We start from the raw sequence: 72,089 nt of genomic DNA, 5'->3' as shown, positions 1-72,089 counted from the left end.
CACATGGCAGACACACACTTTCTGATTGGAGAGGTTTTTCATGCAGAATATGTTGGTTGTCCTGCGACCAATATCTACAATTCTGGGAGTTTACATAAACTGACAAATGAAACCAGGCCTCACCTGACATGACGTAAAGCAAGGGAACCAAATAGTCATTAGCAACTGAAATTAACAGGCAGTTACACTAATGATTAGTTTTTTCGAGAGCCTTAAATTTCAACTATCGCACCACACCCAGAAGATGGGATTTTAAGTTCATATCTTTTAGTGCACAATGACACGATGTACGAGACACACCAGCCTGCTGCGGTTAACCTCAATACCGATTTGCGGGGACTTCTCATAGTGTTCATGCGAATTCTGTCTATAGTTTCACGGATCCCCAGTGTTGGTCGCATATTCATTTGCACATTCTGAACCGATCCTACAATCACCCATTTCTTGTGCAAATCTCGAATACTGATGGTCGTGGGGAGTTTCCTATCAGGTTACGTCTTTCGAAACATTTCTTTACATTCTTTGATGGAGCCTGTCCTTACGTAAGAATCCACAATATCAATTCGTTGTTCTAATGCAAACTGCCCCGTTTCTGTAACAACTCAACAACACGAGCTGACGCTCGAACACACAGCTGTACTCAACTTTCCGATAAAGTGCAGTGTAGCCACCTTTCACAACAGTGTTCGCTTCACAAGCAAATCGACTTGAGATGATTACAAACAATACTGTTGGGGGAACATCCGCAACTGAGCATTATACCAGAGGTTGAAAATACCACTTCAGTTGTAAAGTTCTTTTATTATCATACAACGCGTTTCGGGCTCTTATAAGACCATCTTCAGGTGTCGTAACTTGGTGCTGTGACCACCTAGCGCCACAGTGGACGTGTTCTAGGCGCAGAACAGGGAGAAGGTGGCACACCGCGCCTAGGACAGGGCCACAGCAGCACAAAGTCATGGCACCTGAAGATGGGCTTATAACAGCCCGAAACCGGTCGTGTGATAATAAAAGAACGTTACAACTGAAGTGGTATTTTCAACCTCTTGAGATGAATGACTGATACGTGACGCTAGCGGTTTTATATAGGACTCACTGCATTATACAGACAATAAACTTTGTAATTGCCTTGGCTGTTTAGGGTCTAACAATACTAAAGAAAGGCGAGAGAAAGATGTGGACAAAGAAATGGCTAACGCAAAGGAAAACATTCACCCACGCACTGTTACTTAACGGAGCTGATGATTTTTGTAATTATGTACAAATGGCCGAAACATGCTTTAAGGGTCTGCTGAACTTCATCAAACCATATTTAACGATTAAGAATGAGAGAAGCTGTAAGCTGCGTGGAGAGCTGTTAGCTAAATTATGGTCTCTAGCCACTGACGGACGTTACCAGGACATGTAATTCAAGGCAGTTGTACCCACGCAGTTATTCTCTGAAATGATTCCAGAAACGTGCAGCGTGGTTTATAGTTGCACGAGGAGACGGAACGGTAAAGCAAACCAAATAAAACAAATTATTCATCTGAAGAAAGACTACATCATGTATTGCGATACATACAGAAAACATACGTAAGAGGTGAAGCGTTTAGCAACTGTTAGAGATGTAAAAATGTTCTATACTTTGCTCTTCATAGCAGAAGGCGAACGACCTACTAGATTTTTCAAACGTTTCTAAGTTACGACATTGAAGTAAGTGTAGTGGTTAATTAAAAAAAATTAAATGGGAGAGGCCGTGAAAAAGGGAAAGAATGAAAGAAATGCAAATCGGACTTTGTATTACAGAAAAGGTATCGGACTTCGTTATTCGGAAAAGCTATTGTTGGGGTGGTCCTTGTGGCGTTTTTGAGCAAAAGTTAAACCAATTTCCACTAGAAAGATTTTTGAAAAGAAACAGAGAATAACAGAATGTAACTGACAGGGGGAAGTGGCGTAGACGAGAGATCATCCTTTACCAGATTAACTTATCTTCTTTCGGGCGGCGTCCACGTCTTCAAAAATCTCCTTCATTTCAGCGTGAAAAAATCTGCTCCGACATCTTGCAATAGTCCAGGGATCACTAATTTATACCAATTAAAATCATCTTGATACTGTATGCAATTTAATTCACTTTGCTACTTCCATCCACCGAATTTCTTAATAACTTCCACAATGTCTACACATTACAATCAGATCAAGATTAGCCATTAAGTTTTTACATCAGCATCCGATCACGTCTGCCTTAAGCTACCGCTAACAAGAGACAATTGAAAACGGATAGAAAACAAAAAAGGTTACAATTTTGGTATTTTCTCTGCCGTCGAGCGCTCATACCGCTGCGACGGGATATTTTTATCTGAGGGAACGAGTGTAGCGCGGCGAAATTTAAAGCCCCGCTACATCGCCCCCTCGACTGTCACGCTAAAACATTTAGCGTGGCAGGCTAGCAAACAATAGAATAGATATACCTAAATGTCTATTATACATATTTTCCCAGGAAAACGCCACGTGCATTATTAGAGGATTATCTTTGCCAATACTTGGTTTCTAAATCTATATACTACATACACTTGTTACAGTTTTGAACCTTTTTAGACAATTAATATATATATATGTTTACATAGTGTGTGTTTGAGCAAGCTGCTCACCAGCGCAGCTAATGTTGTGTACTCCCAGCGTTGGTTTCCCAATGCATCTCTGGCAGTACGTAGTCTTTGCGCACGCGCAGTAGCATCACTGCATTTCGCGTGCGGCAGTTTCAAAATCGCTGTGTTATGACAGTCTTCAACAGTATTCGCTCTCACATAGTGTTCATTACAAGTTGTTATTCCAGCATAAATGGCGTGTTAAGTCCGGTGACACCATAAGATTGAGCGTGTGCGTGATCTGAAGCAACGTCCATGTCTTCTGTTACGACACAACACTCCAGGTCCTTGTGCGTTTTCATGGCTATTGTTCCCGGGGCATATATGGTCGATGTAGTTTTTAGCCTCCACATCGCCTACGACAGGTGCTGAGTTTATTGTCTCCAAGCATCTGAAGGCCGGCCAGGAACAACGGCGTCGATGTTCGCAAAGGTAGGTGTTTCACCACATTGTTTACACTTGCCAACAAACGTTCATTTGCAGTGTGAAAATCCTCATTATCGTCGAAGTAAATTGCAGTTTATATCGATTTACAAACAGTTATTTGGTTTATGCGCCATAAGTTTCACAAACAACACAAAATTAGTCGTTTATAACGTTCACAGTTTAACCCAGTTTGCAACACTTTTTGCCACATTTACATTTTAACAAAGTTCACTTTGTCCAAGCATGTTTACATCGTTAGTTCTGAAAGGTTACATTTCATGGTCACATTTCAAAATATATTGACAATATGCAAAGTTTTTATACATATACAAATACATATAAATTTACAAGAATATGCATGTGAAATATTTACAAAAAAAAAAATTATACTAAGTCCCATTGGCTTTCTTTTATTGGGGTCATTTTGATTTTCTTTATTAAGGTTTTGACGTGCCAATGGATATAAGACTTAATGTTTAAAGCACGGGCTTTCCTTCATTTATTATTTCTTTCTTTCTTTTGATTCTATATCTTGGCTAGTGGTTAACCAGGCTTGTAATGCCATTAATATTCATGTCTTTTTATTCATACCTGAAAGTTTACTGTCACACATTATATTCTTACGTTCCATAAACAAACAATACCCAGCTGCAGTATGTGGTAGGATAATGGAGAAAGAAAGATAGACTGGAAGAAACTATTCACTACCTAAAAACTGCCAAATCCTACTGCTAATACAAAAAAAGAGAGAACATAATACATTATAACGTTTGCATCACCTTCAAGGGGTGTGTGAAAGGAGGTGCTTACAATTTACCAAATCATGGGTAAATGTAAGTGTCCTTACGTCAGTCAAGTCTGTGTAGTGTAACATCATGACAGATTCTCTGTTTGTGTTCTGACTGTTCATATGACTTAGTGTATTATACCTTAACAAATCCTTGCATGAGTAAATCACATATCTGCTCAGTACATCCTCAATATCTCCACTTCTTATGGATACCGTCTATACAAATGGAAAATGTATCTCAGAGATTCTCTCTCTCATAACGTGTATTATATGATAACATATCAAATTTCCTCTCAAGAGTTCAACCATGAACTTTCTTCTACTTTAGTGAAGGTTAAACATCATGTATGTAGTATATATATATATATATATATATATATATATATATATATATATATATATATATATATATATATATATATATCATTTCTATCTATAAATTATAAATAAAGAACATATTATTATAATTGACAGTAAAATGTCTCTTTCTCAGTGTCCGTTGCTCGACGTCGGCTGCACGGATGGTCACTGCTCCTTTGCACGTACCTTGCATAGCCTAAAAAGTCAAATGTATTCAACGTAGATGTAATTTTGTCATCTGTTCGCTTAAGTGGAGGTGTTGTACGAGTCGCAAAACGGCCTTAATAACTCTCCTGTCTTTTGTCTCCTCATGGTTTTCCGTGATGTGCAAGTATAATAAAGGCTAACATGGCACTAATTTCACTTTCGTAAAAAAAAATTTTATACAAATGTATTCACATGAGGTCTGTGTAAAAAAAAAAAAACTATATTTCTTCCAACTTAAGTTCCTTAAAATATCATTCTCCTGTCTGAACACGAACTACAAATGCTCTCTTCCACACAGTGGCTTAACAAAACTTAACGAAGGGTTACTATGTTACACTTCTGAAATAAATTAAAGCTTATGTGTTTCCAAGTTACATTCTTATTACACTTTTCTTGCATTCATTCATTTTCAAGGGCACCGTAAACAGATTCACTTTTAACGTCTTGTACTCACGTGTTCTAACTCATCACAAATGTTTTCTCTCAAACTGAAATTCTTATGTAATGTTAAAGATGTAGACTGTTTACTCACTTCTGTATGTAGCACAATATTACCAAACATTCTCACTCATTCCTTACTCACATATTCATCATAATATATATATATCCTTATACATTAAACAGATTCCTCATCAAACATTAATATATCACATACGTGGGGCACTTCCATTCTCATAAACTTCCAATAATATTTTCCTCAAATCATCTCTCTCCATCAACTACTTCACAGTAACTTATCTTCTTATATTAACTTAAATATTAACTCATTCATACTGATCATTCATTCTTACATCCTCATTCATTCTGCTACATACCTATGTCATTACTGATTTCAACAGCTATTATCTCCTGTCATTAGAGTGCCATGAAATAACTAATTAATGATTCACCTTCTAATTTACAATTAACAACAAATGTAACCTGGGTAGATCTCATTCCTATATGAATATCTTTTCTCATTTAGTAAGTGTACTCGCCTGGGTTTACCTTCTCTTCATAATTATGTGTACAAGTGTAACTGCAGTATATAATTTCCATAAATGAATGTTTGTGTTCTTAGGCTGTATAACTTAATATTCGTGTATTTAATACAAATATTTATGATCTCGTTTTCACAGCGACTTGCTCATGTTCAAATTAGTTGTCATTATATTATGTTGTTTTAGTACACAAAGGGTTTCAAATGTCTGTGGGGATGCAGCCCCCTCGGCTTGTGAGATAACGGGTATTCTAGGGAGTAACAACCTGGGTGAGGTATGCTTGCTATTCTGAAAGGACCTGAATATAATAGCTGCCATTTTCTGTTCAGTTGTTTTAACTTTGTAGACTTGGGATGTGAACGCAAAAGAACAAGGTCATCAACCTGATAGGTTTGTGTACTTGTAACATGTTTGTCATACTTCTCTTTCCTGATCTTGGCTTTATTGCACAACGTAGTGTATGCCTGTCTTACTTTCTCTTCCAAAGGTATATGTGTTGTGGATGGGGTTAGCTTTGGAATGAGCATAGCCCACTTGTTCTGCTCAGGTTTGTTTAATAATAATTCCTGTGGTGGGTATCCTGTTGAGGCATGAGGCAAGTTGTTTACTATCTGCTCAAAGGGTGCTAAAAATTCGATCCACTTGGTGTGTTTGCGAGGTGCATGTATTCTCATGAATTGACCAAATTCTCTAAAAATCCTTTCTACTGGGTTCCCTTCTGGGTGAAATGCTGATGTAAGAATATGTTTGATGTTATGTGTGGCAACAAAAGATTTCCATTTTCTTCCCGTAAAATAGGGTGCGTTATCCGTGATAATGCTGTGGGGCTTGCCACACCTTGTAAAGTAACTGTTAGTCAAACGTCTAGCAATAGCAGATGCGTTGACAGTGCGGATAGCATACAATTTTAAGTATTTTGAGAAGACATCAAGTACAGCAACGATGTATTTCACACCTCCACGAGCTCTGGGATAAGGTCCTGCGATATCCAACGATACTAACTCCAAAGGTCGGGTTGGTATAATAGGATGTAATTCATTCAAAGATGATCGGTTGGAAAATTTTGCTTTTTGGCAGATGATACATTTACGAACAATTTGCAACACTCTCCGACGCAGATTGGGAAAATAACAGTACTGTACTATTTTATCAGTGCATTTGGTGACTCCGTAGTGTCCCCAAGTTTTGTGTGTGAACAGAATAAAATCATCAACATGCGCGTCGGGTAGACAGACACACCAATGGTGCGAGTCTGCGGTACGCCTATGATAAAGTACATTTTTGTGTATTGTGTAATATTTTTGTAAATGTGAAGAAGGATCTGTACGTAATTTCTTTTTGATATTTGACCACCTGGGGTCGCTGTCCTGAAGTGAAGCAAAGTTCTTGCACATATTGCGGTAGTATGGAGCGTATGTACCATCATACATAAGTAAGATGTTAAAGTCTGATGTTTGCTCGGAAAGTTCCGAAAAATCCTGTATGCCTTGGGGCAAACGGGACAGGGCATCGGCTACTACGTTTGATTCACCTTTAATGTAAATAATTTCGAAGCTGTATTCTTGCAGTGAAAGGCACCACCGGGTGAGCCGTGAATGAAGCAATTTGCATGATAGCAAGAAAGAAAGGGCTTGGTGGTCTGTGTATATGCGAGTATGTTTACCCCAAAGAAAGTAGCGAAACTTACGGAATGCCCAAATAATGGCAAGAGCCTCCCGTTCCGTCACCGAGTACGACCTCTCGCACTCAGTGAGCGTGCGGCTCGCAAAACTTATCGGTTTGATGACAGATTGTCTTGATTCGGATTGAATTTGAAATAGAAAAGCTCCAAGTCCGTATGATGACGAATCCGTGGCTAGGCAAAAATCTGACGTCATGTCAGGGTGGCAGAGGAGGGGTGCGTTCACCAATGCATCTTTAATAGCCTGAAAATCAGCTTGGCAAAACTCTGTCCATCTCCAAATTGCGTTCTTTTTCAGTAAAGTTAGCAGGTGAGAGCTGTTCAGAAGCTGTTTTGAAACAAACTTCCGAAAGAAAGAAGATAAACCTAAGAATGCTTTCAACTGTTTGCGGTTTTGTGGAGGAGGGAAATTACGAATAGCATCAATCTTCTTAGAATCGGGACGAATACCTTCCGACGAGACAATATGGCCCAAAAACTTGATTTCACGCCTTCCTACTTTGGACTTCGAAAGATTTACTGTGACTCCAGCTTGTGAAAATTTAAATAAAATTTGCTGTAACAGATCAATATGTTCCTCCCACGTATTTGTTGCCACGACGATGTCATCGACGTACGCCGTGACGCGTGACAACAAACACGGGCCGAGAACGGCGTCAAGCGCCTCGATGAACACGCCCGCGCTTACGCGCAAACCAAAAGGCAACACACAAAACTGATAACTGCGTCCTTCACAAAGGAAAGCAGTGTATTTACGACTGTCATTGTGGAGGGACACCTGCCAGTACAATAAGCGGAGGTCAATATTAGTTAGGTATTGTACATTATAAAATTTTAGCAACTGTTCATCCAAGTTGACGGGTCTTGTGTTAACGGGTATAACAATTTTGTTGATTTCACGTGCGTCTAGCACCAATCTGACATTTCCATCTTGCTTGCCTACCGCCAGGATAGGACTGCAATAAGGGGAATGTGATTTTTCTATAACACCCCAGATCAACATACGCTCGATTTCACGTAAAACTGCAGGTTTCTTCGCCCATGGAATATTATAATGTGTCCTACAATAAGTCTTATGTGGCTTAACATCCATTTTGTAGCTATAACCTCTGATTACACCAGGCCCCTCACTGAAAACTTGTGCATAATCACACAATAATTTGTACAATTTTTCTTGCTGTGGTTTCGTTAAGTAGTCAGGTTCGACACATTTCTGATACAATAAATCCTGCTCAATCTCCTGATAGTCGGAATCTTCAGGTGTTAAATTACATACACTAACTATGGTAGGATATACCAATTGAAATTGACTTACTTCGTAATGTTTTTGTCGTGGTTCAATCGTCTTGTTAAGTTCAACATTAATTAGTTGTTCTCCTACGGATAATTGACATATGCCATTACTTAAATCTATGATTGCTTTGTGTTCATTCAAAAAAATCCATCCCTAGGATGCAGTGTACGATAAGCTTGTCTACAATCAGAAAATTACACTTGAACTGTGTATTGGAAAATGTGAAGTTAACAAGGGCTTGCATGCGTATGTTCTTAGATTTAGTAGCTGTGGCACTAATCACGTGGAAATTCTGTACAGGTAATGTGGGTATGTTTATAATTTGTTTCAATTCCTTATAGAATGCGGTTGACATCACACTTGCAGCAGCACCAGTATCGAATAAAATTTGTACGTCATAATCGTTAAACTTAACCCATGCCGTAGCTTGTATGAATTCTTTTACACAACTGCCTGATTTAATGTTTTATCTCGTTGGTTAATTCCTGTTCTGCTGTCATTTTGCCATCGTACCTGAGGAAACAAACCGTCTCAGCCGTTGCGCTCTTACAACACCTCACGACCGTAGCACGAGCGCTTAGCTCGGTCGTCGACTGTTTTCCGTCGTCTGCTGTGTTTGGCCGGGTTCATTGACCAGCTCCACTGTGTTTACATTCCGGCCGGTTGGCGCCCACGCGTCAGCTGATGGCGCGCCGCAATTGTTATTGCTACTTCGTGGCGGGGAGTGCAAAACTGTACTGGGGAACGGGGGCGGATTCCGTGGAGGGTTATGATTTGTCATGCGTGAATTTTGTGTGTTCCACATATTCTGTCGGTGATTGTTGGGATTGGTATTGTTTTGGTGGTAATTATGTCTGTTAAATGTCATGTTCCTGTCAAAGTAACCCGGGTTGTACCGGTTATTCTCACGTCTCCTATTGTTGTTGTTGTTGTTGTACTGCCTGTAATTTTCATTTTGCTTGTAGTTACCATTTTGATATGGGTGATAATTATTGTTATTATTATTATTATTCCACGAATTTCTGCGGTTGTTCCTACTGTCATACACGTTTCCATTTGAATATGTTTCGCGCACAGGCGCCGTATTGTGTCGCGGCGCGGACGGATGGTTCCACCAACCACCGTCACTACGGTTCCTTTGGGGTGGGTGTTGGTTTTGGTTACTAATATGAATAAAATTTGAATGGCGTGAATCGCCTCTGTAAACTACGTCCATTTGATCTAAGAAATTTAAGAAAGTCTTAACGTCATTCTCCGGTACTCCTATTAATCTGTCTCGGTATGGAAAGGGTAAGTGGCTCTTTAAAGTGTCAATTATTGCTGGCAAGTCGGCTGGTTTGGACCAGTACAGTGTCTTGTCTAGGTACCTCTCAAAGTATTGTCTTAATGTCTCTTTTTTAGGGTCATAGGTCTCGGGGTTGCACACTTCTCTCCTTAGACTCTGTTGCTCATTCTCGGACCAGAATTCGTCCAAGAAGGCTTGTTCGAACTGTTCAAACGTAAGGCACCGCCGCTTCATAGCGGCACCCCACTTAGCTGCTCGTCCTCTCGTGAGATTGGTGACGTATCTGATTTTATCGACTTGTGACCAACTACGTGGAAAAACACCGTCAAATGATCTAATAAACACAATAGGGTGGACTTTGTGCTTGTCCTCACTGGAAAATGTCTGGAAATGCCCATGTCTTACAAACGTGTCATCGGCCATGCCGGTTGGCATAACTGTATTGACGTAGTTTCTGTCACTTGCTACTCTAGGTGTCGTATCGTAATATTGCTCGTTTGGTGGAAAAGAAGGCGGCACATTGTAATTTTGATTGGAAATAGGTGATTCCACAATAGGTGTTCTGTCTGTGTCGTTAGCCATGGTTTTAGCTGTTTTGTCGTTTCCTAGCGATGCGTTTGCACCAATCGCCAAACACGGCACAACATTGTCTCGTAATTTTGTCACTTCGTCTTCTGTGTGTTTTGTCTCGTCTTTAACATGTGTCTTTGCTTTTGAAAGTATGTCCTGTGTAATTGTTTCAAGTTTTTTGTCCAGATAGTCGTCACACAATTTACATTCATGTACAATTCTTTCGGCCATGTTGGTGTCGTTGTTTAGTGACGCTCGGTCCGCTCGGTCTTCTAATTTTCCTATCTTTTCTTTGAGGTGGGTCTGTTCAAGAACTACTATTGTGAGTTGTTGGGTAATATTTCCCACTTCTTCAGTTAGCTTTTCTTGAGTGGAGCTAGCTGAAATGTGGGCCTGAGCTAACTCTTCCACACGAGTGTTCACTTCCTGCTGCACATTAACTATTTGAGTTAACTGACTCTCACATCGGTTGATATTGTTTTTTGTTTCGTGTGTGAATGTAACTAAAGTTTCTTCCTGTTTAGTGACTCGATTGGACAATGTCTCAAATCGCTGGCTGAGCTGTTGAGTGGTGTTATTTAATTCTGTCATCTGTTTTGTCGTCCGTTCAAAATTTTCGGTCATAGTATGGTTTAATATGTCAATTTTCTGACTAACGTCTCGTTTCATGTCTGCAAATAACTGTAATAGTCGGTCCAGTTTGTCAGTTTCCTGTGTCCGATTTGTGTTACATTGCTGAATTTGTCTCATATTCGGTTCTGACATTGATGTTAGCAATGGCGCTGACGGCCTAGTCTCGCGTCCATTCCACATTTCGTCATTTAAAGTCGCCATCTGTGTATTATCACAAATGTTGCGAGTTTGAGGCAAAATCATTGCATTGATCTGTGAACTCGTCCATGGAGGGAAACGCGGGCTTTCTTGTTGGTTGAAAGATGAATCTACTTCACTTAACTCATCTGCCGAAACTATCTCTACCTTACCACGTTCCATTGTAATAGGATGTATAATAGTAAGTCAAAAAGGGAATAATATAAGTCTGATTAATAAAGATTTGACTCAAATTTAGGTTGAAATATTTTCTCGTCAATGTAAATGATTGCTCTATTGCAAACAATGGTTGAGAAAGATGCAGCAGGGCGGACAAAATTTTTCGTAACAAATGACTGTTGGCGGTCAAATTCACGATCTTCATATGCAGCTACAACAATACTATAATTACCACAAACTACAATAGAAATAGATAATTTTGGAAAAATCTAGAAGAGAACTACAGGATGTGTGGAAAGGGAAAAATGGATTCTGCAGTTGGCTACTGAATGTTTGAATGAAACATAATTGTGTGACTCACCATTAAATTTTCTGTCCTGCAGCGGCTGGTCAATCACTTCTGCATAAATCGTTTTCGTTAAAATATGGATTTTCTTAATACATCTCCGTCGGATAATCACCAAAAGGTCTCAAAATAACAGTTTTGCATCAATGTATGCCATGAAAAGAAAAACAGATTGAATTAGTTACAAAAATTCTTTACAATATTGTGGTATCATTTGCTTAGGTACAATAAAGTTGGTGTTTTCGTTACCCTTTAAACTTCAGGATTTTATTCTCTGTTGGGAAAAATACAAATTAAAGTTTCAAATTTGCTCAAAAACGACACATCCGAAAATTGCGTCCTGTCGCGGGAGCCAGTTGTAGTGGTTAATTAAAAAAAAAAATGGGAGAAGAGAGACCGTGAAAGAGGGAAAGAATGAAAGAAATGCAAATCGGACTTTGTATTACAGAAAAGGTATCGGACTTCGTTATTCGGAAAAGCTATTGTTGGGGTGGTCCTTGTGGCGTTTTTGAGCAAAAGTTAAACCAATTTCCACTAGAAAGATATTTGAAAAGAAACAGAGAATAACAGAATGTAACTGACAGGGGGAAGTGGCGTAGACGAGAGATCATCCTTTACCAGATTAACTTATCTTCTTTCGGGCGGCGTCCACGTCTTCAAAAATCTCCTTCATTTCAGCGTGAAAAAATCTGCTCCGACATCTTGCAATAGTCCAGGGATCACTAATTTATACCAATTAAAATCATCTTGATACTGTATGCAATTTAATTCACTTTGCTACTTCCATCCACCGAATTTCTTAATAACTTCCACAATGTCTACACATTACAATCAGATCAAGATTAGCCATTAAGTTTTTACATCAGCATCCGATCACGTCTGCCTTAAGCTACCGCTAACAAGAGACAATTGAAAACGGATAGAAAACAAAAAAGGTTACAATTTTGGTATTTTCTCTGCCGTCGAGCGCTCATACCGCTGCGACGGGATATTTTTATCTGAGGGAACGAGTGTAGCGCGGCGAAATTTAAAGCCCCGCTACATAAGTTTACCTTAAGAATAAGTCAGTCGACTGCCTGTATTTCGGTTTTTATTTTTTAATGAAATCTAAAATCTGATCTGTCTGTACTTCGGCTTTTAGATTTCATTTCAATTAAACCTAAAAACAGAAATACAGGTAGACGATGGATTTTTATTCGCCTTCCACTGTCTATGTGTGCCACATGAAACAGTTATGGATTGGTTAAAAACTGAAACAAATGCTTTATTTCTTACATCTCTATTCCTGCACTCCTCGCACGACATGTCTCACAAACATCTGCTCTCTCTAAACTTCTCCAGAAACTCAGTCATCAAAGATTAGGCCGCCTCGCACTCTGTCATGTTTGCCACATTCGAACAACGTTTACTGCTGTGCGCAGTGACAGAACATGAACTTTCGTCGGAGAGCACTACACACGGCACAGTTTATCGAGTGTAGTGGAGGGGTGCACGAGGGCACGCAGAGTGCCGAGGTGTAACGTCATCTAGTAATCCAATCAGGCTGGCCTTAATCTTGTTCTGTGGGCTGCGCTTTATGCTGTCGTAACAGGATGCGAGACACCTACACGTCGGCAGCCATTCTGCCAAACTTAAGTAAAGCAACAACTCGTAGCAACAACTCGTTATGCTTTCAAGTGGCACTTTCATTGCAATTTTGGAACCTATTCCTGCACTTGCTTCGTTTGTGAGAACCTACAATTTCATTCTCGCAACTTAAAGGAGTTTTAAAAAAGTAATAAGTTTTTTGTGGCGGCGTTCGTAGCGACAAACACTTCGCTGTAGAAACGGTTTACGAAGTCACCGCCACACTTTTAATAGCGGGCCGACCGGTCCGCTGGAACAGTGAACAGAAAGATGAAAACCCAAACACTCTGGTTAAATAAAAGTCGGTACTTATCTTTATTAACGAAGATACAGAAACACAGTAATGAACTCCGTGTCTACAGAAATCTGTCTAGTTCGAGTCGGAGCGGCTAGGTCAGCGTCGGCTGACGACAAACAACAACTCTGCTGCGATGAACACACAACTGACTAGCAAGTACACAAATCGGTGGCGAGTATACAACTGAGCGGCGAATACAGAACTGTCCTAGCGCTCGCGACTCCAGCGCTTAAGAAGCCAGAAGCCAGCGGTGGCGTGCGCAGACTTGCGGCGATTTCCTGTATCGCTGGCGCTGCTTATGCGGACGGCGTCCGGACTTTGATGCTGCCAACCTTTTGGCAGCGGGCTCGGTTGGCATTACTGGCTAGGATATAACAAAGTTCCCCAACAATTTTACGATCGATTACTAGGATACAATTAACAGATTCATTTCAACAACCGAAAAGCCCAATTCATCGACTGTTACTGTTAATCGTCCGTCCCCAATGTCAATATTCGTTAATAATGACGCTCAGTGATGGATAGCAGCCATAAAATCAATAACACGGCAGACATCTACATCGTTAACTGGTTATCACTAACCGCTACAGGCTGTGGTATGTACCCTGCAAAAATTATCAAAATTCAGAAGTTAATGACTACCAACTCACCGTAAGGATCCAAATCTACAACAATCGTAGTGTAGTACGGAATGAGCATGAAACATTCATATATTCATGTTCGCTTATAGCAATTTCATTAACGAATTAGAGATATGTAGCTGTGGAGCTGCGTGATAACTACACAACTACTGCTCAAAATGCAAAATTAAACCGACTGACTCACGCTGTTCTCTGAACGTCGTGCCACGCAGCTGTTGCTTCGTGTCGCCAACAGATGGCAGCACAAACGTCAGCGTTCAACTCCCCGTAGTGTCTATATTTATTTATTTATTTATTTATTTATTTCTTACACCATGGATCCAACTGTGACAATTTCACATGGATGTAGTGTGTGTCAATTTTTACATTGTCAATGACAAGTACTTGTACACTATGTTTACAGGTAAAGAATATAAAGTTACTTAACCACTACAATGATCCATAACACAATATAATGGAATGAGAATCCTTAGACCTACAGATTACAGGTATAAAACAAAGTAAATTAAACCTGAAAAGGTCATACAACCCAGACTGTTAAATATAAGCAGTTAACACTAAAAGAGTTACATATGTGACAAGAATGTTCAGCTTAATGTTCAATTTATATGATAATACATCTTATTTTAAGGCCGTTTCTCACTGTGTTTCATAAACTCTTCCAAACTGTAAAATGACATGGCTAAAAGAAATTGCCTCAGAAGCTCTTTAAATGTAGATTTGTTGGCAATTTCACATTTGATTTCTGGAGGAAGAGCATTAAATATCTTTATACCAGAGGACTGTACACCCTTCTGCACAATCTTCAAATTTTTACCTTCAGTGTGGAAATCATGTTTCCTCCTTGTGTTATACTGATGGTATTCACTGTTACATTTGTATAAATCAGTGTTTTTACTTATGAAACACGTAAGTGAGTATATATATTGAGAAGTAGTTGTAAGAATTCCCAGATTCCGGAATAGGCTTCTGCAGCTGCATCTAGGATCTACACCAGACATCACTCTTACAACACGCTTCTGAGCAATGAATATTTTCTTTGCAAGAGGTTGATTTCCCCAGAAAATAATTCCATATGCCATCAAAGAATGGAAGTAACCATAGTATGCAGCTTTTTTAATGCTTAAGTTTGCACTGACAGAGATGATTCGCATTGCAAAAACTGAAGAGCTGAGTCTCTTGTAAAGATCTAAAATGTGATGGGACCAGTTTACTCTACAGTCAATCTTCACGCCTAGAAACTTTGTTACTTCCACTCTTTCTATGACCTGTGTGGCATATTTAACAGTCATTTCTTCCTCAGTTTTGGCAGTTGGGGTGAACTGAATATAATTAGTCTTACTCAGGTTAAGTGAAAGACCATTTGCAGTAAACCACTTCATTAAATCTATAAGAATAGTATTAACAGACTCTTGAACATTTTCACATTTAAGACCATTAACCATTATGTTAGTATCATCTGCAAAGATGGTAAAATTGCACTGAATCATTGAAGAATAAGGTAAATCATTTATAAATAACAGGAACAGTAAAGGACCAAGAATAGCGCCCTGTGGAACTCCACAATTTATGTCTCTCCATTCCGATGAAATCATTCCACCACACAAATTGTCTGACTTATCTAAGACTACTTTCTGTTTCCTCTCAGTCAGGTATGACTGAAGCCAGTTATTTGCTACACCACTTATTCCTAGAAGGTCTGCCTTCAGTAACAGTATTTGGTGGTTCACAGTGTCAAAGGCTTTACATAAATCACAAAATAACCCTGTTGTCACCATTTTCTCATTTAGAGATTCCAAAACCTTATCTATAAAAGCATATATTGCTTGTTCAGTTGACAGACCTTTCCGGAAACCAAACTGATGTTTGCTGAGAATATTGAATTTATGTAGGTGTTCTAAAATTCTAGAATACATGAGCTTTTCTAGTACCTTTGAAAACACAGTCAGGAGAGATATTGGTCTGAAATTTTTAACATCAGTTTTCTCCCCTTTCTTAAAGAGAGGCTTCACGATAGCATACTTTAGTCTATCAGGAACAATTCCTTGCTGCAAAGAGGCATTGAAAATATGACACAGTATATTGCTTACAGAAGTACAACACTGCTTTAACAATTTGCTAGAAATATTGTCTACTCCACAGGAGTTCTTGGTTTTCATGGAGGCAGTTGTTCTTTCAATTTCTGATACTGTAACGGGTCTAATATGCATTTGGATGATTTTGTTAGGGAAAGCATTTCGCAAAAAGGTCAGGGCATCATTCACAGAACCCTTGCAGCCTATTTGCTCAGACACTGACAGGAAGTGTTTATTAAAGATTTCAGCTATGATCTCAGGATTTTGCACAAGATTCCCTTCATGTTTGATTATGAAGTTTTCTACAGCTCTTTTTTATTGTTCCCTGTCTCCTTGTTAACTACTTGCCAGACAGTCTTCATTTTATTATTGGAGTTATCAATTTCTTTTACATAATACAGTGCTTTTGATGTCTGAATAACTTTCTTTAGGATTTTACAATACATGTTATAATGGCTGATTAATTCTCTGTCCCTTGACCCTCTGGTTGCAACATAAAGTTCTCTCTTATATTTACATGACACTCGAATACCCTTTGTGATCCATGGCTTCTTTAAGGACGAGGAAATATTGTTCCTAACAAACTTTTTAGGAAAAGCTTCTTCAAAGTGGGATAGGAATTCATTTATGAATATGTTGAACTTTGTATCAACATCATCTACTCTGCGAACTGAATTCCAATCTTCATGCTGCAGCCTATGGTTAAAAAATTCCAGGGTCTCTTTGTTCATAAGTCTGATTGCCTTCCAGGATGGGACTGCTTTCTTGACAGGTCTGTAGTCATGTAGAGTGAGGAGCTGTCCATCATGGTCTGATATGCCATTTACTATTGCAGTGACAGTGAAGTTCTGGTATAAATTTACATCTAAAAATATATTGTCTATCAGAGATTGACAGTCAGGTGTGATCCTAGTAGGAAAGTCAACCACTGATGTAAGATTGTAGGAACTCAGCAAATTCTGGAGCTCTACTTTGTTGTTGCATTCCATTGCGAAGTTGACATTAAAGTCCCCAAGTAAGATAATGTCATTATTTTTAGAAAATAAGGTTGATAGTAACAATTCTAACTGAACCATAAAGACTGTGAAATTGGTTCCTGGTGCCCTGTACACTGTAACTACTATTAATTTGGAACTGTTTAATGACACTTCTATTGCACACACTTCAAACTGTTGGTCACTGCAATATTTCCTTACATCTACAGATCTAAAAGTTAAATTATTCTTAATGAAAATTACTACTCCACCTTTTCTCATGCTATCTCTACAGTAGTAGGTGGCAAGGCTATAACTGTCTATATGTAACATTTCAATTCCTTCTGTAATATGGTGTTCTGAGAAACATAAGATCTGAGCATTGTTCATAAAGTTTTTGTTATTTATGTTAACTTCTAATTGATCTAGTTTGCTTCTTATTCCCCTTATGTTTTGGTGAAAAATGGAGAAGTTGTTTGGATTATTACCTATTTTGGTGGTTTCTTCTTTCTCGTGCCTGTGGTTAAAAAATCCTTCAGATGAGGAGGACACACAACTTTACGTTTACCTCCTGTTCTCTGTGATGATGTCGATTTTTCTTCAGTAGATGCTTCCTTCTTTACTGAAGATGATGAAACTGATGACTTGCTTGTTGATTTACCTTGAGCTGATGCTGTCAATTCCCTTGGAGATGATGAAGCTATTGACTTGCTTGCAGGTGGGGATAAGATTGCTGTTGCTGTAGGCTCCAGGGGTTGTACTGCTGTTGCAGCTGGTGTTTCTGCTGGCAGCGATATTTTTGACGAACTGCATGTAGGCAGGTGCACAAGTGGTGTTGCTGTAGGTTCACAGAGTGGAAATGCTGCCTTTTCTTCTTCTGCAGTACATGTACCCATTGAGTTATCTCTGTTTGTTGAAGAAACAGAATCATCTGAGCATCTAGGTACTGAAACTTCTGATCCATTCATTTTCTTCGTTTTTGTTATTAAGCATACTGGCAGAGGGATTACAGCACGACCTTGCACTGTGTTGCAGTTAATAGAATTTAACAATTGTTTGCACATAGCTTCCTTTCCCTGTGTGTTCCTGTGCATACCATGCTTTGTAAAGTGAGCTCTCTCCATGCTGTTTGCGTCAATAAAGGTAGCCTGTGGGAAACTGCAGCAGAGTTTTCTTATTTTCCTGTTGACTTTGTTGATTTCTAGGTTAACACACGAGCTACTTATTAAGTCATGCCTATGTGGAACACTAAGCACGAAAACTTTTATATGTGAGAGTTTTTCCAAAGTTTCTTTGAGTGCTCTTGTTGCATGATGGCTTTCATTACGATAAACATCGTTTGCACCACCTATTATGACACAGACAGAGGAATTTTTTGTTAGCTTTTCACAGTTTTTCACAATCTCGCCAAGAGGTGCACCTGATTTCACAACACTAGTAATTTTGTAGCGAGATTGCATAGCTATCATTATACTGGCTACTCCTTTGGCATGGCTATCTCCTAATATACATATTTCACTTTTATTTGGCACTGGATTGACATTAAGTTTCTTCCCTGTAGATTTACAAGTTAAACTCACTTTTTTGAGGTTGCTGTTTTCATCATTGGCAGACTTAAACATCACACTCGCAGCATTTAATTGTTCAGTAGGCCTGTATAATAACAGCTTGCTGCACTTGTTAGTATTTGCCGAGAATAATGTTAACATAGGTTCATGATGTTTTGAATGGATCGTTTCTATAGGATTAGGGAAACGATTACAAATAACACTTTCTTCCGAGTTTCTTCTTTTTTCAAAAGAACTTACCACTTTTTCAATGTCGAGGACGTATTTTCTTGCATTCTGTAAATCCTGTTTCAAACAATCTTCAACGGATTCATTGTGACCATTTAAAAATTTCGTGAGAGCAGTTACTTGTGGATCACACTGCGCCTGGCCACAACAACATGAGTGATCTGTCGTATTTATTTTACACAAACACGATGAGTGAATCCACTTATTAATCACTGGACACAATCTGATACCTTCTATAACCTCTTCATTGCACAATACGCAATTTATATCAATAATACTACCTAATTTCGCGGAGCAGTTTACTATAACGTCTATACTCGCCGCCATCTTACTTTCGTTCCAATGTAGTTTTGTATTAAAGACGACTTTTATGTCTGAATTAGATCCTACAAGGTTTTCACTGAGTGTCGAAGGCAGACAGAAATTACTAGCGTTGCCACCCGTCCAGTTTCCGGCGGGATTGTCCCGGAATTTTGAGTACTGTACAGGATTCTGCATAAAGGGGCTCGGGACAAATTTTTATCCCGCCTTGTGCCGAATCTGTCGTCCATATGAATGAAGAGAAAAAATGATGATTAAATTTCCTTGCCCTATTACTATATGTGATGATACACATTTATCTGTTAAATTAGGGATTAATGGGTAGTTAAGTTACTACCGTGTTTCACGTCCGCTTTGAGCATTTCAGAATTAAAAAGGATTGACATTCGGAAAAAGATGTATCGTCCATCCTCTAATGATGAAACCAGTGGAATACGTAAGTTCGTCTATTCCAAAGCAGAAAGTTAAAAAATATACGACTTTCAAAAACAAAAAAAAAAAAAAATTGTTAGCAAACAAAGATTTTTCAACATAACCGGTGAAAGAAGATTACTTCACAGCAACGTTTGTGGTTTGGCCCGCCACGTTTTCGATAAGGAAGAAAACCTGCTAAGGATCAGCAGAAGACACAAAAACACATTCTGGCACAACGCCAGTGCCATAAAAATAAAGCAAGTACAACTTTCTTTGTGAAGAAACGTGTATCTGAAGAAGATGCAATGATACGCGCTGAAGTTGCATCTGTTTATCATTGTGCAGCACGGGAGTGGTTACAAGCCATTAGATTGCCAAACGACACTGCGTCATCCCTTCTTCCCAGACGGTAATGTTGCATCTAAAATGTCGTGTGGAGGAACTAAGACAACAGCTATCCTGGAAAATGTTCTTGGTCTATGCAGTTATGATGCGGTCATAGTCGAGCTTCATAAAGCCTTTCGTTTTTCTGTATCCTCAGATGCTTCGAAAACAAGAAATACCAAAACTTTTCGTTATGAACCTCAGTATTTTGATGTTAACTAAGGGAAACGTTGACGTGGCATTGCAACTGGCATGTCATAAATAATATCGTACATTATGGTCTTCAAACAATCCGTTATGATGCAGATTCATTAGTTCTCAAAATCCACGCGAATTTGGTTGCTCTATATCAAATGTTGAATTACTGAGAGAATTATCAGCGTTTGTGGAGATAAAGTTTAGGAAAATATTACGACAATGGCTACAAGATGGCTCTCGTTACTTCTTGTAACTGACTAAATTGTATACTACTGGCCTGGCGTTAGTCATATTTTATTTCGAAGGGCGAAGAAGGTTGTTCAAGATTGATTTCCGACTGCAGTGACATCAAATGGGGAGCTTGATGCTGCAGGAACTGAACATCCTCTTCCTGAATGCTATCTACGTTTTCTGTAGCATATCCATATTTAGCTCCTGTTCGAAATTGCTGTTAGAAAAGTGGAAAACAACTCAGTTACTTTTGCTGAGTTAGATAGAATAATAAGGGACTTTAGACCAAGCTAGACATCAGGATACAAGATAAATTCTTGGGAAAGATAGTTCAGGAAATCCTAAAAAAAATACCAAAATCACTGTCATTGAGTTCTGAAAATGATGCACAACCTTTCTGGTGACGTTGCATTCATTATTTACCACAAAACAACGACTTTCCTGAGAACAGTGTGTTCAGTCTACTTGGAAGTTTTTCGCTCAAAGAGCAATAAGATTTTCGTATGCCATGGCAATATGTTTTAAAGGCTAGTTTGGGCAGGAAGTGGCGATTGACCCTCAGCATAAAGAAATGTAGACGTATACGTAGAGAGGAAGAGGAGATTAGTGTTTAACGTCCCGTCCACAACGAGGCCATTAGAGACAGAGCACAAGCTCGGATTAGGGAAGGATTGGGAAGGAAATCGGCCGTGGTCTTTCAAAGGAACCGCCCGGCCGGGGTGGCCGAGCGGTTCTAGGCGCTACAGTCTGTAACCGCGCGTCCGCTACGGTCGCAGCTTCGAATCCTGCCTCGGGCATGGATGTGTGTGATGTCCTTAGGTTAGTTAGGTTTAAGTAGTTCTAAGTTATAGGGGACTGATTGCCTCAGAAGTTAAGTCCCATAGTACTCAGAGCCATTTGAACCATTTTCTTTCAAAGGATCCATCCCGGCATTTGCCTGAAACGATTTAGGGAAATCACGGAAAACCTAAATCAGAATGGCCGGAGACGGGTTTGAACCGTCGCTCTCCCGAATGCGAGTCTAGTGTGCGAACCACAGCACCACCCCCACCCAGCTCGGTATAGACAAAAAGGCCCGTTGTCGTAGGATTAAGTGATTGCAGAACAATTTCAGGAAGCAGCTGCTTGATAAAATATCTATAAGTATGCGAACGAAGCGATTTAAAGTGGAACAACCACATAAAATTAATCGCAGGACAGGCAGATGCCAGACTGAATTTCATTGGTAGAATCCGTAGGAAACAGAACTAACTCTCGTTCGACAAATACAGGGTGTTTCAAGAAGAATATACGTATTACAAAGTGTTATTTTGGCCAGACTGTTTGCTGCGCCTCGGCTCAGCTATTGGAGAAGCGAATACATCATATTAATAGCCGCTAGATGTTAGTTGTCTTCTGTTTTGCTTGGTAACCGTCATATGTTTAAAATGGCTACTCCGCAGCAGAAATCAGTTTGTGTTCTCCAGTTTGCGAAGAGCAATTCCATCATTACAGTGCAAAGACGTTTCAGATTGAGGTACCAAATTGATCCTCTGAATGGGTGGATCAGTCACAGATGGTATCGACAGAAACAGGATGTATAAAAAATGGTTCAAATGGCTCTGAGCACTATGGGACTTAACTACATAAACCTAACTAACCTAAGGACATCACACACATCCATGCCCGAGGCAGGATTCGAACCTGCGACCGTAGCGGTCATGCGGTTCCAAACTGAAGCGCTTAGAACCGCACGGCCAAACCGGCCGGCCAGGATGTATAGTATAGGAAAGAGTCCTGGCCACCCTCGTGTTGCTGAAGAAAATGTTGCACGAATTCTAACTGCTTTCCAACGTAGTCCTTCAAAATCAACTCGTCGTGCCAGCCGGGAGTTTACAACTGCCTACAACAACAATTTGGCATGTTTTGAGACGTCGGTTGGTTATGAAGCCGTACAAGTTACAGCTGTTACAAGCTCTGCGTCCTGATGAAAAACGCAAAGCGGTGGTATTTGTAGCGAGATTCTTGATGCTGCTGACAATGATAACACTTTAGCACAACGCATCGTGTTCAGTGATGAAGCGACTTTCCATGTTATTGACCAGGTAAGCAAGCACAATGTTCGAATTTGAAACCTGGAGAACCCACATGCAGCCATTGAACATTTACGGGATCCGCCCAAAGCCAATGTGTTTTGTGCGATATCCCGATCATCTGTTTATGGCCCTTGTCTCCGAGGCTGCACGAAGACAAATTCATTTTTCAACAAGACGGAGCACCCCCCCACTGGAGTCGCAAAGTGCGTGAATATCTGAATGAAACTCTACCGAACCGTTGGATTGGTCGTCAAGGGGCTGGCTCCACGTCACCGGATTTGACATCCTCTGACTTCTTCCTGTGGGGTTGCGTTAAAGACAACGTCTATTTACCACCACTCCCAAAGAACGTGGAAGAGTTGAAGAACCGGATCCGCACTGCCACAACATCAGTGACGAAGGACGTGCTTGCCCGAGTATGGGAGCAATTTGAGTATAGATGTGATGTTGTACGTGTCGCTGATGGAGGATATATTGAACATCTGTAATTTGAACTTGAGAGGTTCGTAAATATGTTTCATATGCGTATGTCTTAAAGTTTAATATATGTATGCATTCGAAATACGTATATTCTTTTTGAAACACTCTGTACTTGAATAATGCGCTACAGTCCGGGATCCGTACCACTTAGGTTTGATAGAGGTAGGGATGATCCAAAGAAGTGCAGAGCATTTCGTTACAGGTTCATTCAGTAAACACGAAAACGTCATGGAGATGCTCAAATGGTTCAAATGGCTCTGAGCACTATGGGACTTAACTTGTGAGGTCATCTGTCCCCTAGAACTCAGAACTACTTAAACCTAATTAACCTAAGGACATCGCACACATCCATGCCCGAGGCAGGATTCGAACCTGCGACCGTATTGGAGAGATGCTCAGCCAACTCCAGTGGCAGACGTTGCAAGAGAGGCGTCCTGCATCACCCTGTGGTTTACAGTTAAAGCTCTAAGAGCGGACGTTCTTAGAAGAGTCGCCAATATATTGCTCTTTCCCACATTATGTCGCGAAAAGGCTATGAAGATAAAATCAGAGAGGTTCGAGCCCTCACAGAGGCATAGAAGCAATCCTTCTTCCCATGAACCATTCGTGGCTTGCACAGAACTTCCCCGAGTGACAATGGTACACAAAGTACCCTCCGCTACACACCTCAAGGTGGGTTGCGGAGAGGAGACGTAGGTGTAGAAAGTTCCTAATATCTCGGAAGATTACATGCTGCTTCTCTCATTGCTTAGTATAGGCCTACTGCCCACTGAATTACTTATTCTTCACCGAATGACGTATGGAACAATGGGCAATTCAGTTTCATTTTACGTACCTGTCGACGATGATTTTCTCTGGAACTACAGCGTTGCCCTGTGTCTTGTCGCCTACCGTCTGGCGTCGTGGTTCCTTGACCTGTTGCAACTTTCAAACTACACTCCTGGAAATGGAAAAAAGAACACATTGACACCGGTGTGTCAGACCCACCATACTTGCTCCGGACACTGCGAGAGGGCTGTACAAGCAATGATCACACGCACGGCACAGCGGACACACCAGGAACCGCGGTGTTGGCCGTCGAATGGCGCTAGCTGCGCAGCATTTGTGCACCGCCGCCGTCAGTGTCAGCCAGTTTGCCGTGGCATACGGAGCTCCATCGCAGTCTTTAACACTGGTAGCATGCCGCGACAGCGTGGACGTGAACCGTATGTGCAGTTGACGGACTTTGAGCGAGGGCGTATAGTGGGCATGCGGGAGGCCGGGTGGACGTACCGCCGAATTGCTCAACACGTGGGGCGTGGGATCTCCACAGTACATCGATGTTGTCGCCAGTGGTCGGCGGAAGGTGCACGTGCCCGTCGACCTGGGACCGGACCGCAGCGACGCACGCATGCACGCCAAGACCGTAGGGTCCTACGCAGTGCCGTAGGGGACCGCACCGCCACTTCCCAGCAAATTAGGGACACTGTTGCTCCTGGGGTATCGGCGAGGACCATTCGCAACCGTCTCCATGAAGCTGGGCTACGGTCCCGCACACCGTTAGGCCGTCTTCCGCTCACGCCCCAACATCGTGCAGCCCGCCTCCAGTGGTGTCGCGACAGGCGTGAATGGAGGGACGAATGGAGACGTGTCGTCTTCAGCGATGAGACTCGCTTCTGCCTTGGTGCCAATGATGGTCGTATGCGTGTTTGGCGCCGTGCAGGTGAGCGCCACAATCAGGACTGCATACGACCGAGGCACACAGGGCCAACACCCGGCATCATGGTGTGGGGAGCGATCTCCTACACTGGCCGTACACCACTGGTGATCGTCGAGGGGACACTGAATAGTGCACGGTACATCCAAACCGTCATCGAACCCATCGTTCTACCATTCCTAGACCGGCAAGGGAACTTGCTGTTCCAACAGGACAATGCACGTCCGCATGTATCCCGTGCCACCCAACGGGCTCTAGAAGGTGTAAGTCAACTACCCTGGCCAGCAAGATCTCCGGATCTGTCCCCCATTGAGCATGTTTGGGACTGGATGAAGCGTCGTCTCACGCGGTCTGCACGTCCAGCACGAACGCTGGTCCAACTGAGGCGCCAGGTGGAAATGGCATGGCAAGCCGTTCCACAGGACTACATCCAGCATCTCTACGATCGTCTCCATGGGAGAATAGCAGCCTGCATTGCTGCGAAATACTGTACTAGTGCCGACATTGTGCATGCTCTGTTGCCTGTGTCTATGTGCCTGTGGTTCTGTCAGTGTGATCATGTGATGTATCTGACCCCAGGGATGTGTCAATAAAGTTTCCCCTTTCTGGGACAATGAATTCACGGTGTTCTTATTTCAGTTTCCAGGAGTGTATATACGAGAGTGGGTATTTTATCGTACTTTGTACAGATCAAGTTTTAAAAATCACACTTTTATTCAGCGTTACGTGTAATACTTTAGGCAAACAGAAAATCCACGATGTTGGTGTCACTATGTCACTCAAAGAACATACAGTACTCTTGGCCTGACATTACTGCACATATGATAGAGACCTAGCTATCTAAAGGTGAACCATTCAATAAACATTTTCGATACTTGTGGAGGCTCCAACTCGACTACGTTCCGTCCTGCGTCCGATGCCTCTGGAGGCCACCACTAAGATGATAGCACTACAGGTCTGAATCGAACTTCGTGCATCATTGTAAACTCTCGTGGATAATCGTTTGCATTGTATATCCTCACTTATTATTACTAAATCGTATTTATAACGATAAAAGTCATGGGATAGAGTTATGTACATATTTATGGCGGTAGTATCACATACAAAAGGGATAAAAGTGCAGTTTCTTGCCAGCTGTCATTTTTACTCACGTGATTCATGTGAAAAGGAGTCCGAAGTGATTATGGTCGCACTAAGGGCGTTAACAGACATAGAACGCGGTATTGTAGCTGGAGCTAGACGGGTGCGACATTACATTTCGGAAATCGTTAGGAAATTCAATATTCCGAATTCCACAGTGTAAGAGTGTGCCGAAAATACCAAATTTCGGACATTACCTCTCACCATGGCTGACAACATTCATTTAACGACCGAGAGCAGCGGCGTTTACGTAGTGTTGTCAGTGCTGACAGACAGGCAACACTGCCTGAAATAGCCTCAGGAATTAGTATAGGACGTATGGCGTACATATCCGTTAGAACAGTGCTGCGAAATTTGGCATTAATGACTGTGGAAGCAGACGACAGACACTGAGTGCCTGTGCTAACAGCACGATATCGCCTACAGCGCCTTCCCAGGACTCGTGACCATGTCGGCTAAACCCTAGACGACCGCAAAACCGTGGCCTGGTCAGATGTCCCGATCTCAGTTGGTAATAGCTGATGGTAGGTTTCGAGCGTGGCGCAGACCCCACGAAGCCATGGACCCAAGTTGTCAACACAGCACTGTTCAAGCTGGTGGTGGCTTTATAGTGGTAAAAATGGAAATGTCGTGTGGCTAGGGCCTCCCGTCGGGTAGACCGTTCGCCTCGTGCAGGTCTTTCGATTTGACGTCACTTCGGCGACCTGCGCGTCAATGGGGATGAAATGATGATGATTAGGACAGCACAACACCCAGTCCCTGAGCGGAGAAAATCTCCGACCCAGCCGGGAATCGAACCTGGGCCCTTAGGATTGACAGTCTGTCACGCTGACCACTCAGCTACCGGGGCGGACTCTATAGTGGTGTGGGCTGTGCTTACATGGAATGGACTGGGTTCTCTGGTCCAAGTGAATCGATCATGGCCTGAAAATTGTTAGAAACCACTTACAGCCATCATGGACTTCTTGCTTCCAAACAATGATGTCATGCCACTGCGCCACTACTGTTCACTCATGGTTTGAGGAACACTCTGGCAGTTCGAGCCGATGATTTGGCCGCCCGTAGCACCTGACATGAATCCCATCGAACATTTATGGGACATAATCGAGGGGTCAGTTCGTGCAGAACATCCTGCACCGGCTATTAAGGCAACATGGCTCAATATTTCTGCAGGGTACTTCCAAATACCTGTTGAGTCCATGGCACATCGAGTTGCCTCACCACGTCGAACAAAAGGAGGCTCGACACGACATTATGAGGTATACCACTGCTTTTGTCACCTCAGTGTATTTTGAATTTCGGTACCTCTTTGGCATCTTCTTATGACTGCTAATAACTTCCCTGAGTTTTGCGTTTCTAAATTGTGTTTTAAGAATCTTTCTTTAATCGAATTGTGTCAGAGCTACACTAAAATGAGCACATATACAGTACATACAAAGAAAACTATACAGTATTCACCCAGAATTTGGAATATCTGATAATACTGGGTGCTGCAGACGTTAAGTCCTTCATGCTACAGCTGGTTGGGCATTAGTTACATTTGAATAGATGCCGGGTTGTCTGCAATTCACCGCATTCGCACAGTGTCGTGTTGGAATTTGGCAGTTGGAACATCCACTTAAGGAGGTTGTCCCTCGATCTTGCGACTTCAGTCTGCAGTCTGTTCAAGGACTTCCAGATGACCCACTTCTCCATGTGTCCAGGCGGCAGGGATTCTTGTGGTGTCATCCAGTTTGACAAGTGTTGGCATCTTTCTTTCCACTTGGTGAGTCGGGTAGCTGTAGCTGATCCTTCTAAGGGTTCTGAAGTTGTTAGGAAACTCTTCCTGGACTTCAGCCTTGGCTTGGCAGGTTGATGTCCAATGAGTGGGTGTGAGGTCACTGTATTTGATTTATGCCTCTCGATGTCAAGGCGACTTCTCTTCTGATGTCACATGGAGCAATCCCAGCGAGACATTGAACTTTGTCCATGGGGATTGGCCTTAGGCAGCCTGTAACCATCCTACCGCTGTCATTTAAGGCTACATCAACCTTCTTTGCACGTACTTCTTTGTACCACACTGGGCTAGCATACTCTCCTGCAGAATAGCATAAGGCAAGAGCTGTTGTTCTTAATGATTGTGGGTGTGTACCCCAGTTCGATCCCGCCAGTTTCAGGAGAAGGCAGTTTCTGGAGGATACTTTCTGCTTCAGCTTCAGACAATGTTCCTTGTAGGTCAGTGTACGGATGAGAGTGACTCCAAAAACCTGGGGTGGGAACAAAATTCTAGTGCACCTCCATTCCAGAATATTTCAAGTTTCCTGTCAGCCTGTTTATGTTTCAGATGGAATGAACACACTTGCGTTTTCTTAGGATTGGGTGCGAGTTGATTCTTTTCATAGTAAGTACCAAGCTGTTATAGAACGTGTGTAATTATTATCTCTGTATCTTCAAACCGATTGCTCTGGTCAGCAGGAGCAAGGTCATCAGCATATATGAAACTTTTGCATCCTTGAGGCTGTGGCAGATCGCTGATGTACACATCAAATAAAATAGGTGACAGTACACTTCCTTGAGGGAGACCGTTCATTTCAGTTCTCCATCGGCTGTGTTTTTCTTGGAAGTCAACGAAAAAACGTCGATTCTGTGGGAGTGTTGCAATTATCCCCGTTAGCGCATAGTCGATAGTCAGGTCGTAGATTTTGTGCAGCAACACTCTGCGGTTTATGGTGTCAGAGGCCGCCGAAAGCTCAACAGAAGCTACACCTATTACCTTTCTCTGCTCAAAGCCATCTTCTATGAACTGAGAAAGATAAAGGATTTATGAGGTGCAGTTCTGGCGTGGTCTAAAGCCAGCTTGTTGCGAGATAAGAAGTGGATCAACAACCGCAGTTAGGCGGTGAAGAATCATTCTCTCTAGGATCTTGTAGAGACGGCAAAGGAGACATATTGGCCTGTAGTTCTTCGGATCCGTTGGAGACTTTCCAGGTTTTAGTATCGCAATCACGTTTTCAGAGGTAAAATAGTCCCCCAATCGGACCTCCGGGCGAGGACTACTCAGGAGGACGTCGTTATCAGGAGAAAGAAAACTGGCGTTCTACGGATCGGAGCGTGGAATGTCAGATCCCTTAATCGGGCAGGTAGGTTAGAAAATTTAAAAAGGGAAATGGATGGGTTAAAGTTAGATATAGTGGGAATTAGTGAAGTTCGGTGGCAGGAGGAATAAGATTTTTGGTCAGGCGAGTAGAGGGTTACAAATACAAAGTCAAATAGGGGTAATGCAGGAGTAGGTTTAACAATAAATAAAAAAATAGGAATGCAGGTAAGCTACTACAAACAGCATAGTGAACCCATTATTGTGGCCAAGATAGACACGAAGCCCACGCCTACTACAGTAGTACAAGTTTATATGCCAACTAGCTCTGCAGATGACGAAGAAATTGAACAAATGTATGACGAAATAAAAGAAATTATTCAGATAGTGAAGGGAGACGAAAATTTAATAGTCATGGGTGACTGGAATTCGGTAGTAGGAAAAGGGAGAGAAGGAAACGTAGTAGGTGAATATGGATTGGGGCTAAGAAATGAAAGAGGAATCCGCCTGGTAGAATTTTGCACAGAGCACAACTTAATCATAGCTAACACTTGGTTCAAGAATCATGAAAGAAGTTTATATACATGGAAGAAGCCTGAAGATACTAAAAGGTTTCAGATAGATTACATAATGGTAAGACAGAGATTTAGGAATCAGGTTTTAAATTGCAAGACATTTCCAGGGGCAGATGTGGGCTCTGACCACAATCTATTGGTTATGAACTGTAGATTAAAACTGAAGAAACTGCAAAAAGGTGGGAATTTAAGGAGATGGGACCTGGATAAACTGACTAAACCAGAGGTTGTACAGAGTTTAAGGGAGAGCGTAAGGGAACAAATGCCAGCAATGGGGGAAAGAAATACAGTAGAAGAAGAATGGATAACTTTGAGGAATGAATTAGTGAAGGCAGCAGAGGATCAATTAGGTAAAAAGACGAGGGCTAGTAGAAATCCTTGGCTAACAGAAGAAATATTGAGTTTAACTGATGAAAGGAGAAAATATAAAAATGCAGTAAATGAAGCAGGCAAAAAGGAATACAAACGTCTCAAAAATGAGATCGACAGGAAGTGCAAAATTGCTAAGTAGGGATGGCTAGAGGATAAATGTAAGGATATAGAGGTTTATCTCACGAGGGGTAAGATAGATACTCCCTACAGTAAAATTAAAGAGACTTTTGGAGAAAAGAGAACCACTTGTATGAATATCAAGAGCTCAGATGGAAACCCAGTTGTAAGCAAAGAAGGGAAAGCAGAAAGGTGGAAGGAGTATATATACAAGGGCGATGTACTTGAGGACAATATTAAGGAAATGGAAGAGGATGTAGATGAAGATGAAATGGGAGATATGAAACTGCGTGAAGAGTTTGACAGAGCACTGTAAGACCTGAGTCGAAACAAGGCCCCGGGAGTGGACTACATTCCATTAGAACTACTGATGGCCTTGGGAGAGCCAGTCCTGCCTAAACTCTACCATCTGGTGAACAAGATGTATGAGACAGGCGAAATACCCTCAGTAAGAATATAATAATTCCAATCCCAAAGAAAGCAGGTGTTGACAGGTGTGAAAATTACCGAACTATCAGTTTAATAAGTCACGGCTGCAAAATACTAACGCGAATTCTTTACAGACGAATGGAAAAACTATCAGAAGCTGACCTAGGGGAAGATCAGTTTGGATTCCGTAGAAATATTGGAACACGTGAGGCAATACTGACCTTACGACTCATCGTAGAAGCAAGATTAAGGAAAGGCAAACCTACGTTTCTAGCATTTGTAGACTTTGAGAAAGCTTTTGACAACGTTGACTGGAATACTCTCTTTCAAATTCTGAAGGTGGCAGGGCTAAAATACAGGTAGCGAAAGGCTATTTACAATTTGTATAGAAACCTAATGGCATTTATAAGAGTTGAGGGGCATAAAAGGGAAGCAGTGGTTGGGAAGAGAGTGAGACAGGGTTGTAGTCTCTCCCTGATGTCATTCAATCTGTATATTGAGCAAGCAGCGAAGAAAACAAAAGAAAAATTCGGAGTAGGTATTAAAATCCATGGAGAAGAAATAAAAACTTTGAGGTTCGCCGATGACATTGTAATTCTGTCAGAGACAGCAAAGGACTTGGAAGAGCAGTTGAACGGAATGGATAGTGTCTTGAAAGGAGGGTATAAGATGAACATCAACAAAAGCAAAACGAGGATAATGGAATGTAGTCGAATTAAATTGGGTGATGGTGAGGCTATTAGATTAGGAAATGAGACACTTAAAGTAGTACAGGAGTCTTGCTATTTGGGGAGCAAAATCACTGATGATTTTCAAAGTAGAGGGGATATAAAATGTAGACTGGCAATGGCAAAGAAAGCGTTTCTGAGGAAGAGAAATTTGTTATCATCGAGTATAGACTTAAGTGTCAGGAAGTCGTTTCTGGAAGTATTTGTATGGAGTGTAGCCATGTATGGAAGTGAAACATGGACGATAAATAGTTTAGACAAGAAGAGAATAGAAGCTTTCGAAATGTGGTGCTACAGAATAATGCTGAAGATTAGATGGGTAGATCACATAAATAATGAGGAGGTGTTGAATAGGATTGGGGAGAAGAGAGGTTTGTGGCACGACTTCACTAGAAGAAGGGATGGGTTGGTAGGACATGTTCTGAGGCTACAAGGGATCACCAATTTAGTATTGGAGGGCAGCGTAAAAAATCGTAGAGGGAGACCTAGAGATGAATACACCAAGCAGATTCAGAAGGATGTAGGTTGCAGTAGGTAGTGGGAGATGAAGAAGCTTGCACAGGATAGAGTAGCATGGAGAGCTGCATCAAACCAGTCTCAGGACTGAAGACCACAACAACAACTGTGTAGCAATTTCATTTGGAGTGATGTTAGCGTGATTGGCATGTTTGGTTGGATTGTTATTTAGTTTTCTCAGCAGTTTCCAGGCCTTCTGGCTACTGATGGAAAGATCTGTTCCCTCCGTAAGTTTGATCAATCTCCCTCTTTTGTTTTCTGCTATAGAAGACATTACTTCTTGACCAGCCAAGATGGTTTGTGCAATGAATGGATCATGTTCAAACAGAAGTTTTAAGAATGATTATCTTCGGATCATTAGTTGTTACTATGACCAGTTTGCTTTTCTCAGTGTACATTCCCAGTGCATTCCAGCGTGGGCCATCTGTTACCTCAGCCATTGTTGCCCACCTCTGTACTGCCAGTGCGACTTTTAAATGATGCCCTTGATTAAGAATGTGCTAGAGTTTTTCGACTGTATTATAGGGACGTGTTGGTCGGTTTTGTTATCACTACTTTCAGTGTTATGTTGTTTCATGTTTTATTACTCAAATCGTTCAAATGGCTCTGAGCACTATGCGACTTAACATGTGAGGTCACCAGTCCCCTAGACTTAGAACTACTTAAACCTAACTAACCTAAGGACACCACACACATCCATTCCCGAGGCAGGATTCGAACATGCGGCCGCAGCAGTCGCGCGGCTCTGGACTGAAGCGTCTAGAACCGCTCGGCCACCGCGGTCGGCTCATGTTTTATTACTGATTTTTATTAATATCACGTGCAAAGTGCGGATATTCGAGTTTATATAATCTTGTACTTAAATGTATTAGTTTTTGTACATTTATGTAATATTAACACGTTGAACGTGTAATTTTAGCCTAAAATTATTTGGTTAATGTGATGAAGTCACTAGATATGGACGTGGATACCCACTAGGGGTCTCTGTACTCCGACGAACGCCTGCACCGCGAGCCCCGCTGTGCGACTGGGGCACTCGCAGTAGCACGTGAAGTCCGCGGCCAATAGCGTTTCCCGCAGTCAGGTATTTAGGCGGCCGCGCGTCACTATCCCGGCAGTCTGGTACTCGCTGTATGTCGCGTGTGCATATCTGCCGTACTGCGTTCCAGTTCCCTGTGTTGAGATACCTACTGTCGTTGTTTCGAGTGTTGCTGCGTTGCTGTTGTGTCTCCGTGTTTGTCACCGCAGTTCTTACTTGCTCGCCTCGTGTTGTGTCTGTCGTCCCCTACTTGTTCATCTGCCCTGTCTGTTCGTAGTTAGTGATACCTCCAGCGGCTCCTCCGCCTGGCGGCTTCTCGCCTCCGTTCTCTGCCGTGCACCGCTCGCTGTAAGCGAAAAACGGTTTATGTATTGAGGAAAGGAGAAATGTTTCGAGATCAAATTTAGGTAGTGATGGACAGTGACGAGAAGAGAAGAACATATTGTCGCAAGTTCGGCAAACGTAAAGAAGATTATTGTCGAGGACGGACTAATGGTGTCATGGAGAACACACTGGAAAACTTGTAATCGAACAAGTGTACGAAGTATTCAGAGACAATAGGGGCGGATCAAAAAACGAGGAGAAGCGGATCTGCTGACGGATGAAAAAGTGGAATTGATTTTCTGGTAAAAATTTCAAGAGAAAAATAGATGGAGAGTATGTTAATGGCTAATAACAGCTACGTACTTATTGAAGAATTCCATGGCTAACTGTGTCAACAGAGCATGAAGTGACAAGAAATTAATGGGACTTCGAAGTGGAAACCGTATTTGTACTGTGTAGTGCAGACAAGTTTTGGCAAAACAAACGAATTGAATGTTATGTATATTGTCGTATATACGGGGTAATTTAGATAAGCTTCATGTGTAGAAATCTTACATAAAAGTGCGCTTCACTTATTAAATATATCCATTTATGAGTGCATTGTTGCCATAAAAAGTTTTTGTTGTTGCATCAGTACCTCTTCTAAATCCCATCTAAATGTTTTTCCTGGAGAGTTTATTAAATTTCTTGCCGTCGTTTTTATTTCTGGAGCCACAATTTCAGTAATTTCCAGTGAATTTAGTAAAACCAAAGCGTGGGCTCTGCCATCTTGCAGCGATCTCCATTCAATAGCTTCAGTGTAGTTCAGAGATTACATCGCCCATCTTCCCGCTACCAGCAACTGTCGATGTTCTGAGGTAGGACTATTCCGAGTAAACATTTGACTCCATCAAAAACAATAACAAGACAACGTAGAACGACACAACCTCCGGCAGGTCAAAGCAGTTCAGGGAATTAATAAAATACTAGAACAGTAATTTGCAGCAGGAAGTTAAACAATAAAAGTTATACAAAATTTATACTGCGAAAACTTTGGAAAGTTAACGACGACACCATAACTGTCATTTTACACGCAGCCATAGTAATTTCTCTCTCAGTTGTTTGACATACAACATTCATACATGAATAACAAGCTACACTTAGGACACTTATGAAGTGTTTGGAGTATAGGTTTTGGTTTTCATATTGTAGCTCTACCCCACAGAAGTTGAGGGGTAACAATAATGGTTCGTAGTTCAACTTTGCATTTGTGTCAAACACTGATCAATAATTAAAGCACACAGTAATTAAGACATACGGCAACTAAGACACATTCCATCACTTACCTAATTAGAAATTATTATTTTAATCTATTATTCTACATTTATGTTTGAATGAATCATATGAGTGCATGCGAATACGTATACTTGTAGACAAAGGAGATTGGCAACGCAGGAACAGAGAAGTTAGATTGTTATGGCATGATATTTTCAATCGGACAAACGTGAGAAGAGTGGTCATGACGTTTTATGGCTGTCCTGACAAGTACTAAAGAACATTCTGAAACAGATTTAACAAATTAGAACGAAGAGATTTTACAGAGTCGGCAACTGTTTCTGTTCATTTAATACGGCGACAGTGTGAGACGACCATAACACTTAAAAGTATCACCGTTCTACGAGTACTAGCTTTCAATAAAAATCATCTCAAAGGAATGTGTCGATCCTGACCTTAAGCATACCACAAACAGAATTTCGTGGGGGTATCGGTTGGTGTTTCAGGCTTATGCATAGAAGGGCCTTCTGTGTACGCCAACATACTTCGATAGCGTGGAGAGTGCCATATAATTCTACGGAGAAACTTGGCAGCTTCCAGATGCATGTAATCCAAACTCCCCAGTGGTACTCTTAGCCTGTACACCAGATCGGCGAGGCTGATATGAGGCGTAGGTGAAAATAATTTTTAACAACTGGTGAAACGTCCCCTTAGAAAAATTATACATGCCTGTGCTTAAACTGACACACAATATTTTTAGTGCAACGCAATCTGACTTTCAAAAATCCCTACAAAAGAATGGCCCTGACTAACATTAACCTATACCTTTCACAAATCACTTACCTCACAATAATCTTCGTTACTGGAACTACTGCAATACAGCGAGCGCCACTGCTGCCAGCTAAATAAAAGATTCAAACTACGGAAGGCACTAACTACTGATAGGCACAGTTAGCAAATGAAAGATTTTAATAGAGAACAAACAATGTATTTACCTTAATAGTCATAATATATATATAGCAGTTCATGACATCCATTCTTACAAATGTACTGTTGCTGATGGACACACCTCCAGATTATCCATTCTCAAAAATCCGCCATCTCACTTCCCCACACCCACCACTGCTGGCGGCTCACCTCCAACTGCGCAACGCTACGCGCTGTTAACAGCCAACAGCCCAACACTACAATAGCCAACAACAATGCAAACCAGCCACAGACTGCACACAGCACAGTCAGTGATTTTCATACAGAGCGCTACGTGGCGTTACCAGTATAAAAACCTAAACAGCCTACTTACATAGCCCCCATGCTCCCCACAAAAAAATTTACAAATTGTTTTGGGCCATGGCCAATACAGATTTGAAACAATTTTTCATAATTACAATAACAAAGATATCAAATGCACACACTTATTGATACAATGTTGGTCAAAAGCTAAAATTTTCTCACAGTCCATAAAGACAGACCTGATCGTTCATCATAGTAAAATAGTGTTTTTCTCAAAGTCTGAGCAGTAAAAGAAAATGCACATGGAATTAGTGGATTTCCATGCAGTCTTGAAGAAGTAGTGTTGTCCTTCCAACGGAAAGACATGCTGACTCTTGCCACGCAGACAGGTAATGGGCCACAATAGAGCAAACCCACAGCAGAGACAGTCGAAGGTTTGAAGAATGTTGGTAGGTAGGTCATCAAAGAGCAGACCCACTGTAGTCCTAGTAGAGATTACGGTACTGGTGGGCCACCAGAGGTGCAGACCCACTGCAGTCTTTGTAGAAATAATGGTATTGGTGGGTCATCAAAGGTGCAGACCCACTGTAGTCCTTGTAGAGACGGCCAGCAGCCATCTGTTGCGACTGTGCAGGAGCACAATCACCATCGAAGAGTCTTGCGGAGAACATAACAAGTCCATCAATCACCACTTGTGCATGCACAAAGTTTTTGGAATTGTCCTTAGAACCAGCAATGCTGTTAACCAGTCCCTTGCTGAATTATCAACACACGTGCAAACACTAACAGTCACGACTTGTCACATATTGTCCATATACTATGACCAACAGAAACGTGTACAGTGAAATGTAACTTACAAGTTACTTAATTTGATGAACTGGTGTCAATTATAATTTTATAACATAAGAATACAATAATAATGGTACAAAATACATCATTAAAAACATAATAATACAGATAACATTTGTAGTAATACAGGCTTTACAAAACAATAGAAATAAACATATACATCAGTGTTACTGGAATAATGACATAAGTAAATACATAAAAGATCAGAATAACTTTTGAAACATCAACTTCAAACATGAGCATTAAAACAAAACAGAATAAATAATGTCTAAGCATCTTTACAAAGAAAATAACATATTATTAGAAAAAATCCACAACGTAACTCATATCAGCTGAACATACATATTTGTTTTCAGTGTAACATTTGGTACTGCAGTCCAACCTAAGACTTCATTCCATAGATCTTTCATCCTATTTCAACATTTGTTTCCACCAAAAAAATCCTATCAAGGCATCCTTTCTGTATTCTGTTCACATCCTCTTTCAAAAATAGTTTTTCTCCATTGTACACTACTTTTTTGGCCAAACCATTTTCTTATAGCTTCTCAATGCATTTCTTCCAATTCATCACAACTCGTTCTCTTATATAGCCTACCACATCTTAAGCTAACTTAAATCTACTGAGCTCAGATGCTAAACTAAGGGACGAGGCAATGCAGCAGCACAAAACAGTTAACACAAACAGCAATGACAAAAAAATTCAAATTGGCAAAGCAAGCAGCAATATATATATATATATATATATATATATATATATATATATATATATATATACACTCCTGGAAATGGAAAAAAGAACACATTGACACCGGTGTGTCAGACCCACCATACTTGCTCCGGACACTGTGAGAGGGCTGTACTAGCAATGATCACACGCACGGCACAGTGGACACACCAGGAACCGCGGTGTTGGCCGTCGAATGGCGCTAGCTGCGCAGCATTTGTGCACCGCCGCCGTCAGTGTCAGCCAGTTTGCCGTGGCATACGGAGCTCCATCGCAGTCTTTAACACTGGTAGCATGCCGCGACAGCATGGACATGAACCGTATGTGCAGTTGACGGACTTTGAGCGAGGGCGTATAGTGGGCATGCGGGAGGCCGGGTGGACGTACCGCCGAATTGCTCAACACGTGGGGCGTGAGGTCTCCACAGTACATCGATGTTGTCGCCAGTGGTCGGCGGAAGGTGCACGTGCCCGTCGACCTGGGACCGGACCGCAGTGACGCACGGATGCACGCCAAGACCGTAGGATCCTACGCAGTGCCGTAGGGGACCGCACCGCCACTTCCCAGCAAATTAGGGACACTGTTGCTCCTGGGGTATCGGCGAGGACCATTCGCAATCCGTCTCCATGAAGCTGGGCTACGGTCCCGTACACCATTAGGCCGTCTTCCGCTCACGCCCCAACATCGTGCAGCCCGCCTCCAGTGGTGTCGCGACAGGTGTGAATGGAGGGACGAATGGAGACGTGTCGTCTTCAGCGATGAGAGTCGCTTCTGCCTTGGTGCCAATGATGGTCGTATGCGTGTTTGGCGCCGTGCAGGTGAGCGCCACAATCAGGACTGCATATGACCGAGGCACACAGGGCCAACACCCGGCATCATGGTGTGGGGAGCGATCTCCTACACTGGCCGTACACCACTGGTGATCGTCGAGGGGACACTGAATAGTGCACGGTACATCCAAACCGTCATCGAACCCATCGTTCTACCATTCCTAGACCGGCAAGAGAACTTGCTGTTCCAACAGGACAGTGCACGTCCGCATGTATCCCGTGCCACCCAACGTGCTCTAGAAGGTGTAAGTCAACTACCCTGGCCAGCAAGATCTCCGGATCTGTCCCCCATTGAGCATGTTTGGGACTGGATGAAGCGTCGTCTCACGCGGTCTGCACGTCTAGCACGAACGCTGGTCCAACTGAGGCGCCAGGTGGAAATGGCATGGCAAGCCGTTCCACAGGACTACATCCAGCATCTCTACGATCGTCTCCATGGGAGAATAGCAGCCTGCATTGCAGCGAAAGGTGGATATACACTGTACTAGTGCCGACATTGTGCATGCTCTGTTGCCTGTGTCTATGTGCCTGTGGTTCTGTCAGTGTGATCATGTGATGTATCTGACCCCAGGAATGTGTCAATAAAGTTTCCCCTTCCTGGGTCAATGAATTCACGGTGTTCTTATTTCAATTTCCAGGAGTGTATATATAAGTTAGCAAAGCAAATGCAACATTATCACTAATAAGAGCCAATCTGCAGCAACAAGAAAAATAAATCAGTAGTAAATCTGGCTTAACAGAGTAATAGAAACTGAAATTTAGTAGCACTATGCCTGGCAAACAGCAGCAGAAAATGCAATAACTTATACCTAAACATGACAAAGCTCAAGCAGAAAAAATATTACAGTAAAAATGGCCATGTTTAATACCTATGTCACATCTTAACACTGGAGTGATGCATCACAATAACTTACTCTACCAAAAAAATTACCGAGTAGTTGAAAAGAAAATTATGTATGAATTTACTGTTATTAATCCCTTCTTATTGTTCTTTCCATTCCAAATGCTCCTTTTTCGAAGAATGTGGATCATAAAATTATTATTTAATAGATCTGTTGGCAGAAAGTGTTCACATTAGCAAATGCATTTAATTTTATTTTATAAAACCAATGTTGCAACACAGCTGGAAACCAGATATCAAATGAAATAAGCAACTATGTACAAAGTAAAGCATAAAAATATCATTCAATAGTCATGTGGCATTTCATAAGTTAGTAGAAATTCTCTCAACTCTCGTAGAAAGACACTTGCCATAATCAGGTGTGCAGATGTAAGTATCTTTCGAAGTAATGAGTGTGTCGTATTTGCGATGCTTTCTAGAAAGGAATCTCTATAGTGGGGTTAATGGCCTCTCCTTTTTTGTTTTTCTCCACCTAATGGCTTTCTTTTGTCAGACGACTATCTCTCAGCTGGGTGCCCAAAACGCATTACATCAAGGTCACTTACCTTTCTTACCGAAATATTTACGACAGCAGTTTCCGCTACAGTGGCAGTCTCATATAAAAAAATTTCACGGGTTGAGAATTTGCGTTACAAATGTGTAGAAACAAAATCCTATAAATATAACAGTGTCCAAAAAATTTTCTTCGGCATTGTGATACATTACGCATATACACACATTTCATAACTCTTAAAGTACGATTCTTGGTTTCCAACATCCTTTTTCACAAACCAGAGTCGCTAACCACTACTCATTATTCCTTACCTTATTACACCTATACATATTCGTCAACACTTCTTCAGTATTTCATCATAATAAATACATATCATAATAAACATTCCTCAACAGCATAATACACATCGTCGTCGTAATAATAACATCATAACACCTCAGTCAAATCTCAAAAACGTCGTAGCTTTCTGCAATAATTTCAAAACCTAAAAAAAAAAAATCTCTGCTCATTTCAATAGTGTCATCTGCCTCAAACTTACTTTAAATATCATGATCCCTTACCAAATATATCATTCAAAGCTCTCATAGTATCACAATGATTCCGTAAAAATATGAACAGTTCACAAAGTACAGACGAAATACAATTTCAGAAGTGTGAAGTTATCCAACTGTGTAATTACGTAAACATCTGTCACTGGCGTAGTAAAAAAAGTTTGTCTCTCTCAGTTAAAATGATCAGATAGCTGTGTATTTATGTGTTAGAGAAATATGGTATCGATGTGTAAAGTTGTGTAAACAAATACCATATTAGCTAGGGCTCCTTGTGCATGCCAAGCACATGACACACAAAGTAAGCGTGTACCCCCTGAGGATTAATGTAATTATACCCTCAGGTGTTACAGATTACAGCAATGGAATGAAATGTATCATGAAAAACTTTCTTTGTAATTCAAAAATCTTGAAAAATAAATGGTTCAAGTACAAAATTAATCACTCAAATGCGTGTCCTGTAGCGCTAAATGTGCCTCTTGCTGTAAGATAATTCTGTGGAAGTGTCGTAGTTATCGTCCTCTGTAAGCAAAGTTCTGCTGAAGTCAATGTACTTACCTCATCATAAACCAAAGCGAAATGCTTTGCGTGTAGATATCGTAGTTATTACGTACCTTAGCGTGATCAAGAAAGTACTATAATGTAACGTATTATTGTGCTAGGGATAAGGCTCTCTCATTGTAGCTATACCACAAAATTTACTACTAAAACATGTTTTACTTTCCAGAATAATACATAAAAACTGTGCAGATATAAAACAGATACATCGCAAAAGCAACAATGGAAATTGTGTCACACATTAGTAGCGTCGTGATATAATCGTGTAGCTATCAAATAAACTAACCACTGTGTCATCTGGTATCTCTCAGAAAGTACTTCAAATAAAGAATGTCTTTTCAAGTAAACCAAAATGTTGCATTAAAATCCCATTAGCAGTATATGTTCTAAGTATGTAAGCCTTATTGTCGTTACGTAATCGTGTAACCAACAAGCATGAATGTACACACACAATAACACTGTGTCGTCTGTTCACTATAACAATGCATTCGTAATTACTGTCTAAATATGTCCCCTAGGTTCTAGACTGGATAGTTAATTTTAAAACATAGTTGCATGTTAACAGTTTCGAAGTGTGACAACGCGTACTAGAAATGTGAAGTGAAAAGTTTTATGGAAAAGATGAAGTTAAAAAGCAGATTATCTTTCAATAAACGGTTTTACGTGTGAAATGTGGTGTAAAACTTTACTCTTCCTAGTACGCAGAATTTCAACTTCAACCCAATTATCATGTGGTATACGTCGGATTCTGTAAGGTCCATTGTAAACTAAAAAGAATTTGTGACTCAAGTGTTTCTTCTTATGTGACAATGAATGAGCTTTAATGAGAACTTTCTGACCAATATATAATTTCTTTGCATTTGCTTTACCGTGTAAGTTTTCTCCTTTTGTCTGCTGCAGATTTTATATTTTTAAAAGCCAAATCAATTATGTCTTTGTGTCGAAGTTTACGTGTATTCGGGAAAGGTACAAGCTCTCTGATTCTGTTCGGTGGTTCTTCATTCTTCAGTATATAGGTGGTAAAGCAGTGGAGTCATGAGGCATTTAATTCAGCACGTTTTGAAATAAGTGTAAATATCTGTCCCAATGCTGATGCGTTCTGTGACAATAAAGTCTGCAAAGCTTATTGATTTCTTTCATAAACGGTTCAGACGGGTTACAATGTTGTGAGTACAATGAAATAAAAACAGGTTTGATTTTATGATTCCGAAGCATGCGTGACCAAACAGCAGATCTGAATTGCGGTCCGTTATCTGAAATGATTTTAGCAACGTGGCCAACTTCACGTAAGAAATTTTTAACGAAGGCGTTGGATACAGACCGTCCAGTGGCTTTACGTAACGGAGTGAAAGAAACAAATTTTGAAGTAAGTTCAACAGCAACTAGAACGTACGAAAATCCATTCGATGATCTGACAAGGGGCCCCAAGAGATCAACAGCAGCAAATTCTTTTAATTTAGAAGGAATGATAGGAAACAACGGAGCACGATGTGAGATAGTAGATGGTTTCGCCTTTTGACAAAGTTTACAAATAGACAAGACTCTTCGAATTCTCTTTTCCATATTGCTAAAATAACAAGTCGTTCGAAGAATATGATAACATTTTCGTGGACCAAAATGTGCGTAGCTGAAATGAATGTACCAAATGAGCTTATTAACAAAATCGTCTGGAATGCAAAGTACCCATAGCTTGTCATCGACAGTGCAGCGTTTGAACAGTATGTTGTTTCTAACCAGATAATAATGCCGAATCTGAGTGTGTGTCTTTTCATGCCATTTACTTTTGATGTCTTTCCAAATCGGATCTTTATCTTGTTCAAGAGCAATGTCCTTTAACGACGTGGTAATGAAGTTTTCGAAGGCGACTTTCTGAATGTAAAGAATACTGAAATTATTCTCGAGGTTGCCTTCTGTGTTACTTTTCTCAAGCCCAGCTGGTGCGCGTGACAGTGCGTCCGCAACTATGTTCTCCTTGCCGGGAATGTAGACTATTGTGAAGTGGAATCCTTGCAGATACAATGCCCAATGTTTTAACCTGTCATGATTTAATTTTGAAGACATAAGAAATTGTAATGCACGATGATCTCTGTATACTTTTACGTGCTTACCAGAAAGAAAGAAACGGAATTTGTTAAATACTCAAACGATAGCTAAAGCTTCTAATTCAGTAACTGAATAACTTTTTTCAGATTTTGTTAGCACTCGGCTAGCAAAATCAATGGTTTTCTGAACAGTAGTGTCATTTTCTGTGGCTTCTTGAAATAAATGGGCACCAAGACCGACTTTAGAAGAATCCGTGCTAAGGCAGAAATCTTGTAACAGATCTGGATGAGCTAGTATTGGCGCGTTAAGTAGCGATTCTTTCAAAGAATTGAATTCCAACTGTGCTTGTTTGTCCCCGTTCCAAATAGTATTTTTTCCAGTGAGAGAACAAAGTTTTGGTGTAACTAGAATTTGCATATTCAGAAAACGACGGTAAAAATTTACGAGATCTAGAAAACTGCGGACTTGTTTTTTTTGTGGATGGAACTGGAATGGTTCTGATTGCTTCTAAGTTTTCAGGATCCGTCTGAATGCCTTCAGAAGAAATAATATGTCCCAAAAACTTCACCTTTTTCCTCCCGAATTCGGACTTTTCTAAGTTAAGTGTAATTCCAGATTCTGCAAAAATATGTAACACGCTGTTGAGGATGCGATTATGTCGTTCCCATGAGGCTTCTGCTATCAGAATATCGTCCACATATAAGGTGATGTGACGTTTTAAGAACTCAGGTAATATGGAATTTAGCTCGCGAATAAATGCTGCCGAAGAAATGTTCAAACCAAAAGGAAGTTTCCGAAACTGATAACAAACGCCGAAACAAAGGAAAGCTGTGTATTTTCTACATTCTGGATGAAATTCGATCTGATAAAAGCTGGATCTGAGATCAATAGAAGACAACACTTTTACACCATTAAAATTTTGAAGAAGTTCTTCCAACGTTTGCGGCCTGTCTGTTTCAGGAATAATGATAGTATTGATTTGTCTCGAATCTAAGACAATCCTGATCGATCCATTTTTCTTCTCAACAACATGTAATGGATTGTTGTATGAGCTTACTCCAGGCTCAATAATGCCATCGTGAAGCATAGATTGTATTTTTGTTCTAACACGGTCCCTATAATGTGCTGGAATTACGTATGGTCTAACACAAAATTTAGTATGCTTACGAACACGAAATTGGTATTGAAATTACTTGATTGTTCCTGTTTTGTGAGTAAAAACTGTGGAATGTGCTTGTAAAATCTCAAAAAGGTCTTGCCTATCAGTGTCATTACAATTCTCAATTGTTTGAATTTTATTCTGAATTAACTCATTAGTATCAAATGCGCCATCGATATCATCCCTGTCAGTACTTGCAGAGTGATTGTTAGTGTCAAGTTCCGTCGAAAATTCCGAACTTTTGTCGAACAGGAGGTAAAGCCGATTAATTTCTTTGTCATGGTTTGAGAGCCAATCTTCAAAATGCAAAGCTATTGACTTACCTTCTTTAAACTTATTTCAGCACTGTCAAAGTTTAAGATTGCTTTGTATTCATTTAAAAAGTCTACTCCCAATATAATTTCCGTCGACAATAATGGAACAATAAGAAATTTCATAGAGAAGCTGTGGCTTTGACAAAAGAATTCTAAGTTGGTTTGTTGGCGTACACCTACACTTTTTCCAAAGATTGCACCTTGTAATTTAATCTTACGTAATGGAAGTGTGGGGCAATCGTTCGATTTGTTGCATTTGCTAAAGGCTGTTTCACTAATTACTGAAATGGGACTGCCGGAGTCAAGTACTGACATAAATTTTATGTCATTTACCATAATGTGAATCACAGGATATGCAATGTTGTTACGTTTTACGTAGTGTTCCTGGAGTAAGATGTCCCTAATGTCTTCCATTTTTACGTAATTACTAGCTACGGGAGCTGCATCGTCAGTTTCAGAAGTATGTTATGTGGCTGCCAGCGGTATGAGTCATTGCCTATTGTGTCTTTGTTGGCGCGCTTCGTTATTGGGATTTGGAGACCTAACTTCTACAAATTCACCTTGTCGAGAGGGCCCTGCCCTGTTTGAATCCCGCCAGTTCTGATGCAATTTAGATCTGTCGTTACGATCATATCATCTGTCGTCATGTCGGTAGATTTCATGGTTTCTGTCTTGTCGGTCACGTGGTGGAGAATTTCTCCCTGAATCATAACTGCGCGCTGGATGGTTGCGTCTAAAGTTATTCTGTCTCCCTTGATAATAATTATTTTGGTTCCCATATTGTCTGTTTCTCTGATTGTCTCTGTGATAGTCACTACCGCAGCGAGGTGATCTTTCCCTGTAATTATTACTACTCTGCCAACGGTTGTCATACGGGTGGTGTCTGTTTTGGTCACGATTTGTGCTGTGAGAATAGCCTTGTCGTGTCCAGTTATTATTTCTTTCATTGCGGAATTGTGACGGATGTGACCTGTAATTGTTGTGTTCCTGTTTTCGCGTTCCGAGATTGTCAGTGTCAATTTCCAATTGTTGTAACAGTCCCTGAAAAGCCTCAATGTCATCTTTGCAACGTCCTGCCAAAATAATATGTCGTAAATGTTCATGTAGTTTGATTAAGCAAATGCGGATGAGTTATGAGTGGCTGTATGGGTTTGACAGGTACTGATTCTTGTGCAACATGTCTTCAAAATATTTCACAAGACAGGAAAATTCAGATTGTTCGAAATGTTTCATCATTATGATGCTATGTTTTACTCGGTCTTGTGTAGGTTGAGACCAATATGCTGAGAGGAAGGCATGATAAAATTCTTCTTCACTGTGGCAATCGTGAATGACCGATCGCATTCTTACAGCTGGTTCATTCTCTAAATAGCCACACATAAATTCTAATCTGTGCTCTAATGACCAGTTGGGAGGAAAACAATGAGAGAATTGATGAAGCCACGCTTGTGGATGAATGTCGTTGCCGGAATTCTTAAATGTTTTGAATTTACGTGTAGTAATAAACAGCTTATATTCAAAATCATCATGTCGGTGAGTCGCATGTCGGTCATTGTTACGTCGTTTTGGCGGTTCCATCTCAAAATTCGGTGTACCTTGCCAATGTCTTTCATAATTTCCGAAGTTCCCCGTGTTATTATTTAGTGTCTGTTCCGTATTTCTATGTCCCTCTTCCCGTATTGGAGCGCGAGTGTCCTCTGAAATACGTAATTCTTGTATTACCTGTGTCAGCTGATCTTGTACTTCCCGGATTTCTCTTTTGTGTTGCGTATTAAATTGATTCTGATTTTGTTTGAATTTCCTAATTTGTTCACACTCTTCTGTGTCATTAAAGACTACTGGTTTTGTGTCATTCAGATTATCATCTACCTTCGTAGATAAATTATTTAGCTGCTCCGAAAGTTCAACTACTTTCTCTGATAATGAACTAATTTCCTCCATGTGTCTTTCTGAACCAATTTTCAGAGTATCTACTGTGTCCTATAAGTTTTTCTGAGTTTTTGCAAGTTGCGTAATCGAATCGGTAGATGCAACTGAGTCAATTTTAGCTTGCACGGTCTCATGATTTTCATGAACAATAGTTTGCCGTTCTTTTATGGCTGCTTCGTGATTCTGTAATGCATTTTCATGCCGTGAAAAAATAGGTTGAAAATGCTCACATATTTGTGTTTTTACGTCATTACAGACTTTTTGACATTTCGCTTCAATGTTATGTAACTCAGTAGTTAAATCTTCACGTGTTTGTTCAAGTGTGGTGTCTAACTTTTGAAGCTTTTGCTGTGTTTGTCTCTGATTTTGTTCCATTGTGTCTAACTTTTGAAGCTTTTGCTGTGCTTGTCTCTGATTTTGTTCCATTGTGTCTAACTTTTGAAGCTTTTGCTGTGTTTGTCTCTGATTTTGTTCCATTGTGTCTAACTGTTGAAGCTTTTACTGTGTTTGTCTCTGATTTTGTTCCATTTGTTGCATTAATTGCAATAATAATGTATTAGTGCCTGGAATCTGTTTCTCCATGCTTTTTGGCAGTGCATTTTCACTGGCAACATTCACATTTTGACAAGCAGAAAATGTGTAAGATCCAAAACCTGAGTCTACAGTATTTGCAATATTGTGTTCTGTCATTTTGGATTCCTGAGGCGAGCTGTTTCCGACCGATCGATCGATAATGATTCCCTGTTCACTACTTGTTTCATTGTCTACACAATTATTTGCCGCCCGCTCCATTTCCCGATGCACAATTACCAAATTACTACTTAGAATGTCTGTTAATTCACTACACAGTGGTGCTGATAAGCTACGCTCGTCGTCACTATTATTTCTCAGTTTACTTTGGAGCCTGGTGTTACGTTTTTCACACGCCATTATTGTCACAATATTTCACACGATAACACAGAAAAGCACCATTTGAAGAGCAAAAATAAGAGAACACATTAACATAGCACTGAAAATAATATCTAGTTAATTGCAAGCGCAGCTGCGAAATACTTGGTGCAAATCTACATGCATTCCACAACTGTTTTACTGTACAACAATGAAAGAGTGAAACTACAAAGGAGCTTCTCTGTACAATTACGCACTAGCAATAAACAATAGCTACACTAATTACACAAACTATAAGAAAAAAATCAGAAGATTCCAGTGAGGTATCCTCGGCTAAGGGACGACATATGAAACGTCCCCTTAGAAAAATTGTACGTGACTGTGCTTAAACTGACACACAATATTTTTAGCGCAACGCAATCTGTCTTTCAAAAATCCCTACAAAAGAATGGCCTTGACTAACATTAACCTCTACCTTTCACAAATCACTTACCTCACAAAAATCTTCGTTACTCGAACTACTGCAATACAGCGAGCGCCACTACTGCCAGCTAAATAAAAGATTCAAACTACGGAAGGCACTAACTACTGATAGGCACAGTTAGCAAATGAAAGATTTTAATAGAGAACAAACAATGTATTTACCTTAATAGTCATAATATATATATAGCAGTTCATGACATCCATTCTTACAAATGTACTGTTTCTGATGGACACACCTCCAGATTATCCATTCTCAAAAATCCGCCATATCACTTCCCCACACCCACCACTGCTGGCGGCTCACCTCCAACTGCGCAACGCTACGAGCTGTTAACAGCCAACAGCCCAACACTACAATAGCCAACAACAATGCAAACCAGCCACAGACTGCACACAGCACAGCCAGTGATTTTCATACAGAGCGCTACTTGGCGTTACCAGTATAAAAAAATAAACAGCTTACTTACACTGGAAACGGAAAAACAAATAATTAGCGTGATATTATCAGTTACTGCAGAGATAGGAAAGGTCCCCTCCCCCCAGCTTCCAACACCCCATCCCCCCACCCTCTATGTCACTCTGAAGTGTAAAACTTTGCCATAGGAAAAGCTATTTGAGGGATCAGTGATTCGTTCCTAATGGTTCAAATGGTTCAAATGACTAAGCATTATGGGACTTAACATCTGAGGTCATCAGTCCCCTAGACGTAGAACCACTTAAACCCAACCAACCAAAGGACATCACAAACCTCCATGCCCGAGGCAGGATTCGAACCTGCAACCGTAGCAGCAGCGCGGTTCCGGACTGAAGCGCCTAGAACCACTCGGTCATATCGGCCGACTTAGAAAAGGCTATAAGACAACAGAATTAGCGGCCGCCTGACAAGCTATTGTCTGCTATCACAGACCTGGTTTGCACCTCAGTAAGAGAGCCATGCCTTAAATGGTTACGTTTCACCTGAAGTAAAGAATAAAACTGCTGTCTGGGAGACAGACCTAGTCGTTATACCGCGACCTCGAAACTGCAGATGCTTCATTTATGGTAAACAAGTCTTAATGACTGGACCTCCAAAAACGCCGTTGGCTGTCATGCACACACTTAGTCTGCCAAGACAAAAAAGCCATAAGTCAGCCGTAAGTGTGAGTGCAGCCTCTTTTCATTGTGTACAATATAACGAGATTGTATCATAAGACGGTTCAAGAAGTGCCGTGGGTGATAACGAACCAAACGTATTTGGGAGCAGGGTGACAAAGATACTAATAGTTAATTTGCAGTTATCAATGACGTCACTGAAGACTGTGATTGAAAGACTGGCATTTCAGCGCAATTCATCTACTGCACAACATAAAATGTGTGATTAAAAGTGTCTATCTTATAGTGGGAGTGGACTGCGGGGAAGGTAATCCTACCCTTTGCTGAAATGGTCGGTGAAAGCTTACAGTAAACTGAAAAAAAAACACATCCATTAGTGAAGGTGTACTATCACTGGCCCCGGTTAGTAGAAGTGTACACCAGCAGATTGTTAACCCTCTCAGTGCCAAGGGGCGGAAATCGGGGGTACTTCATTTTATTTTATCATGCATGTCCAGTTCGGTAGGACCCATTTGAGAAGCAAATCAACATGGTCATGGAAAGTGTCAGTACACGAAATTACAAAAGAAAAATAATAATTAACACAAATAAAATATTTATGGATCCTAAAAGGAAGACAACCTAAAAGATTATATACGAGTAAGAGCAGTGAAAAATGTAACACAGGAATCACATTAATGTTTCAAGGAGCTCCTTGACAGAGTAGAAGGAGCGACCCATGAGGAAACATTTTAATTTAGATTTGAAAGCGCTTGGATTACTGCTAAAATTTTTGAATTCTAGTGGTAGCTTACTGAAAATGGATGCAGCAGAATATTGCACGTGTTTCTGCATAGGAGACGAGGATGTGCGATCCAAATGCAGACTGGATTTCTTCCTAGTATTAACTGAGTCAAAGCTGATAATTCTTAGGAATATGCTGATATTATTAATAAGAAACGACTTTAAGGAATTGAGAGGCCAATGTCAGAATACCCAGACTAATGAACAGGGGTCGACAAGAGGTTCGCGAACTTACGCTACTTCTTGCCCGAACTGCCCGTTTCCGAGCCAAAAGTACCCTTTGAGAATGGGAGGAGTTACCCCAAAATATAGGACCTTACGTCATAAGTGAATGAAAATAATCAAAGTAGACTACATTTAATGTCGAACCATCACTTGCTTCAGATACTGCTCTAATAGTAAAAATGGCAGCATTAAGTCTTTCAACAACATGCTGGACATGAGCTTTCCACAATACCTAGAAATTTGAACTGTTCAGTCTGACTAGTCATATAACCATTGTGTGTAATTAGAACGTCAGGTTTTGTCTAATTGTGTGTTAGAAACTATAAAAAGTGGGTCTTACTGTGAACTTATGTCCTGAACTGCACTTTCTGAAACAGTATCAACGTTGCACACAACATCCTTTACTACCAACCTAGTATCATCAGCAAATAGCAATATTTTAGGATCACTTGTAATACTAGAAGACATATCATTTATATAAATAAGGAACAGACGTGGCCACAGCATTGATCCGTGTGGCACCCCCATTTAACCATGCCTCACTCAGACCCAACATCAGAGTTATTCTCAGTTCTGTGAAAAATGACCTCTTGCTGTCTACTCTTAAAGTAAGAGGCGAACCAGTTGTGAGGTACTCCCCACATTCCGTTATGGTCCAATTTCTGAGACAATGTTTTGTGATCGACGCAATGAAACACCTTATTTAAATAAAACAAAGATGACTAACGTTAGAAACATTCTGTTTAATACATCCAGTACCTCACAGAAAAAAGGGAATATATCATTTTCAGTTATTAGTGCTTTATGACCAGCTCTTGAGATGTAATATAATCAGTTACTCCATATTTTAAAATTTTGAAAAAAATCCTGTATATCCTATACATATGTGGTTCATGGTGTGGGTTCCTGTAGTCATGTCCTAGTTCATGAACCACGAGCAACGTATGAGTGGCCAAGTAAGTGGTCCCGACAGTTGGGATACCAGTTACTTTGGAATAAGGCTGGGCATCTCGGACATATTCTGAGTCGTGGTCACCTTTGTGCTCATACGGCAAAGACTACCAAATCCACCGGTTAGTCCCTCAGCCGTTAGGGGTAAAACCCAATGGGACTCGGGGCAAGTAAGGCTAGCAACCTACTTCCCTGGTACTTTAAATATGATGCTGGCAACAATCAGAGCAAAATGCCTCGGACCTCTGGAGGTGACGGAGTCCCACCTCTAACTGACAAACCAGGGACTACTAAGATACGACTTGGCAAACAAATGGTAATGAGATGGGGAGTTATTAATATCAATGGGGGCTACTCTGGGAAGAAGGTAGAGCTGGCAGAGGCTGCAAGTAAGATGGGGCTGGACGTTTTAGCTGTTAGTGACATTCGGGTAAGGGGTGAGAAAGAAGAGGAAGTGGGAGAATACAAGGTCTACCTGTCAGGAGTCAAAGCAGGAATAGCACAATGGGGTGTAGGGCTTTACATCAGGAAAGAAATGGAACCCAGCGTAGTTGCAATAAGGTATGTAAACGAACGACTGATGTGGATAGATTTGACAGTGTCTAGCAAGAAAATTAGGATTGTGTCAGTATATTCGCATTGTGAAGGGACAGATCAAGATAAGATGGATAGTTTTTATGAGGCACTCAGTGATGTAGTTGTTAGAGTAAAGGACAAGGACAGTGTTCTGCTCACGGGTGATTTTAACGCCAGGATTGGAAATCGAACAGAAGGGTATGAAAAGGTTATGGGTAAATTTGGAGAGGATATGGAGGCCAACAGGAACGGGAAACAACTCTGGGATTTCTGTGCCAGTATGGGCTTAGTAATCACAAACTCCTTTTTTAAACATAAGAAAATTCACCGGTATACTTGGGAAGGCAGGGGAACCAGATCTGTCATTGACTAATAATAACAGATCAGGAAATCAGGAAGGCCGGGAGGGACACACGTGTATTCAGGGGATTCTTTGATGACACTGATCATTATTTAATCTGCAGTGAAATTGGGATTGTGAGGCCGAAAGTGCAGGAGGTCAGGTCCATATGTAGGAGGATAAGAGTGAAGAAACTTCAGGATAAGGAAATCAGGCACAAGTACATAACAGCGATCTCAGAAAGGTACCAGTTAGTTGAATGTAGTCAATTACAGTCATTGGAAAAGGAATGGACAAGGTACAGGGACACAGTACTAGAAGTGGCTAAAGAATGTCTTGGAACAGTAGTGTGTAAAAGTAGGATGAAGCAAACAGCTTGGTGGAATGATACAGTCAAAGCAGCCTGTAAAAGGAAAAAGAAGGCGTATCAAAAATGGCTACATACCAGAACCCAGGTAGACAGAGAAAGTTATGTTGAAGAAAGAAACAAAGCCAAACAGATAATTGCAGCATCCAAGAAGAAATCGTGGGAAGACTTTGGAAACAGGTTGGAGACTATGGGTCAAGCTGCTGGAAAACCATTCTGGAGTGTAATTAGCAGTCTTCGAAAGGGAGGTAAGAAGGAAATGACAAGTATTTTGGACAGGTCAGGAAAACTGCTGGTGAATCCTGTGGATGCCTTGGGCAGATGGAGGGAATATTTTGAAGAGTTGCTCAATGTAGGTGAAAATGCGATCAGTAATGTTTCAGATTTCGAGGTAGAATGGGATAGGAATGATGATGGAAATAGGATCACATTTGAGGAAGTGGAAAAAATGGTCAATAGATTGCAGTGCAATAAAGCGGTTGGGGTGGATGAAATTAAGTAGGATCTCATCAAATACAGTGGAATGTCAGGTCTTAAATGGCTACACAGGATAATTGAAATGGCCTGGGAGTTGGGACAGGTTCCATCAGACTGGACAAAAGCAGTAATCACACCAATCTTTAAACATGGAAACAGAAAAGATTGTAACAACTACAGAGGTATCTCTTTAATCAACGTTGTGGGTAAAATCTTCTCAGGTATTGTTGAAAGGAAAGTGCGAGTATTAGTTGAGGACCAATTGGATGAAAATCAGTGTGGGTTTAGGCCTCTTAGAGGTTGTCAGGACCAAATCTTTAGCTTACGGCAAATAATGGAGAAGTGTTATGAGTGGAACAGGGAATTGTATTTATGCTTTATAGATCTAGAAAAGGCATATGACCGGGTTCCTAGGAGGAAATTATTGTCTGTTCTACAAGGTTATGGAATAGGAGGCAAACTTTTGCAAGCAATTAAAGGTCTTTACATGGATAGTCAGGTAGCAGTTAGAGTTGACAGTAAATTGAGTTCATGGTTCAGAGTAGTTTCAGGGGTAAGACAAGGCTGCAACCTGTCTCCACTGTTGTTCATATTATTTATGGATCATATGTTGAAAACAATAGACTGGCTGGGTGAGATTAAGATATGTGAACACAAAATAAGCAGTCTTGCATATGCGGATGACTTAGTTGTGATGGCAGATTCGATTGAAAGTTTGCAAAGTAATATTTCAGAGCTAGATCAGAAATGTAAGGACTATGGTATGAAGATTAGCATCTACAAAACGAAAGTAATGTCAGTGGGAAAGAAATATAAACGGATTGAGTGCCAAATAGGAGGAAGAAAGTTAGAACAGGTGGACGGTTTCAAGTACTTAGGATGCATATTCTCACAGGATGGCAACATAGTGAAAGAACTGGAAGCGAGGTGTAGCAAAGCTAATGCAGTGAGCGCTCAGCTACGATCTACTCTCTTCTGCAAGAAAGAAGTCAGTACCAAGACTAAGTTATCTGTGCACCGTTCAATCTTTCGACCAACTTTGTTGTATGGGAGCGAAAGCTGGGTGGATTCAGGTTATCTTATCAACAAGGTTGAGGTTACGGATATGAAAGTAGCTAGGATGATTGCAGGTACTAGTAGATGGGAACAATGGCAGGAGGGTGTCCACAATGAGGAAATCAAAGAAAAACTGGGAATGAACTCTATAGATGTAGCAGTCAGGGCGAACAGGCTTAGATGGTAGGATCACTTTACACACATGGGAGAAGCAAGGTTACCCAAAAGACTCATGGATTCAGCAGTAGAGGGTAGGAGGAGTCGGGGCAGACCGAGGAGAAGGTACCTGGATTCGGTTAAGAATGATTTTGAAGTAATAGGTTTAACATCAGAAGAGGCACCAATGTTAGCACTGAATAGGGGATCATGAAGGAACTGTATAAGGGGGGCTATGCTCCAGACTGAACGCTGAAAGGCATAATCAGTCTTAAATGATGATGATGATGATGATGATGATCCTATATATATTTATCAGTTAAACTGAACCATAAAACTTAAGTCTCCATAGCAGTTGTCACTTCCCCCAGTGAATGTCATATTCAATATTTCCAGGTTCAGGGCCTTACTTACAGATCGATCCCTATTAAAAAATTATGTTGAGACTAAAGGTCAACAATAATGAACTAAATTCGCTTTTTTTGGGGATAACCCTGAAGTCGGTCGTACATGTTATTAAAAGTGTGTTGATTTGCTAAGTGTGTCCTATTTTGAGATTTTCAGGTTCTGGACACTTCACACATTAAGTGCCCTTCAGAAAGTATGTCGTTAATATAATGCGACAACAATTAAGGAATTTCATTTTTGTAATTTTTTTCGGGCGGGCATGAAGTACCCTCCCCCTTGGTAATGCGCGTTATGGAGAATTCCTTGGTATAGCTAGGCTTAACGGTACGTCCAACAATGGTACCAGGCATCGGCATGAATGTAATTGTTGCGTGTTGGTTATGATTATGATATAATATACGGCAGTGCACCTATCGTTGACAGCAGTGCAGCTGTGGTTGAATCTGTGAAGTTCTACGAACATCCTAGAGTGAATTGGGGAAACTCCAATTATAATCGTGTCCTCATGGTGCACTATCCCCAGTGAATGTATGATGCTTAGCAAAACTGGAATCAATAATCGACTTGAGCTAAAAGAATAAGAGAAATTGCACCGTCACCAGTGATGGTATATCTTCCGTGAAACTTCCTCTCACACTATACAATCTATATTGTAATCAATTTAGTAAATGTATAATGGGACATAAAGTTTTCTCCGATGCGCTTTGAGACGGTCTCGATCGATTTCAGAGAGGTTACATCCATGGCATGTGTCCTGCCTCTCCGATAGGTGGAGCGATGCTTGTGGTACCCGCTTGTGACTAATGTGAATATTGATTTGAATTGAAGAATGTTTTGGTTATTTGCTGTAAATCTTTAATTACAATAAAATGTTAGTTTGTAAACCATGTGGCCTCCGGGGATCAGTTAGCTTCCTAACTAGAATGTAAATTGTTCCTTCTACTCTTCTTGTATTATTTTATCCTTTTTTAATGTATGATAGTGATGTTTAATTAATTGCTACCTGACATTTAATTATTACAGTGTAAATTCTAATATTTGTGCCAGCAGAATCTGACTGTTCAATGGTAGCAGAGTTGAATCAGAGAAGGGGAGGGGAGTGGGGAGGCTATAAGAAAACTTCATACTAAACTGAATAATGTGTGAAGATGGTTCAAAAAATGGTTCAAATGGCTCTGAGCACTATGGGACTTATCATCTGTGGTCATCAGTCCCCTAGAACTTAGAACTACTTAAACCTAACTAACCTAAGGACATCACACACATCCATGCCCGAGGCAGGATTCGAACCTGCGACCGTAGCAGTCGCGCGGTTCCAGACTGCGCGCCTAGAACCGCTAGACCACCGCGGCCGGCTGTGTGAAGAAATTATTTGTTACAGTTATGGAGGCTGCACCTAGACCTGTCGTGGGAACTCCTGTTTAAAGAAGGCCTATCTAGTTTATGAATTAGATCCACCATTACAACTGTCAACGCGCATGTTGGGCGAGGTGGGTGGGTGCTGTTTGTGCCTCCTGTACAGAGCTGTCATCTGATGCTCAAGATAGTACTGGAATGTTAGAATGAGTGGCAGCTTCGTGTTAAAAAGCCTACTACGGATTTGTTACTAGTATTTAAAAAGAAAGCCGATTATTCACAATTTGTACAAATTCAAGCAAATTATGTGCCTTGCAATAACGTATGAGAGTTGGCAGGGTGATGGCAGTTACGAAAGTTTACAGAATGATAAAGGGCTTAATGAGCAGTCGAATGTCAAGGTGGAGTTCTGGCAAAATTTCAAGACAATGCCGAACCCTTTGTTGACGATTTTAACTGAGCCTGAGTCTTACCTCTCGTTAGTAGTACTGCCATGACAATTTCTTTGCAGTTGGAGGAACAAGTTATAGTAATGCATTTATCACAGTCGTTTGTATTGCAAGTAATTTTCCCATTTGCGAAAGGTCAGTTGCACAGGCTACTGGCGGGTGCTATCCAGAAACTAAATACCCTTTCGGAGGTTTTTAAATTAATTTTTGAAGGACTCGGAGTCCGCATGAAAGAAATTTTGGCTAATTAATACTGTTTTAGAGTACAAGGCGTAGACAAGAATTTGAGCCTGTACCTTGAAAGGATTAGCATTATCTGTGCTACCTCAGATTTAAATTTCGCAAAAGGCAATGTGATCCGTTTGATTTTAGAAGGAATACGACCATAAGATCGCGGTGCGTTGGTGTTTTGTGAGAGACATACTGTCGCCGAATTACGTCTTACAACACGACAATACAGAAGGTTACACTTGCGGATGGTCTACATGAGAACGTGTCGAGTTCTGACCAGCTAACCGCTAATAAAATTCCAACAGTCCGTCAGCATGGTCCGAAGTTCCAACGCTAGAGGACATGTTTTCGCTGTCATCAAACCAGACGCCTAGTCACGGATTGCAGACAGCCACGTGAATATTAATGACGCCAGGCGGCAGCGGGGCATACAAAGCATATGTGCGTACCACAGCATAGCTTTCGTAATACACTCCTGGAAATGGAAAAAAGAACACATTGACACCGGTGTGTCAGACCCACCATACTTGCTCCGGATCACACGCACGGCACAGCGGACACACCAGGAACCGCGGTGTTGGCCGTCGAATGGCGCTAGCTGCGCAGCATTTGTGCACCGCCGCCGTCAGTGTCAGCCAGTTTGCCGTGGCATACGGAGCTCCATCGCAGTCTTTAACACTGGTAGCATGCCGCGACAGCATGGACGTGAACCGTATGTGCAGTTGACGGACTTTGAGCGAGGGCGTATAGTGGGCATGCGGGAGGCCGGGTGGACGTACCGCCGAATTGCTCAACACGTGGGGCGTGAGGTCTCCACAGTACATCGATGTTGTCGCCAGTGGTCGGCGGAAGGTGCACGTGCCCGTCGACCTGGGACCGGACCGCAGCGACGCACGGATGCACGCCAAGACCGTAGGATCCTACGCAGTGCCGTAGGGGACCGCACCGCCACTTCCCAGCAAATTAGGGACACTGTTGCTGCTGGGGTATCGGCGAGGACCATTCGCAACCGTCTCCATGAAGCTAGGCTACGGTCCCGCACACCGTTAGGCCGTCTTCCGCTCACGCCCCAACATCGTGCAGCCCGCCTCCAGTGGTGTCGCGACAGGCGTGAATGGAGGGACGAATGGAGACGTGTCGTCTTCAGCCATGAGAGTCGCTTCTGCCTTGGTGCCATTGATGGTCGTATGCGTGTTTGGCGCCGTGCAGGTGAGCGCCACAATCAGGACTGCATACGACCGAGGCACACAGGGCCAACACCCGGTATCATGGTGTGGGGAGCGATCTCCTACACTGGCCGTACACCACTGGTGATCGTCGAGGGGACACTGAATAGTGCACGGTACATCCAAACCGTCATCGAACCCATCGTTCTACCATTCCTAGACCGGCAAGGGAACTTGCTGTTCCAACAGGACAATGCACGTCCGCATGTATCCCGTGCCACCCAACGTGCTCTAGAAGGTGTAAGTCAACTACCCTGGCCAGCAAGATCTCCGGATTGATCATGTTTGGGACTGGATGAAGCGTCGTCTCACGCGGTCTGCACGTCCAGCACGAACGCTGGTCCAACTGAGGCGCCAGGTGGAAATGGCATGGCAAGCCGTTCCACAGGACTACATCCAGCATCTCTACGATCGTCTCCATGGGAGAATAGCAGCCTGCATTGCTGCGAAAGGTGGATATACACTGTACTAGTGCCGACATTGTGCATGCTCTGTTGCCTGTGTCTATGTGCCTGTGGTTCTGTCAGTGTGATCATGTGATGTATCTGACCCCAGGAATGTGTCAATAAAGTTTCCCCTTCCTGGGACAATGAATTCACGGTGTTCTTATTTCAATTTCCAGGAGTGTATATTTGCTATTCAAACACACGCATTACCTTTTCTTTGTGTCAGTGTTACTCTGAACCAGTGTGTGCCTTAATAGATTCAGCTGTTCCATATCCTTAAAGAATAGTCGATACTACCATCGCTATCGTAGTGTAGATGAGTTTGGCCCCATTACTTGTGTCAATAGTAATGTATTGCCGTCAGTGGCAGGTCCTTGTTGGTTCGTAGTCAGTGTCGTATTAACCCTAGGATGCATGGTGCCGAAAACACACATGAATGCATATGCAGGGCCTCCAAGGCCCTGCCCTAATTTAAAATTTTTCTCTTTTCATATAATCATTCTTTGGAGTTAAATTTATTTCTGTCAAATTTATTGTCATATTGAAAGATTCCTAAGATACAGTAACAGGATCTGGTGGGCCTAATCAACATTTTATTAATTTTTTTAAAAAAACTCTAAGATTGAATTTTCATTAATTACATCCATTTACATAGAACATATACAAATAATTTTATTAATTCACTTATAAGTTGCAGTTTACATTTTATAACATTTATTACAACAAATTTCTTCAATTAAAACATACTCATTATTCACAATATTATGTATATAGGCAATATTTTGCCAAAAAGTTATTATTCATTGTTCACATAAAATTGCATTTTTCTTAGTTTTCAACATGTGACAAACAAGAAGCACAAAGAACGCCACTATGTTCGTTACAAATGTTGGTTTTACGCTGAATGCATGTCATAGCACTTTTCCTGTGTTTATTATACAGACAATGATTGCATCTTCTTTTTCCTGAAACAGGTAGTTGGTTCGGCAATATGACATCTTTTTGAACACCACATCTTTGCATAGCATCAACGATTTTCTTTGCAACATTAGGGATCTGAATACAAAGTTCCATTAGTGGTCTTACCACTTTCTCTGCTAAATCTCTTAGGAACAAACGCCTTTTATCACTTCTTCCACTATGGTATGTCAGATTTTGGGCGGAAAATAAAATTTCACTGTTCATTGCTGCGACGTCCATCATATTCATCCATAATGCAAATGGCCATCTTCTTGTTTGTCTCTTGCAAGTGTAATAACGAATTTTCTGGTCCATTTGATCTACTCCACCCTTCGTAGAGTTATAGAACTTTATTATATCTGGTTTCTTTTTTGCATGAGTTTCATCAATGTTTCTGTCGTGATGCATTGTGGTAATGAGAATTACAGACTTTTTCTATTTGGGAACATAACTCACCATTGTAATGTCACCTCTAAATGCAAACAAAGAGGAATGAATCGCTATTGAGGCAGATTGTTTCATCTCATTAGGAGTTTCTGGTTTATTTTGTTTGATTGTTCCCACCACTGTAATTTGCTTCTGAAGCATGCCAGCTGCACACTAGTAAAGAAGTTGTCAACAGGAATATTTTTTGATGATCTTTCAATGCTTTTAGCAAGATCTTTCGCCACTTCAATCCAAGATTTTTCTAAATAATTTCATGGGGCTTCCTTCCTGTCTTCCCGTCTTCCATCTAAAGCATATGCAGATGTAGTATCACATAACCAAAATATTTTTATGCCATACTTGGCTGGTTTAGAGGGCATATACTGGGTGAAGCTGCATCTTCCACGGAATGGGACTAGCTGCTCATCAACTGCGAGCGAATCATTGGGAATCATTGTATTTCTACACTTGTCAAGATATAGTTCCCGTACATAGCAAGTTTGTCATCTGCAGATCGAGCTTCACGGGTACGCCTGTCATCAAATCTAATCATTCTCCTTATATCCTCGAATCTATTTACTGACATGGTGGCATTATATGTAGGATTTGCCTTTTCATCCAAGAATAGTTCTCTAATAGGGACATTCCAACTCTTCTCAACACCAGAAAGCAGTAAAAGACCAATAAAACCCTCCATTTCAGCAAGCGATACGTTTTTCCACATTTTACCACGCAAAGCAGTCACTCTTCTGCCTTCAATATTCGTACAGTTGATGATTTCCTCTTGTATTACCTTGGAGATGAAATAGTCCCAGGAATCCTTAGGTTTACAGGTTTTCAAACCACGGGCTGGACCAAGTGCCTTCTCTACGATATTATGGACAAGCGTACAAAAAGTTGCAGGAGGATCTAATTTCCAAATCGTTCCATTCCGACTAATGTATGTGTGGTCTTCTATACCTTTTTGTGGTGGTTCTTCATTTTCAGACTCTGATGAAGTAATATTATCGGAAGAACTGTCATCTGCCTCAATATTCACATCTGCAGGTTCATTGGCTGACTCTTCACTACTTGCATCTTCCAAAAATATTTCCTTCCTCGCAAGAATCATCTTCTTCAAACCACTGAGCCACAACACTTTCAAAATTAGCTGCATTTGCACGTACTGACTCTCTTACTTTGCGTGTCGAAGCCATAGCAAAAGGCGTGTCTCTCGAACAGCAACTTGTGCAGCACTAAACGAGTCATACTCGTAACAATATGGGCCTTGCAGCAACAAACTAACTACAGTAACAATGAGGCTGACAAGAGCAGCACAGGATAACAATACTATGCAACAATAAAACATTTGATAGCAGAAAGATCAATAATACACCGACATCGCCAATATGTGAAAGTAGTGTGTATTATTTTCTTAGTTATACTATTACTACTACAGTTACTGCTGCTGTTGGCACACCTGTTGCTGGAAATACTACTACAGTTATTGTTGAATTAATAACTGCTCCCAAACAAATGTTGAAGACAATATAGGTTAAAGAACGTTTATAAATTTGTGAGGGCTTCTGAAGCCCTGCTTATGCATTCACTGTGTATGGGTAAACGTATTGAATTAAACAAAAAAATTAAAAAGGTATCTTGTTCAGACTTGATAGGAGGAATGTCACAGTGTTAGTGAAAGAGTACTGGAAAGCAGTTTGAAATTAAAAAAAAAATGACACAATTTTTTTAAAAATGAAGACATAAAAGGACCTCGGAGGCCCTGTATATGCATCCTAGGGTTAAACTGAGAGTTGGACAATTTTCATGGCCATTAAATTTCTTGGTGGTTAGGGGCCTTACTGCGTTGATGATTCTGGGATGTGTTTTTTTAATAAAACGCAGTGCATTATTAATTATGTTGAAGGGCAACCTTACTTTCAGTTCAAACACGGCCTTAAAATTCCCTATAGCAATCATCGAGTCGAGGTGCAGCTTATGCGGTTAGTGGGGAAGAGGAAACTATGGATTTAAGCCACTTAAATTCTTACCAGAGACAGTGGTGCTGCAGCAATTTAGAGAGGTGCTGATAGACCGGTTAGTAGTTGTTAACCGCACTCAGTATCAGATTCGGTTGATTGACAGGATTGCCATCAGACAGACTCCTTATAGGCTATCACCTCTTAAGGGGCTCCGGAAAGGCTCAAAATCATGAAAAGTTGAATTTTTACTTTTTTGCGTTTTCTGAATCTGCAGACTATTACCTTTTAATAGATATATAATTTATTCAATTCCGAAGACTACAACTATTTTTAAATTTTTTTTGAAATGTGTTCTACATGGGCGTGACCCACTGTGGCGCTGTTAAACTGCTGTCAAATGGTGTTATTATTAACGTCCGTGTTCATCAGGTACATTTTAGTGATGTGAGATAAAGTATGTGTTGTGGCTAACCTGTGATGGTTCAATATATATCGCTGGTGTGACTGTCGATTGTTTCATGTTTATTTACTCTGTCGTTATCTCGAAAATATTCGTAATTAATTCTGTTTCTTGAGTCTCTGTTTTGTTGAAGTATAATAATGAGTAAAAATAAAGTTGCTGTTGCGACTTTCAATGATGGCAACATTATAAGGTGCAAGTTATTTAGAAATATGGGAATGAAGATAGGTTCTAACATGGTACGAGCGATGCTTGCTTTAGACAAGAAACGCCTTCGGGCTGCAGACAGGGCTGTAAAGAGTCTAGAAATACAAGCAAGAGTAAACAGGAGGAGGAACAAGAGGAAGCTGGAGGAGGAGTTTGCAGAGGATGAAGATAGTCCATCCTATGGACCTGGAATGCACTAAAAAGTTAATCCAATCTTTGTCGCTCGATTCCCAAAATTTTTATTTTCTCATACTAATTACATGTTTTCTAAGGATCTTTCAAACATATTTGTTTCAAACTTTCAGTAAATGTTACACAGTACCTTCTGCATAATTTAACACAGCCTTTTTCCAAAAAACTGTATATTTTTGAATATATAAATAAAAAATTGCAAAAAAATGTTGTGAATTTTTATTACAATTGAAAAAAAATCATCTTTAATAACTGAACTAAAATTTTGTAAAATCCCTGTGTTAAGTTGTAGCCCATATTCCAATAAATAATCTGTAAAAATTTCAACTTCCTACCTCAAATACTTTGTGAGGAAAGATGTAATTTATAAGCGTTATTTTAACATTGCAAGTATAGGGCGTTCCGGAGCCCCTTAAGATGAAATAACTTTGTCGTGTTGTCGATCAGCTGTTGTGGGACTGTGTTGTTAGACGGTCGGCCTCACCGCTTGCCTCACGCGTTTTCTTAGTGCCTGAGGCTGGCAGGGCAGGGTACAGACCGGTGGTACATTCCAGGCTTCTTAATCAAAAGGTTGTACTGAAATCGGTGCCTATGCCTGATTTAAGTTCCAGGTATTACTAGCTTTCCTAAATACAGTATTTCGTCTCTATGCATGGCATTGTGTCACCTCTACCTACCCATGCCTCGTAACGTCGAACATCCAACGAATTTTGCATGGATGTGATATACCTTTGAAATACCACTGGCCGGCCGCTGTGGCCGAGCGGTTCTAGGCTCTTCATTCCGGAACCGCGCTGCTGCTACGGTTGCAGGTTCGAATCCTGCCTCTGGCATGGATGTGTGTGATGTCCTTAGGTTAGTTAGGTTTAAGTAGTTCTAAGTCTAGGAGACTGAAGACCGCAGATGTTAAGTCCCATAGTGCTTCGAGCCATTTGAACCATCTTAACCAGGTGTATTACCAAATACCGTTCACCGGGGAATCCAAGTGTGTTACTGCCTTCCGTGCTGACTATAATTTGTTTGAGTTTAATCCTATCCCCTTCGGTTTTACCACTGGGACGGCAGTTGTGTAAAGATTTCTTGAATCTGTGCTGAGTGATATTGGGTTCCCCCACGTACACAATGATGAATATATAGCCGCAGCTTTGAGGATCATTTGAATTAGTTGGCGTAGAGTTGGCTTAAGGATGCTGGGCTGACAGTAAAGCCTTCAAAGATTAAACTTGTTCATAGTCAAATTTCCTTTTTAGGAGACTTAATCTCCAGTGTGATGGTGGCGATCGATCTGTCACGAACTCAGGCCATCTATAATTTTAAACCACTGAAAGATAAGGAAGCAGGGGATGTTTCATTGGAACCCTTAATTTTACCCAAATTACAGTCCCACTGAGTCAATTCCGTAAAAGGAATGAGCGGTCTGCTGGTCCTCGGGCCAACAAGAAGCATTTTATTCTCTGAAGAAAGCCCTTGTTACTGCATCGGGGTTGGGTATTCTCGATTTTAATAAAGAGTTTACTCTTCAGAGCCATGCCTCCCATTCTGGTATAATTTATGTAGGCCTGCAGGAGGAGGAGGGTGAGTGGAGGTCCCTCTATTATGCCTATGTGAGTCGGAAAGTAAATATCCGTCTACGACTTAGAGGCGCTGACCGTTTTGTTCGGGCTAAAAAAATTTCGATTTTATGTCGAACGTAAGCCATTTTTCCTCGAAAACGGATAACCAAACATTAAGCTGAGTGTTGGGAAGGGCGTATCGCTCGTTTGGCTGTCAAAATTTCGGCATTTGTTTGTGGTTAAGCACATACGTAGGACAAGATAATCACGTGACTGATGCTTTGAGCAGGATGTTTCAGCAGGGAAAAAGAGGGAGCTGAAGAGCGAGGGTTGGTCGAGGAGAGGGCTACTGCCGTTTTAATTGAGGTCCCGTCATTGTTTGGGAATTTGAAGGAACAACAGGAACGGGACCCTGGACAGGATTGAATGGGATGAGGTAGTGGTACCATGTGTGATGTTTCGGGGGTTCTTAGCGTCCTGACTCGTCATGATCAAAATATTGAAAATTTGCCTTCCTGAGACTCCGGTTTCTACAGTATTTAAGTATTTCCATGAAACATCGTACGGAGGGATTTTGTGTTTAGCCAAAACGTTTCATAATATCAGATAGTGTCACATGGGACGGTTTTGTCAAAGATATTTAAAGGATGGTGGCCCAGTGTGAGCTGCGCAAAATTGATAAGCTCAATCTCAGTACCCAACAGGGATTATTATGTGATCCGGCGTAGTGTCAAGCGGCGACATGGCGGCCAAGGACGTTACAGTAGAGAGGGCTTTGAGACGACGTCAGCCAATAGTGCACTGACGGACCCCTCTCTAGGACGGCACCGAGACAGGAGCGGCCTCTGCAGGAAGGGAATATAAGCGCCACGCCGCTTAGCCGCGGCCTGAGTTGAAGTCGAAGCGACCTACGAACGCTACAGCAGTGACTTAGAAACTGTACTGGTTCACTTGTATTATGAATTGTATATACTGAACAGCTTGCTTGCCTTTGTCTGTCGCCCCTTACTTGCGGCACGTCTGTATCTCATAAAGTTAAGTATTGTTCAAAAAAATGGTTCAAATGGCTCTGAGCACGATGGGACTTAACATCTATGGTCATCAGTCCCCTAGAACTTAGAACTACTTAAACCTAACTAACCTAAGGACACCACACACATCCATGCCCGAGGCAGGATTCGAACCTGCGACCGTAGCGGTCGCTCGGCTCCAGACTGTAGCGCCTAGAACCGCACGGCCACTCCGGCCGGCTTATTACGTTCCTCAGGCAAGAGACTCCAATGCATAAGCTGTTCATTGATGTTGGTCCGTCACCTTGCACCAAGGACAGCCATCGTTACATTTTTGTGGCCGTCGATGCATTTAGTCGTCTTGTATGGCTTGTCCCTGTCACTAACCTCACGGCCCTCACTACTGTTAAACATCTTATTAGTATTCTTTCCAGTTTCGGGCCATCTAAGTTCTTTGTCTCGGACAATGCTACTGCCTCTCTCTCAGCTCGCTTTAGCAAGTTTTCTTTTCATTATGGCATTAAACATGTTAGAACTGTTCCCTACTATCCTCAACCGTCTTTTGCAGAGCTCCTTATTCTGTTTTTAAGTCAGCGCTAATTTCAAATCCTGCGAAGAGTCTTTCTTCCTGGGGTAAGTCAGTAAGGTGTTCAAAAATGATTCAAATGGCTCTGAGCACTATGGACTTAACATCTATGGTCATTAGTCCCCTAGAACTTAGAACTACTTAAACCTAACTAACCTAAGGACAGCACACAACACCCACTCATCACGAGGGAGAGAAAATCCCTGATCCCGCCGGGAATCGAACCCGGGAACCCGAACGTGGGAAGCGAGAACGCTACCGCACGACCACGAGCTGCGGACTCAGTAAGGTGTTTGGGATTGGTTTTTAATACCACTGTCCGTAAAACACATAAATTAACAACTGCTCAATTGATCAATCCGCCTTTGTCGGACTATTGGACGACTGGTGACGTTTGGCGGAAAAGACTGATCTGTCCGACATTAAGCTGAAATGGAATGGCGCTCGGCATAATATTGTTCTCATGCATCAGAGACAGGCCAGGAGGTACAGCCAGGGGCGTCAGAAGTGTAACCTCATGGTGCGGGATTTGATTTATGTTCGTACCACCTGGGCTCAAACTCTAGCCAGTCGGGGTATTACTCAGAAAATTCTTCCGCGTTTCATAGGCCCGTGTAAAGTAGTGGAGCGCAATTCCCCTGTCAACTGCTGGGTGCAGTATACCAACAGTAAGCAATCGACTGCATTATATAAATGTGTGGTGCCTGTTCTTTCGAACATTTCCGAAAGAACAGACACCACACATTCATATAATTTGATAGACCTAGCTGAGCAATGAATCCACCTTTTACACTGCGGATGCACAAATACGCCCAGCCTCCTGTGGGAATCTCGGAGGACGGAATATGGAGGAAATGGACAGGGGCTGCAGACAGGTGGCGCTCGATGGGAGTGTGGATCAGCCTTGAGGTGAGTCGAGATAGTCCGTGCAGCTGCGATAACAGTGTGTCCCAGATGGTGCAGTGGTTTCCGCACTTGCCTAGTAAGGAGGAGATCCCGGGTTCGAATCCCGGTCCGATGCAAATGTTCCCTCGTCGACGCCGTTTCCGCGTAATATGCCAGTGCACATGACAGCACTGATCCCTCCGCCTTCCTTTCCTTTCTTCGCCCCTCTCCATCTTCAATTTACATGTAATCGATTTCACAGAGGTTACCGCCGTCGCGCGTGTTTTGCCTCTCCGCTAGTCGGCTGGAGAAGCCTTGAAGAGCGCTGTTAGAGACCGTCTCGTGGCAGATGGCTTCCGGCTCGTATGTGTGAGGTCGAGGGAATTGCGTCGGCAGTCGGTCTTTGAGTGTCAGCTCACTTTGTAACCCATGACGTAAGAGTCATGCCGGTGAAACCATATGGACTTGCTGCACTGTGCGTTTTGCAGTAAAGCACAGTTGTGCCTGGGCTCGAAGTTTGCATCAGAGCTTGGGGGGACCAGGGATGTAAACAATAGATTCCAGCCGGGTAGGTGAGGCTTGCTAAAGTTCTTCGCTGTCGGAACCACAAGATCGGCGCTGCACTGAAGGAGGTTCTGATCCCCTGTTTGAAATTTTCACCTGCGCTGACGGTGAATGGAAAACTTTGTGGGAATGAAAACCAAAGAGTTCTTACGTAACTGGATGTTATGATTGTTCCAGTGTTACCTGGCCGAGGAGTAGCTACTGTCGGGGTCACGTTCATGGAGCTTGTCGTACCTGCCTGTGACTAACGTGATTACTGATTTGAATCGTAGAATATTTTGACTATTTTTTGTAACAGTTTTAATAAACATTTTTGGAACAACGATCAAAAAAATTTAAAAAGTTTTTCATTTTATAATTCAGTCTTGATCGCACCACGTACGCTACAAGTACATAGGTGACCGGTTTCGATCATATCACATGACCATCATCAGACCCATGTTGTCCTTCGAAGATGGTAGGTGGAGCACTCTTCTCAGCTGTGACCAGTTGACCTCACAGCAGCTGACAAGAGTGCTCCACCTACCATCTTGGAAGGATAACATGGGTCTGATGATGGTCATGTGATATGATCGAAACCGGTCACCTATGTACTTGTAGCGTACGTAGTGCGATCAAGACTGAATTATAAAATGAAAAATATTTGTTGTAAATTTTAACTATAATAAAATGTTAGTTTGCAAAAATTGTGGCCTCTGGGTGTGAGTTAGCTTCTAAACTTGAATGTAAATTTTCCTCCCTACTCTGCTATTATTCTCCCCCTTCTCCTCCCCCCCTTTTTTTTTACATGTGTGCCGTGATGCTGAAATACTTGCTACGTAACATTTAGTTATGAGAGTTTAAGTTCTAAAGTTTGTGCTAGTAGAGCCAAACTGTTCAAGATTCTGTCTTTTCCACCATCAAAACTGGACTGGAACGTATTTCTGCGTGATTCATATATGTAAAAAAGTGAATAAGGATGTGGTCAGTCGTAGTAAGTGGGTAATGTGACAAAATTTTTCTCCGCTGTGTTTCTCCGTTTTCCCCAGTCGGTATTTACAGTGCGGCTTATGTGTGGGTGCGATTTACACGGCATTGGCAACAATCCAACAGATTGTAAAAATTCATGGTGCAACCTTCGGCTGTCCTTTATTTTGCACATTTCGCAACTAGTTTCGGTCAAATGACATAAACGGCAGGAAAGTTATACCACAATTTGAACAAAAGTAATTTGCTCTTTTGAGCTCATCAGAGTACGTAAGTTTTTTTGCTGTAATTACTGTGTGCAAGTAGTTTTTGTCAAGAAGCAAAGTCCATATCGACAGACAGTAACACATTCAACTGCAAAATAAAGGACAGGCGAAGGTTTCACCATGCATTTTAACAATAATTTGGGGGCTGAATATGCCCACCTGCAGGTATACGTAAATCCAACACATGTTGCACAGGTCTGTAAACCGTAGAGCATTACGGAACACTTTACGGCATGGGTGAGGTGGTCTCGTTGAGCGTAGGTGTGATGAGGCTCGACGAGGAGCAGCCCGAGTTGGAGACGACGAACTGCAGCAGGATGATGGTGTAGGTGGCCGCGTAGGAGGTGAAGGCGGTCAGCAGCGTCGCGTCGACGCTGAACATGGAGCAGGCGCTGAACGAGACCGGCCCGCGGCGCACCTGCCTGGACAGTTTGCACAGGTCGCGGGTCACCGCCTCGCTGCCGCCGGCTGTGCGAAACATGCAACACAACAAACAGTCACTTCAGGTGTGCAGCATTAAGCTGGCTAGCCAGCACATTTTATGCGTACTACCTTTCACCTTGAGACACTGATCGAACTCTCCAGTTTCATCCGTGTGTCAACCCAGGAACTGGTTCGAATCCTGCCTCGGGCATGGATGTGTGTGATGTCCTTAGGTCAGTTAGGTTTAAGTAGTTCTAAGTTCTAGGGGACTGATGACCTCAGATGTTAAGTCCCATAGTACTCAGAGCCTTTGAACCCAGAAACTGACTTAACGTAAGAAACTGTAAGGCAAGCGCAGGGTTGCCAGGTATCCCGATTTCGGCAGGATCATCCCGAATTACAAGTTCAAAACCCGACTCTCGAACAAACATTGTCGGGATAGACAAAAATTCCAATCACACAAAAATGGACAATATTTTATATTATGCTGTGGCCTCTACTCTAATTTGTTCATTATGTGTTTAAAACGGAGCGGCAGTCTTGTAAATTTTACTGAAACTGAAAACTCTTCTTTTAGTTTTAGTCAGAGAGCTAAGTAGCAGACATGAATAACTGCCTTTGTTTTCGAGTGTCGAGTTAGAAGTAGATCACAGCATTGCTTTGTCATTCGGCGCAAGAAAAACTAAGTAGCGTTGTGCAGTTTCCTTTGTGAAACGTTTGTACTAATATGGATTCGTCATTAGATAGCTAAACAAGTGTCAGCGCCGTAAACGAAACAAATATTGAAAACTAAGTTCCACAGAGAATGTTGTTAAGTTTACACGTGGCTTCGAGATGGTGAAGAACATCATAATGCTCGCTGTACTGTGTGCCCCCATGTTTCAATGTTTCTCATTGAGGGTAAAATTACGTAAACAAACACCCAAACACACAGAACTTGTAATCAGCAGTCAAACTCGAAAACACAGATGAAAGTAAGTTCTTTTTTATCTCTCATGAAAGTACAGCAAGAAAAAGTAATACGTGGACACTATATCGTGGCAGTTTCAGATGGGGAGTGTTATGAACTATGGTTGCGGAAGGTACCGGTAGAGGTCGGGCCTGAACTACAACTGCCAATCGCAGCAAACAATTGCGGTGGAGCCACTACCAAATGCTTTGTGTTATCCAATGTACTTTGCATTTTAGATTGCTTGTTTTCTTTTCTTATTTTGAAATGAGTAAACAGACTAATGTCCGCAGCTCGTGGTCGTGCGGTAGCGTTCTCGCTTCCCCGCCCGGGTTCCCGGGATCGATTCCCGGCGGGGTCAGGGATTTTCTCTGCCTCGTGATGACTGGGTGTTGTGTGATGTCCTTAGGCAAGTTAGGTTTAAGTAGTTCTAAGTTCTAGGGGACTGATGACCATAGATGTTGAGTCCCATAGTGCTCAGAGCCATTTGAACCATTTTTGAAACAGACTAATCCTGCTGAACAAAAGGATACGAGTGCTGCTCTCATCACAGGTATTCCTATGAGCGTTACGTCAGTTCTGCCTTCGTGGAAGCACAGAACTCGGACGTAGGATGGCTGCCCTTCGAGAGGGGGCCGGGGCTTATTCCCCTACACAGCTCCTCTCCCCTGGTGCAGTTCTCGTTCCTTTACCGTCGCAGCCGACTGCTACGATATGCTGTCCACATAATAATAGCTGCGGAAGCACCTTTAGGGTTTAGTCCAGTTAAACATAGCCGTAGTTATGTTACTGTGGACTACAGCAACAATTTGATCCCGCAGTTGTTTCCTTATTCAAAAATGTCTGATTAATGTTCAAGTGAATGACTTCGTCAGTACTGGGTCAGTATTCAATGGAGCCAACAACTAAGCAGTTGGACTACACTGTTCATTATTCTGTATCTTAGGACGCATCCAGTTGATACGTTACAACCTTTCCACTAGCAGCGCGTTATTTTACTCGTGAAGAAGGCGTGTGTACGAAACTTCTTCCATTTTATAGCGGTGATCACAAGAAGTCTGATTCAATTGCGGCAGAAATCAAAAGTGAACTTACCAAAAAATCTTTACCGACTAAGAATATCAGCAGTTTTTGTGCTGACAATGTCTCTGCTAATTTTGGAAACAATTGCAGTGTAAACCTCCAACTACTGTAATAAAATACAACCTTAAATGCAGAAGCATGTAACTGTCATTGCTTGAACAATGCCGCAAAGCAAGCAGCAAATGCACTACGAATTGATGTAGTAGCAATTGTTGTTAAGATGTACGTATGATAAATTCCAACTACCTACTGAAAAAGTCAGTGAACTAATGATACTTTTTGCGTGGATAGATACTGAATGGCAGGAGTTTTTAAAACACGTAGCAGCACTCTGGCCGGCCTTTGTGACCGAGCGGTTCTAGGCGCTTCAGTCCGGAGCCGAGCTGCTGCTGCGGTGGCAGGTTCGAATCCTGCCTCGGGCATGGATGTGTGTGATGTTGTTAGGCTAGTTAGGTTTAAGTAGTTATAAGTCTATGGGACTGATGACCTCAGATGTTAAGTCCCATAGTGCTTAGAGCCATCTGAACCATTTGGACCAACACGCTGGCTGTCTCATTCCGTCCGCAGCGTGAATAGTGAAGAACTTTGAACTAATCAAAACGTACTTCCTATTGTAGGAATACACATGAAAAATAGTCAGAATTTTTCGAAGATCAATTATCCTAGGCACAATTGGGCTTCATAAGGAATTTTGGTGGTTATTTTGCATCATTAAACACAAAACATTAATTTGATGATGCGGTTATAACGCACTTATTTGACTGTATCAACCAGTTTAGAATATCTCTGAATCAAAGAAAAAAACGTCAGTTTTTTAGCTCTGTGGCATCTTCGGTCGTCTTGAAGTCACTAAACGGTGACTAGTGTTGTCCAAACATTCAAAAGAGAGGCGACCGATTACTTGCGACGTGGTATAGACTTTCTTAACAAACGATTTGACTTTGAAGGGAGCGTGTACAATGCTTTCAAACCTGTTTCATTAATAGAGACACAATGTTCAGTTTCAGAATTCATAGCAGTGACTTCTCGACATGAATTTCGTGAAGAGTAAGATTTGATGTTCGAAGAATGTGTCGAGTTATAGACCTTCCACTAGGAAGAAGACAACTTTTTTGGCTGAAGTCTGACGATAAGTGGATGAAATTTCTTCGTCAGCATGAAAACTGTGAAAACCTGCTGAAAGTTGACTGGTTCGTGTTTGGTATACCTTATTCCACTACTGCTCCATAAAGAATTTTCAGCCTTATGAGGAACACTTGGCGAGCTGAGAGAAACCGTTTGTCAATGGCTTCATTAGAAGGTGAATTGCCGGTGACGATGAATTATTGAGATACGTACGTACCTTTCCTTTTCTCGACGGGAAGAAGGGAAGATCCTATTAAGGAGGTTGAGAAGCGAGCAGCAATATCAATAAGGTAAAATGTGGTGCTTTGTTATACTGTATTTTGAATTTTAGATCTGTGTGTGTTTTGTCTTGGTTTCGTAAGAAATCCCTACTCTGTTCAGAAACAGCCTGGCAGCCCTGGGATGGTCCTATGAAGAATTCCCATTGTTCAGCTGGGAAGTGTTGCTTCCAATGGCAAGATAATCCTACCCCATAAAAGTATCCAGACGCCTATCACTGGACATTAGTACTGGGTGTGTACACTCTTAGCCTTTACTACTGCTTGAACTCTGCTGTTGGTACTTTCAGTGAGGTATGAATGTCTGTGAAAGACTAGCAGCCCATTTCTCCTCAAAAGCCGAAACCAGAAAAGATAGTGTTTTGGACGCTAGGGTCTGGAGCGAAGTCAATGTTCACTACGGCAGGCCAGTCCATTTCAGAAATACTGTTGTCCACAGACCATTGCGTCACAGATTCTACTTTATAGCAGGTTGCATTGTCGTGGTGATACATTCACCGTCTCCGAACTGGTCCTACGCAGTACACAACGCTGTAAGATGTGTTTATATCCTTAATGAGTTCTTAACATCAATAAGACGACCACTCACTACCCGCGAAAGACACATCAATACCGTAACATCACTTTGTCCGTACTTCACTTTTATCACTGCACATGATGGCGAGTAACATACTCCAGGTGTTCGCCAAACCCAGACCATTTCATTAGAAGGCCGCAGGCGATTCCAGTCGTGCACTGCCTAGTGTGGTCATTCTTTACACCACATCACGCAACA

Source organism: Schistocerca cancellata, chromosome 2 (genome assembly GCF_023864275.1).
Source record: "Schistocerca cancellata isolate TAMUIC-IGC-003103 chromosome 2, iqSchCanc2.1, whole genome shotgun sequence".
Classification (NCBI taxonomy): Eukaryota; Metazoa; Arthropoda; class Insecta; order Orthoptera; family Acrididae; genus Schistocerca; species Schistocerca cancellata.
Note: the sequence above shows the minus strand (reverse complement) of the source record.